General features: G+C 44.1%; 1 protein-coding gene across 1 annotated transcript; it reads left to right on the top strand.

The window, feature by feature from the left end:
* Positions 1-15055: 15055 nt before the first annotated feature.
* LOC138663027 (oocyte zinc finger protein XlCOF22-like) lies at positions 15056-45149 on the top strand. The gene is made up of 6 exons (XM_069749081.1): positions 15056-15201; positions 15331-15510; positions 15594-15717; positions 15797-15894; positions 16093-16183; positions 43745-45149. Exons 1-6 carry the CDS (start codon positions 15124-15126, stop codon positions 44848-44850), a joined length of 1677 nt encoding a protein of 558 aa, XP_069605182.1. The 5' UTR covers positions 15056-15123; the 3' UTR covers positions 44851-45149.
* Positions 45150-72089: the final 26940 nt, after the last annotated feature.

The following is a 72089-nucleotide window of genomic DNA, read 5'->3' on the forward strand; positions in this document are numbered from 1 at the left end:
TGCATGAAATATGAATAGCAAACTGGCTTTTTGAACATTAGGAAAAATATTTGTGAGACGCTTTGCACAGAATTTGGCCAAATAGTGTGAGCCCATTAACCATCGTCAAGGTGGTCTGATTAATCTGATGGGTCCCTGACCTCCCTGTCCAAAGGTGAAATGTGCCAGTCGTTTTTCTGTCATTTCTATGTTGGCTTACTGACTGAGCGCTCCTCCCGTCACCATGTGGTTTTTAATTACATCTAATCACACTTGGTTCCGGCCAACCCATATGTAGGCTTTGCTGAGAGAGGTGTCCATATTCACCCAGGCATACAGACATTAGCCTTCGGTAAGTGTTCACATTTGGACAGGGAGGTCAAGGACCCATCAGTTTAATGAGACCACCTTGACGATGGTTGATGGGCTCACACTATTTGGCCAAATTCTGTGCAAAGGGTCTCTCAAATATTTTTCCTAATGTTCAAAAAGCCATTTTGCTGTTCATATTTCATGTATTTCATATTCGACATGCTTTGGCACGATAGAGTGCAACCTTTTCTTGTATATTATATATGGAGGTAGCTGCTCCTGGTATGCACCTATTCACACTAGTTTGGATGTGCCAGTCATTTTTCTGTCATCACTCGTTAATATAGGCAGACTTCCCGGCTCCCTTAACTTGAAACAGTCACTAAACTGATAGACATTTATAATCAAGCAGAGGAAACAAAGAAGGTACATAGATCCAAAAGAATAATACCAGCACTGCCAGTAATATTGGTCAACATTACTGAAGCGCCACACAACCTGCCCTACCCTCTCCTAGTGTTTCATCACCCATCCCCTGCAGACTGTGAGCCCTCGCGGGCAGGGTCCTCCTCCCTCCTTATGTACCCGTGTGCCTTGTTATTTGCTCATGTTTGATGTATTTGTCTATATTTGCCCCGTATTCACATGGAATAAATGGCGCTATAAAAATGTATAATAATAATAATAATAACATATCCAAATTTTTACCCATTAGGAAAATCAGTGCCACTGATAATCATACAGATTATGTTAACAAAGAAAAGATCGGGGGTACATGAATAATTGGAGCAATCTCACCAAACGATGGGGATGCCTCATGGAGAATGGACCCTCCTATTACAGATCAACAGGAATCTGTAAGATTGATACAGGATTTCTCAAACCATTCCTATATAAGACCACCTCCGTACACGTTTCATCCTGGGGGGACTGGGCATGGCACCAGGAGATGGAACAGGATCCTTGATGCGAACAACTGGCTAAGACGATGGTGCAGACAACAAGGATTCGGATTCCTGGACCACGGTGTGAATTACTTGTACGATGGACTCCTCGCCAGTGACGGACTACACCTCAACAAACCTGGGAAACACATATTCGCCAGAAGACTCGCTACATTCATCAGGAGGGCGTTAAACTAGAAGAAGAGGGGACGGGAAGAAAAACATTAGACTCGAACAAAGAAGACCCAGGAAAACATACTCAGAAGGGAGGTAAGAACATTTCTAAAACAATCCACAGCGAGGAGATTGGAACAAAACAAAATCCTCTAAACTGCATGCTCGCAAACGCCAGAAGCCTGACAAACAAGATGGAAGAACTAGAAGCAGAAATATCTACAGGTAACTTTGACATAGTGGGAATAACCGAGACATGGTTAGATGAAAGCTATGACTGGGCAGTTAACTTACAGGGTTACAGTCTGTTTAGAAAGGATCGTAAAAATCGGAGAGGAGGAGGGGTTTGTCTCTATGTAAAGTCTTGTCTAAAGTCCACTTTAAGGGAGGATATTAGCGAAGGGAATGAGGATGTCGAGTCCATATGAGTCGAAATTCATGGAGGGAAAAATGGTAACAAAATTCTCATTGGGGTCTGTTACAAACCCCCAAATATAACAGAAATCATGGAAAGTCTACTTCTAAAGCAGATAGATGAAGCTACAACCCATAATGAGGTCCTGGTTATGGGGGACTTTAACTACCCGGATATTAACTGGGAAACAGAAAGCTGTGAAACCCATAAAGGCAACAGGTTTCTGCTAATAACCAAGAAAAATTATCTTTCACAATTGGTGCAGAATCCAACCAGAGGAGCAGCACTTTTAGACCTAATACTATCTAATAGACCTGACAGAATAACAAATCTGCAAGTGGTCGAGCATCTAGGAAATAGCGACCACAATATTGTACAGTTTCACCTGTCTTTCACTAGGGGGACTTGTCAGGGAGTCACAAAAACACTGAACTTTAGGAAGGCAAAGTTTGACCAGCTTAGAGATGCCCTTAATCTGGTAGACTGGGACAATATCCTCAGAAATAAGAATCCAGATAATAAATGGAAAATGTTTAAGAACATCCTAAATAGGCACTGTAAGCGGTTTATACCTTGTGGGAATAAAAGGACTAGAAATAGGAAAAACCCAATGTGGCTAAACAAAGAAGTAAGACAGGCAATTAACAGTAAAAAGAAAGCATTTGCACTACTAAAGCAGGATGGCACCATTGAAGCTCTAAAAAACTATAGGGAGAAAAATACTTTATCTAAAAAACTAATTAAAGCTGCCAAAAAGGAAACAGAGAAGCACATTGCTAAGGAGAGTAAAACTAATCCCAAACTGTTCTTCAACTATATCAATAGTAAAAGAATAAAAACTGAAAATGTAGGCCCCTTAAAAAATAGTGAGGAAAGAATGGTTGTAGATGACGAGGAAAAAGCTAACATATTAAACACCTTCTTCTCCACGGTATTCACGGTGGAAAATGAAATGCTAGGTGAAATCCCAAGAAACAATGAAAACCCTATATTAAGGGTCACCAATCTAACCCAAGAAGAGGTGCAAAACCGGCTAAATAAGATTAAAATAGATAAATCTCCGGGTCCGGATGGCATACACCCACGAGTACTAAGAGAACTAAGTAATGTAATAGATAAACCATTATTTCTTATTTTTAGGGACTCTATAGCGACAGGGTCTGTTCCGCAGGACTGGCGCATAGCAAATGTGGTGCCAATATTCAAAAAGGGCTCTAAAAGTGAACCTGGAAATTATAGGCCAGTAAGTCTAACCTCTATTGTTGGTAAAATATTTGAAGGGTTTCTGAGGTATGTTATTCTGGATTATCTCAATGAGAATAACTGTTTAACTCCATATCAGCATGGGTTTATGAGAAATCGCTCCTGTCAAACCAATCTAATCAGTTTTTATGAAGAGGTAAGCTATAGGCTGGACCACGGTGAGTCATTGGACGTGGTATATCTCGATTTTTCCAAAGCGTTTGATACCGTGCCGCACAAGAGGTTGGTACACAAAATGAGAATGCTTGGTCTGGGGGAAAATGTGTGTAAATGGGTTAGTAACTGGCTTAGTGATAGAAAGCAGAGGGTGGTTATAAATGGTATAGTCTCTAACTGGGTCGCTGTGACCAGTGGGGTACCGCAGGGGTCGGTATTGGGACCTGTTCTCTTCAACATATTCATTAATGATCTGGTAGAAGGTTTACACATTAAAATATCAATATTTGCAGATGATACAAAACTATGTAAAGCAGTTAATACAAGAGAAGATAGTATTCTGCTACAGATGGATCTGGATAAGTTGGAAACTTGGGCTGAAAGGTGGCAGATGAGGTTTAACAATGATAAATGTAAGGTTATACACATGGGAAGAAGGAATCAATATCACCATTACACACTGAACGGGAAACCACTGGGTAAATCTGACAGGGAGAAGGACTTGGGGATCCTAGTTAATGATAAACTTACCTGGAGCAGCCAGTGCCAGGCAGCAGCTGCCAAGGCAAACAGGATCATGGGGTGCATTAAAAGAGGTCTGGATACACATGATGAGAGCATTATACTGCCTCTGTACAAATCCCTAGTTAGACCGCGCATGGAGTACTGTGTCCAGTTTTGGGCACCGGTGTCCAGTTTTGGGCACCGGTGCTCAGGAAGGATATAATGGAACTAGAGAGAGTACGAAGGAGGGCAACAAAATTAATAAAGGGGATGGGAGATCTACATTACCCAGATAGATTAGCGAAATTAGGATTATTTAGTCTAGAAAAAAGACGACTGAGGGGCGATCTAATAACCATGTATAAGTATATAAGGGGACAATACAAATATCTCGCTGAGGATCTGTTTATACCAAGGAAGGTGACGGGCACAAGGGGGCATTCTTTGCGTCTGGAGGAGAGAAGGTTTTTCCACCAACATAGAAGAGGATTCTTTACTGTTAGGGCAGTGAGAATCTGGAATTGCTTGCCTGAGGAGGTGGTGATGGCGAACTCAGTCGAGGGGTTCAAGAGAGGCCTGGATGTCTTCCTGGAGCAGAACAATATTGTATCATACAATTATTAGGTTCTGTAGAAAGACGTAGATCTGGGGATTTATTATGATGGAATATAGGCTGAACTGGATGGACAAATGTCTTTTTTCGGCCTTACTAACTATGTTACTATGTATATGACTCATCAGGGGATAGGGCAGATAAGTGTTAGTGATGGGGTGCTCCGCCATCGCTGGCCTCTATATGGAGCCTCTCACAAGAAGGATTCCACATGGACAGAGATATATCGGCACAAAGAGATCAAGGACATCAAAAGGAGGTCAGGAAACCTAAATTAGAGCAAGTCGGGCACCAGCACCAACAGGAGTGAATCACACCGCCACAATGAACCGGAATGGAAAAGGAAGGGGGAGTAAAAAGCCTACGTAATACCCTAACAACCTCCCTTATACTAAATACACCCTACCTGACAGCGGAGGTGGCACCCTAGACCTGCGCAGTGGCGCCCCCACTCGGCGGCGGCTCACCCTCACTGGAGGACCTGTCCATGTGGTAATATGTGATCCCAACCCAAACTCCTTTACTATACTGACTGATTGTATTATTCAGTAATTTCTTCATTTTGTTACTCGTTTCCCTAATGTGCGGCAGAATGTGATTGTTTATGACACAATTTCTAAATGCCCCTCATTTACATCCAGTGTTATTTAATAATTATGGTAACATGCGACACCATCTAATATAATGCTTATATGTGATCCATGTGCGGGAAAACCACAGTTTACAATATCTGCCCTGTAGGTAACAGTATTTTTTTAGCAAACTGGTGTCAATAACTAGGATAACACACAGCAAAAACAGTTCAATGGAGGCGTCAAATGCCACAATTTGTAGCCCACAGATACATGAGGCGTGTCTCGGAGATACCACACTGTAAATTATGTGGCCTGTATTTCTAGTTTGTACAGCAAAACTGTGTCAAAAAGTTGCAATGGCACAACAACAAAAAATTCTATAGAGCCCTGAAATGGCACAATCATGAGCGCAATGATATGTGATCCGTGTGGCGTACAAAACTCAATTTAAAATTTCTGCCCTGTTGCTAAATATTTTTCTGGGCAGCAAAATGGTGTCAAGAAATTGGATAAGACACTCAAAAAAAAATTATACAGTACGACAAAAAATGGCAGAATTTTCTGTGCACTCAGATGTGATCGCTGGGACGGACAAACTCGTATAAAATAGCCGGATTTTTGCCCTGATTTTTGGAAAGGATCTGGCTGTAGTCTGCAGTGTCACCAAGCAAATGGGGAAAAAAGGGGCTCTGGAATAAAATAATCAGGATTAAGATGCAAAAAAAATGATTCCTGGCCACTGATACCTGGGGATATGTATATATGTAATAGGCAGCAGCAGACAGTAATGGAATGGACCCTCTTGATGTATGCAGTGATATCTATATACCCACATACAGCGCCTGCAGGCCTTGTACTGATATGTATAGAGCCACATACACTCCCCTGCCTACCTAGCACTGCAATCTATATACTCCGGAATTAGTCCTTAGGATTGTTGGTTTATCTAGATTTGTGGATTCTATGATGGTAGACCCTCACTAACTGAAACCCCCCACATCTGACCCTATCTCGGCAGCAGCTCTCCCTACACTGTCTGATTCCGGAGCTGAATGTGACGAGCAGGGCGGGGCCAGGTCTCTTATAGACCTGATGATGCTGTGCGGCCAGCCAATCACTGTAATGCCACAACCAACATGGCTACGGCATTACAGTGCGTGGCAGACAATCCCTGCATGTTTATTGGCTAACTAAAGAGCGCCAAACATGCAGGGCGGGGACCCGAACTCCCACCGAGCAAACCCGGAAATGCATTAACCATTGGGTTACAGATTTGTCTTCTGGGTCAATGGATTCTTTCCCAATAATCCTATTTTTTCAGTCCAATGCTGATCCATCAAGTTCACTAGTGGTGCACAGCTTTACACCACTATACCTGTGACTTCAGAACCTTCCAGAACACCAGGTCACATCTCAGATAGGAAACTACTGACACAACTCAATAACACCATTTATAAATGATTTATTTACTGGCAAGAACTTTCTCATTCACATCACATACATGTTTATTCATTCTTTTAGGTGACCTCACTTCATTCATAAGTACTTTTTAATATAATTAATATGTAAATGTTTTTTTTTCATAAACCATAATTTATTTTTGTTTGTCAGACTTCCTCATGAACTTAGACATATCGTACTTTGTTTGGCTTTTTTTTTTCATAGAGACTGCATATAAAACGTTCCACACTTGACATGTTCATCCTCTATCAGGTTTTGTCCTGCGTGACTTTGAAAACCTATTTGAATAAACGTGTTTAAGGAAATCTCCATATCTGATGGTCTTCATCAGCAGTGCAGGTACAGACACATTATACCCGGATCAGCTATTCTGCTCGGTCTTTGGCCCCGTGTCCGGCAGCAGCTGATTTACGCATTGAACATGTTGCTGAGGTGCCGCTCTATCAGGTGAGTGTAAGGGTACCGTCACACTAAGCGACGCTGCAGCGATACTGACAACGATGTTGATCGCTGCAGCGTCGCTGTTTGGTCACTGGAGAGCTGTCACACAGACAGCTCTCCAGCGACCAACGATCCCGAAGTCCCGGGTTACTAAGTGGAGGGCCGCGCTTAGTAACCCGATGTTTACCCTGGTTACCAGCATAAACGTAAAAAAACAAACACTACATACTTACCTTCTGTGTCTGTCCCCCGGCGCTGTGCTTTCCTCTGCACTGTCAGCGCCAGTCAGCCGGAAAGCAAAGCGGTAACGTCACCGCCGTGCTTTCCGGCCGGCCGGCGCTCACAGCCAGTGCAGAGAAGCACAGCGCCGGAGGACAGACACGGAAGGTAAGTATGTAGTGTTTGGTTTTTTTACGTTTACGCTAGTAACCAGGGTAAACATCGGGTTACTAAGCGCAGCCCTGCAGACCCTTGTTGGTCTTTAGTCCGTGTATCTCACCCTGTCACAAACCTAGTTTATATATATGATTATTCATAAATATATATATATACAATCAGCCAGTTAGTCTGCCTATCTTTTTCCTGTCTAGTGTAAGTGCTGGTCTGTTTGTGACACCTATATTAGGATCCATTCTAGGAGACATAGGGACAGCCGACGGTGAGTGGGGGCGCCAATCTCGTATCTGTGTTTAGGGTGCCAACCTCCACTGATAGGTAGGCAGTACTAAGAGGTATTGTTTGGCAGGGTTATCCCAGAGTGCACGGTTGTGTGTTTTATGTGTTTATCTGGTTGTACCCATAATGAGGTCCTGGTTATGGGGGACTTTAACTACCCGGATATTAACTGGGAAACAGAAACCTGTGAAACCCATAAAGGCAACAGGTTTCTGCTAATAACCAAGAAAAATTATCTTTCACAATTGGTGCAGAATCCAACCAGAGGAGCAGCACTTTTAGACCTAATACTATCTAATAGACCTGACAGAATAACAAATCTGCAGGTGGTTGGGCATTTAGGAAATAGCGACCACAATATTGTACAGTTTCACCTGTCTTTCACTAGGGGGACTTGTCAGGGAGTCACAAAAACACTGAACTTTAGGAAGGCAAAGTTTGACCAGCTTAGAGATGCCCTTAATCTGGTAGACTGGGACAATATCCTCAGAAATGAGAATACAGATAATAAATGGGAAATGTTTAAGAACATCCTAAATAGGCAGTGTAAGCGGTTTATACCTTGTGGGAATAAAAGGACTAGAAATAGGAAAACCCCAATGTGGCTAAACAAAGAAGTAAGACAGGCAATTAACAGTAAAAAGAAAGCATTTGCACTACTAAAGCAGGATGGCACCATTGAAGCTCTAAAAAACTATAGGGAGAAAAATACTTTATCTAAAAAACTAATTAAAGCTGCCAAAAAGGAAACAGAGAAGCACATTGCTAAGGAGAGTAAAACTAATCCCAAACTGTTCTTCAACTATATCAATAGTAAAAGAATAAAAACTGAAAATGTAGGCCCCTTAAAAAATAGTGAGGAAAGAATGGTTGTAGATGACGAGGAAAAAGCTAACATATTAAACACCTTCTTCTCCACGGTATTCACGGTGGAAAATGAAATGCTAGGTGAAATCCCAAGAAACAATGAAAACCCTATATTAAGGGTCACCAATCTAACCCAAGAAGAGGTGCGAAACCGGCTAAATAAGATTAAAATAGATAAATCTCCGGGTCCGGATGGCATACACCCACGAGTACTAAGAGAACTAAGTAATGTAATAGATAAACCACTATTTCTTATTTTTAGGGACTCTATAGCGACAGGGTCTGTTCCGCAGGACTGGCGCATAGCAAATGTGGTGCCAATATTCAAAAAGGGCTCTAAAAGTGAACCTGGAAATTATAGGCCAGTAAGTCTAACCTCTATTGTTGGTAAAATATTTGAAGGGTTTCTGAGGGATGTTATTCTGGATTATCTCAATGAGATTAACTGTTTAACTCCATATCAGCATGGGTTTATGAGAAATCGCTCCTGTCAAACCAATCTAATCAGTTTTTATGAAGAGGTAAGCTATAGGCTGGACCACGGTGAGTCATTGGACGTGGTATATCTCGATTTTTCCAAAGCGTTTGATACCGTGCCGCACAAGAGGTTGGTACACAAAATGAGAATGCTTGGTCTGGGGGAAAATGTGTGTAAATGGGTTAGTAACTGGCTTAGTGATAGAAAGCAGAGGGTGGTTATAAATGGTATAGTCTCTAACTGGGTCGCTGTGACCAGTGGGGTACCGCAGGGGTCAGTATTGGGACCTGTTCTCTTCAACATATTCATTAATGATCTGGTAGAAGGTTTACACAGTAAAATATCGATATTTGCAGATGATACAAAACTATGTAAAGCAGTTAATACAAGAGAAGATAGTATTCTGCTACAGATGGATCTGGATAAGTTGGAAACTTGGGCTGAAAGGTGGCAGATGAGGTTTAACAATGATAAATGTAAGGTTATACACATGGGAAGAGGGAATCAATATCACCATTACACACTGAACGGGAAACCACTGGGTAAATCTGACAGGGAGAAGGACTTGGGGATCCTAGTTAATGATAAACTTACCTGGAGCAGCCAGTGCCAGGCAGCAGCTGCCAAGGCAAACAGGATCATGGGGTGCATTAAAAGAGGTCTGGATACACATGATGAGAGCATAATACTGCCTCTGTACAAATCCCTAGTTAGACCGCACATGGAGTACTGTGTCCAGTTTTGGGCACCGGTGCTCAGGAAGGATATAATGGAACTAGAGAGAGTACAAAGGAGGGCAACAAAATTAATAAAGGGGATGGGAGAACTACAATACCCAGATAGATTAGCGAAATTAGGATTATTTAGTCTAGAAAAAAGACGACTGAGGGGCGATCTAATAACCATGTATAAGTATATAAGGGGACAATACAAATATCTTGCTGAGGATCTGTTTATACCAAGGAAGGTGACGGGCACAAGGGGGCATTCTTTGCGTCTGGAGGAGAGAAGGTTTTTCCACCAACTTAGAAGAGGATTCTTTACTGTTAGGGCAGTGAGAATCTGGAATTGCTTGCCTGAGGAGGTGGTGATGGCGAACTCAGTCGAGGGGTTCAAGAGAGGCCTGGATGTCTTCCTGGAGCAGAACAATATTGTATCATACAATTATTAGGTTCTGTAGAAGGACGTAGATCTGGGGATTTATTATGATGGAATATAGGCTGAACTGGATGGACAAATGTCTTTTTTCGGCCTTACTAACTATGTTACTATGTTACTATGTTACTATTTGTGGCATGGTTTTAATTGGTATATTAATTAAAAGCTATATTTTATCTGTGTTATCTTTAGTACATAAAGGGTTCCTATTGGTATAATCTACATCACAAAAAGCAACGATATCGTTAACGATATTGTTATGTGTGACGGTACCTTAATACTCCTCTATTCTCACTATATCTTGTTATCAAATGAGACCCTATTTTTCGCTTGTTTGTTCCTCAGTATCTCGACTACAAGAAATCTCTGTAACGCTTTCAGGTTACTTGGTTAGAAGCAATCAAGGACTGCTTGGACCTGAACGGGGTCCATCTGAAACCCCAATGCAGAAGCCAAATGTCCTGAGAACTGGACCTGCTGCACCACAAATTGCCATTTCTCCAGGTTAGAAAATAAATAGTTGTCAGGTAGAACCTGGAGAACCTGTCTGACATGCTCACCATGCTCCTCCAGAGTACGTGAGGAACTCAATATATCATCCAGGAAAATCACCACAAATCTACCAATCAGGGAGAAAAAATATAATTAATGATATTTTCAAAGACTGGTGAAGCATTGGTTACCCCGAATGGCAGCATCAAATGTTCAATCTGCCCCTCAGGTGTATTGTGTGCGGTCTTCCATCCGTCACCATGGCGATACATATAAGGTTATATGCTCCTCTCACGGTAAGTCTGTAAAACCATTTATCTCCAGGTAATTGGCTAAACAGGTCAGGTGTAAGGGGTAAAGGATCGGGAAGGTGAGCTGTGATTTTATTACTCTCTCTGAAGTCCAAGCATGGACGCCGCCCTCCATCCTATTAACAAAACCCCACAGCGACTGGAGAGGTGCATGACCGTATATGACCCTTAGCCGGACACTGGAAGGGGTTAAATAAGCGAGATTTCGGCATTTTAGCTCCTGGTGTGGAGGCGATAGCACAATCATATGCCGCCATATACTAGACGTCCGGTAACCGGTAATAATTCCCTCATGTGTGGGGTCTATTTGTCTCCAGAGAAATCACACGTTACATTCCACACAGAACATTGTGTAGAAAAGGCGGCGCGAGGTAATTGTGCCAGTAGTGAGGGCGAATAATGGCTGAAATGTCACTGACTGAGGAGAAGTCTCCATGTAGCGTCTTCACTGCGGATCACGTGACCCCTGACTCCTCCCCCTGTGACCTCTTCACAGGTCCTGTGCGCACAGAGCAGCCATATATGTGGAGTGCGGCTCTGCAGGTGGAGGTATGTGGAGATTCCCCATTACTGAGCGCGGGGACATTAACCCCTTCTGCACGGAGACTCTTTATAAGAATCATAACGTTGTTGTTCTGTTTCCTGTAATAGATACATACGAGCCAACTATGGAGGACAGGAAGTGAGGGAGCGGATTGTTCTCCTAGTACAGGGCCCCTTTCTTGGCCCCACACAGTGTAATGCCCCCATTATGCCCTGTAAGCAGGGTTCTGCCCCACACCCAGCTGCCTCGGGCACTTTACCATGAGCTGGTACCTCAGATTCTTCCCCGCACCCCTTTCCTTTGTTGGCGCCAAATCTGTTCTGCCTTTGGGGCTCCGGCCTTTATAATATCAGTAACTGCTGTCATCAAGGTCTCCTGACCAGGTGCACCCTCTAGACTCTTCCCTCCGGAAACCCTCCCTCTTCCCATTGATGTCACATGGTCCCGTCTGGACGGCAGATAGCAGTCTGTACAAATGCAGCACAGCCCTGAGGAGTCTTTTTTATGACTTTCCTTTTTACACCCCTTATGTAATATATATGATGGCGCTCACACAGTATAATGTTTCCACAGCACGGGCATCTCTCGTAAAAAGGGTATTTTCACACTACCGCCATACCCCCACACACAGTATAATGTTCTCATTGTACCGCCATACCCCCACACACAGCATAATGTTCCTACAGTATCGCCATACCCCCCACACAGTATAATGTTCCTACAGTACCGCCATACCCCCCCACACAGTACAATGTTCTCATAGTACCGCCATACCCCCACACACAGTATTATGTTCTCATAGTACCGCCATAACCCCACACACAGCATAATGTTCCTACAGTACCGCCATACCCCCACACACAGTATAATGTTCTCATAGTACCGCCATACCCTCCCACAGTATAATGTTCTCATAGTACCACCATACCCCCACACACAGTATAATGTTCTCATAGTACCGCCATACCCCCACACACAGTATTATGTTCCTGCAATACCGCCATACCCCCACACAGTATAATGTTCTCATAGTACCGCCATACCCCCACACAGTATAATGTTCTCATAGTACCGCCATACCCCTACACAGTATAATGTTCCTACAGTACCGCCATACCCCCACACACACAGTATAATGTTCTCATAGTACCGCCATACCCCCCCACACACACACAGTATAATGTTCTCGTAGTACCGCCATACCCCCCACACACACAGTATAATGTTCTCATACTACCGCCATACCCCACACACAGTATAATCTCATAGTACCGCCATACCCCCACACACACTATAATCTCATAGTACCGCCATACCCCCACATACAGTATAATGTTCTCTTGGTACCGCCATACCCCCACACACAGTATACATTTCTCATAGTACCACCATACCCCCACACACAGTATAATGTTCTCATAGTACCACCATACCCCCACACACTATAATGTTCTCATAGTACCTCCATCCCACCACATACAAAAAAATAATATTCTCATAGTACCGCCATACCCCCACACACAGTATGTTGTTCCCACAGTACTAGCTTCCCTCACACACAGTATAATGTCCCCACATTACTGCCATCCCCCCACTTTTTAATGTTCCCACAGTACTGCCCCCTACATGCACAATATGGTACCAGCCACCTCACTGACTACCTCCGACCACTGACAGTTAATAAATACTCATTTAGCCTCATTCTTGGTGCAGATACTAATGAACCCAGGATCTATGAGATATTTACATCCGATAGTTGGATAGGCAGGAGTGTATCATCCATAAAGGTAGCCCACTCGGTTGCTATGATGCCTATTCGTAATGAGCGAATATACTCATTACTCGAGATTTCTCGAGCACGCTCAGGGGTCCTCCGAGTATTTTTTAGTGCTCGGAGATTTAGTTTTAATCACCGCAGCTGAATTATTTACATCTGTTAGCCAGCTTGATTACTGTTATGATCTGGTGGCCTAGGAGCAGCATGAGACGGACTCTGGAGAATGTGGTCCCTGTACTGACCGCAAACCCTGAACCTAGCAGCGCAACTAAAAGTAGCCGTGGGGGGTACCTGACACTCCCTAGACCCCTCGGCACAGCCTAAGATCTAACTACCCCTAATGACAGAAACAGGAAACCTATCTTGCCTCAGAGAAAATCCCCAAAGGATAGATAGCCCCCTACAAATATTGATGGTGAGAGGAGAGGGAAATAACATACGCAGAAATGAAATCAGATTTTAGCATAGGAGGCCATACTAGCTAAAAAGAAAATAGAACAGAGTACTATGCGGTCAGTATAAGAACACTAGAAAATATCCACCACAGAAAATACGAATCACCACATCTGACTAATGACATGGGGGGTATATCTGCATCCCCAGAGACACAGCTTGGCTGCAAAAAAATCCTACACAGACAAAGCTGAACAAGACAAAAACATGAATATGCACAAAACTTTAAGGTCCACAGCAGGTGGACAGCAAAAACAAAGCCAGGACTTATCTTTGTAGAAAAACACAGCAAACTGGAGAGACCAGCAGGGAAGTGAATCCTTCAAAAACAATGGACAACTGGCAGGGACTAAAGAGTCCAGCAAGGCTATATACCCCAGTCAGTTTTGCAATTAGTAGATACACCTGTCCAATCCTGCAGTCCAGTCACAACTGCATTACCCTCTACAACCACCGGAGGGAGCCCAAAAGCTGAATTCACGACAGATTACATGTGGGGATTCCCTAGCAATCAGGCAACCCCCACATGTATTTATGATGGCTAACAGATGTAAATCATTCAGCTGCGGTGATTAAAACTAAATCTCCGAGCACTAAAAAATACTCGGAGGACCCCCGAGCGTGCTCGAGAAATCTCGAGTAATGAGTATATTCGCTCATCACTAATGCCTATGAATCGACAGGGCTCTGTGGGGTGTGGTATTGTCACCCTCTCCTTCCCATCATCACAATGTCAGCGATATCCACTAAAGTGCAAGTAGGAAGAGAGAGGCTAAGTGCCAGAATTGGTGCATCTTAGAGATGTGCCTTTTATATTTTTAGCCTGGGGGCGCAGTATCCATGGCACCTTCCTAGGCTATTAATATCAACCTGCAACTGTTTGCATCGCCTTTGCTAAGGCTAAGTATACAGTTGTGAGCTGATATTACTAGCCTGGGAAGCTCCACGGGTATTACCCCCTTCCTAGGCTATAAACAAACTTCACAGTGTGAATCAGAGCTGAGATCTAACGTGATAGAAGATTACAGTGCGGGGAAGACGGGAAACCTTCATATAGACGGCCGGTGGTGATGGAGTCAGTGACCGACTCTGGCCAAATATGTCTCTAGAGCCGTAGTAGATGAAGATGTCGTCCTCACCATGAAGTAGTTATTTCTCATGTCGCGTGTAATGAATATCTCCTGCAGTATTGTTAATGCCGATTCCAGGGTCGGTAAATAAGACGAGAATTAGCGTTATGGAAGATGAGTCTATGAGAAACGTAGTCAGCTGCCGACTCCGAGGAGGAAACTGCTTGTTGTCTGTGGCCTAAATATATAGGATTTATTAGTAGATGTAAAGAAGGAAACTAAATACTGTAAAATAATAAATCTCCTCACATGTTTCCTTTATTATATCCAGTAATTGTATTATTACACAGGATTCTTATGCTCTTACATCGGCTTATCTTCTCATTCAGGTCTCTACAATATCGGATCCTCTCAGTGAAGATCTTCTACAACAGAGAATTTTCCTGATTCACCCATCAAAGATGGATATGGACAGAGACAAGATGGCGGAGAGGATATTACACCTCACCCTAGAGATCCTCTTCCGGCTTACTGGAGAGGTGAGAGATTCGGATGACGTCACATTACATCATTCTTATCTATGGCAATAACAGATGGACAGAACTGGAGAGGTGAGGCCTCTGGAAATGTCTGTAGTGAGATTTATTATTGTGTCTCTCCATTACCAGCATTACACAGTGGTGAAGAAGACCTCTAGTGATCGCTGTCAGGACCCTGCGTCTGAGGGATGGGGAAGACCCCTGAGCCCAATCACGGGGCCTCCACCTCACCCCCTGATCCATGAGGACATCAATGACCAGAAGATCCTAGAACTCATCTACAAGATGATTGAGCTGCTGACTGGAGAGGTGACACTGCTGGGAATGCTGGGACATTATACAGTAACGCTATGAAGGGATTGGGGGGATGACGGTATCATTGTATGTGTCAGGTTCCTATAAGGTGTCAGGATGTCGCTGTCTATTTCTCCATGGAGGAGTGGGAGTATTTAGAAGGACACAGAGATCTGTACAAGAACGTCATAATGGAGGTTCCCCAGCCCCTCACATCTCCAGGTAATAGGACTAAATACACATGGCCTATAATTATCTGTATGTAAAGAATGAATTCACTCCCTGTATGTGTTTCCTCCAGATCTATCCAGTAAGAGGACAACACCAGAGAGATGTCCCCGTCCTCTTCTTCCACAAGACTGTAACCAAGAAGATCCCAATGCTCCTCAGGATCATCAGGTAGATGGAGAGAAGGTGTCAGGAGATCTCCCCTATGATGTGTAGACGCCGGTGAAGGTCTTGTGCTCAGTCTTGTTTTATCCACCAGTATTATATGTGTTATACTTGTGCAATGAGAACGGTGGAGATGTCAGGATTAGAGCTGATCATAGATGGGACTTCTCCATCTGACGGTGACTTTTATAATATTTGTTTCAGGGTGAAGATCTGACCCATATTAATACTACAGAGACATATGTGAGGGAGAATGAGCGGTGTAAAGAGGAGATTCCCACATATGGCTACCCAGGTGAGTAGTAACCAATAAATGCAGAGAAGTCACAGATTCTTCTCATCACCGGCTGTGGCTGCTTTATCGGTGGTGTAGTCCGGCCAGATTACCATGATCACCATTTTACCTCTAGACCACAACATTCTCCTTCTATACACTGACCTGAGAGACTTCCTGATCATCACTGCGCTTGAGAGGAAGCCTCTCAAGTCTGGAGACCCGGATGTCATCATGACAAAATCGGGTCTCTATGGCAGCGATCGGGACCACGCGTTATGCCACTGGGTCTAGGATCCAAAGGCAGAGAGCCTGTCGGCCCATGTAGTGAGGGATCAGTGACCTGTCATAAGCCAATACAGATGCATATGTAATCAGAGCACCACATAAAGCCCCACCCACAGCCCCGCCCCAAAGTACCACATAAAGCCCCGCCCACAGCCCCGCCCCAGAGCACCACATAAAGCCCCGCCCACAGCCCCGCCCCAGAGCACGAGAATCTCATTAACTGAAATCTACAAATACAGATTAAACAACAACCACAAGACGGATTTCATCACCAGGTATCAGTGTAATCAGTAAAACGGCACCGACCTGACACTGTCTGTAGTCACTGAGCACAATCCTGCTGACAGGATCCCTTTAAGACATCTCCGCTCTGCACTATTATACACAGTTCTCTTTAAATGTGTAATATTTCTTCTTGAAACTCATCTGACAGAAAATATTGGAGCTTCCGATAGTTTAGATTGTGAAGTCTACGAGCCCCGTGCTCTAATTACCCCAGAGAGGTTTCACCACTAGCTGCTCATTTATTACTGATGGAGACTGTTCAGTTTGAGCATTTCAGTAGATGTTATTGTCTATAGTCAGTTTTGGATTACAGTAGTGTCCAGAATACTCTGATTTAACCTCTTCCTGCAGCCAGTTTTGTGTTCTTAATCAGGCCCCATTTTTACAATCTGACGTCTGTCACTTTATGTGGTGATAACTTTGGAATTAATCACAGAGGATAATAGAAAACAAATGGATCTTACAAATTATTTTCCAGCTTCTCACAATACCCTACATACGATTGTACACTACTCTCTGGGCACACGGCAGTGTTCAGAAGGGAAGGAGCGCCATTTAGCTGTTTGAATGCAGATCTAGCTGGAATAGTTTGCAGACACAACGTATTGGGAGCAATGTTCGTGGTCAACTAGCAGCTCAAAAGATCTCCACCATGAACATGCTTGGCACTATCTTCTCTGCTTTCCATATCCCAAGGATTGCCTTGCTCATCGCCCTTTAACACCATTACATGGATCTGGACTTACACTGGGACCCCTAGGCTTGGACCATGGTGTTACCTGCTATTCTGTGGTATTAGATGGCAAGAAGAATAGTCAGGTAGCTGGGTCAGAACCAGAAGGACAGAATCAGAAGACACAAGAGTAGTCAGTAAACGGGCCACGGTCACAACAGGAAACAAATACACAAGCCACAAGCTGAGCACAGAGGACTGAACCAGAGGAGAACAACGCTGTTTCTGGAAGATTCCGGCCATGTGCTTTGAGCTTTAGTAGGGTGTGGTATTTTCCAATCGGCTGAAGTAGGGAGCAGATTTCTGCAGCTGGACAGCAGGAACAGATCCCAGATGAGATTGGACACACCATATGCTGAAGCCCTAATATGACTAAATGACAGAAAACCAGAATAGTCGAAATCCCCATAAAATGAGGGGTTATAATCTATACATATGTGGTCAAAGTTGTTGGTTCCCCTCATTTAATGACAGGAAAAACCACAATGGTCACAGAAATAACTTGAATCTGACAAAAGTAATAAGAAATAAAAGATCTATGAAAATGAACAAATGGAAGTCAGACATTGCTTTTCAACCATGCTTTCACAGAATAAAAAAAAATAAAATAAAACTCATGAAATCGGTCTGGACAGAAATGATGGTACCCCTGAAAATAATGTGACAAAGGGACATGTTAAATTGCGGTGTGTCCACTAACTAGCATCACAGGTGTCTACAATCTTGGAATCAGTGAGTGGCCTGTATATAGGGCTACAGATACTCACTGTGCTGTGTGGTGACATGGTGTGTATCACACTCAACATGGACCAGAGGAAGCGAAGGAAAGAGTTGTCTCAGGAGATTAGAAAGAAAATTGTAGACAAACATGTTAAAGGTAAAAGTTATAAGACCATCTCCAAGCTTGATGTTCCTGTGACTACAGTTGCACATATTATTCAGAAATGTAAGATCCATGGGACTGTAGCCGACCTCCCTGGACTTGGCCACAGGAGGAAAATTGATGACAAATCAAAGAGATGGATAATAGGAATGGTAACAAAAGAACACAGAAAAACTTCCAAATAGATTAAAGGTGAACTTCAAGCTCAAGGAACATCAGTGTCAGATCGCACCATCTGTCATTGCATGAGCCAAAGTGGACTTCAAAGGAGACGACCAAGGAGGACAACATTGTTGAAAAAAAAATCATAAAAAAGCCAGACTGGAATTTGCTAAACTACATGTTGACATGCCACAAAGCTTCTGGGAGAATGTCCTATGGACAGATGAGAAAAAATTGAACTTTTTGGCAAGGCACATCAGCTCTATGTTCACAGACGGAAAAATGAAGCATATAAAGAAAATTACACTGTCCCTACTGTGAAACATGGAGGAGGCTCTGTTCTGGGGCTGCTTTGCTGCATCTGGCACAGGGTGTCTAGAATCTGTGCAGGGTACAATGAAATCTCAAGACTATCAAGCGATTCTAGAGAGAAATGTGCTGCCCAGTGTCAGAAAGCTTGGTCTCAGGCGCAGATCATGGGTCTTACAAAAGGATAATGACCCAAAACACAGAGCTAAAAACACCCAAGAATGGCTAAGAGGAAAACATTGGACTATTCTGAAGTGGCCTTCTGTGAACCCTCACATAAATCCTATTGAGCATATTTGGAAAGAGCTGAAAAATGCCGTCTAGAAAAGGCAACCTTCATACACGAAACACCTGGAGCAGTTTGCTCTTGAGGAATGGGACAAAATACCTGTCGAGAGGTGCAGAAGTCTCATTGACAGTTACAGGAATCGTTTGATTCAAGTGATTGCCTCAAAAGGTTGTGCAGCAAAATATTAACTCTTTCGCACCAGAGCCTGTTTTCAAATTTTAAAAATTTAAATTTTTATGCCCTTAAATCAGTCATATCACACAAAATAGTTAATAGATAACATTTCCCACATGTCTACTTTACATCAGCATAATTTTGGAAGCATTTTTTTTTTATTATTATTATTTATTTATATAGCACCATTAATTCCATGGTGCTGTACATGAGAAACGGGTTACGTAAGAGTTATAGATATCGTTTATAGTGAACAAATTTACAATGACAGACTGGTACAGAGGGGAGAGAGGACCCTGTCCTTGCGGACTTACATTCTACGTGATACTGGGCAAGAGACAGAAGGTCGGGGGTGCTGCGGCTCTGGTGGCAGTGAGGCGACAGCTAGGGTGGCTCGTGAGACGGTAGCTTGGGTGGCTGGTGTGGCGGCAGCTCGGGTGGCTGGTGAGGCGGCAGCTCGGGTGGTTATTTCAGGCTGTAGGCTTTCCTGAAGAGATGGGTTTTCAGGTTCCGTCTGAAGGATCCTAGGGTGGTGGATAATCGAATGTGTTGAGGCGTGGAATTCCAGAGGATAGGGGATATTCGGGAGAAATCTTGGAGGCGATTGTGTGAGGAACGAATAAGTGTGGAGGAGAGTAGGAGGTCTTGGGAGGATCGAAGATTACATGAGGGGAGATATTGGGAGATTACTTCAGAGATATAGGGAGGGGAGAGGTTGTGGATGGCTTTGTAGATCAGTGTTAGTAGTTTGAACTGGATTCGTTGGGGAACTGGGAGCCAGTGGAGGGATTTGCAGAGGGGGGAAGCAGGGGAGTACTGAGGAGAGAGGTGGATTAGCCGGGCAGCAGAGTTGAGGACAGACTGGAGTGATGCAAGGGAGTTAGCGGGAAGGCCACAGAGGAGGGTGTTGCAGTAATCGAGGCGGGAGATGATGAGGTCATGCACAAGAGTTTTAGTAGATTGAGGGGTGAAGAAGGGACAGATTCTCTCAATGTTTTTGAGTTGGAGGCGGCAAGAGTTTGGACGTGCGGTTTGAAGGACAGGGCAAAGTCGATAGTTACCCCAAGGCAGCGGATTTCAGGTGCGGGGGAGAGCGTGATGCCGTTTACCATTATAGATAGATCAGGTAGGGGGGATATGTGAGATGGGGGTTAGATGATGAGTTCGGTTTTGTCTACATTGAGTTTTAGGAAGCGAGAGTTGAAGGAGGATATGGCTGACAGACACTCCGGGATTCTGGACAGAAGAGAGGCGACATCTGGGCCAGAGAGGTAGATCTGAGTGTCGTCTGCATACAGGTGGTATTGGAAGCCGTGGGACTTTGAGTTGTCCTAGGCCAAATGTACGGTCAGAATGGTATAAGGTAATCAAGGACAGGGCAAGGCCTTTGATGCCAAGGGAAGAAAGAATCTGTAGCAGTAGGCAGTGTTCGACTGTGTCGAAAGCAGTGGACAGGTCGAGCAGGAGGATAATGGAGAACTGTCTGTTAGCTTTGGCTGTGAGGAAGTCATTAGTAATTTTGGTCAGAGCAGTTTCGGTGGAGTGGTGGGGGCGGAAGCCAGATCGCAGGTTGTCAAGGAGAAAGTTAGATGAGTGGTGGGAGGAAAGTTGAGCATGGCCATGCTGCTCAAGGAGTTTGGAAGCAAACGGGAGCAGTGATATGGGGCGATAGCTGGGCATAGCAGTTGGGTCAAGGTTAGCTTTTTTGAGGATAAGTGTGATGGTGGTGTGTTTGATGGCAGAGGGGAAGGAACCAGAAGATAACGATTGGTTGAAGAGATGAGAGAGGGCTGGAATGAGCATGTTAGTGAGGTTGGGGAGCAGGTGGGAAGGGATGGGGTCAAGCGCACAGGTGGTGAAGTGTGATTTGGAAAGGAGGCGAGTAAGTTCTTCAGTGATGTTGGAGAGGGAAGGTATTAGGGAAGGGAAGAAGTCTGGTATATGGAGTGGCTGGGGTGGTGGAACAGTAAAGGTTTGCCTTGTTTGGTCGATCTTGTTTTTGAAGTAGGTGGCAAAGTCGTCGGAAGAGATGAGGGGAGATGGAGGTGGCAGTGGTGGGCATAGGAGAGAGTTAAATGTGCTGAACAGTTGTTTTGGCTTGTAGGATAGTGAGGATACAAGGTTAGTGAAATAGGTCTGTTTAGCAGAAGTGAGGGCTAGTTTGAAGGCAAGTGTAGCTTGTTTGAAAGCAGTGAAGTCGTCTGGCAGGTGTTTTCTTCCAACGCCGCTCCGTGACCCTGGATGTTTGTCGGACTTTTTTGGTGAGGTTGTTATGCCAGGGTTGCCTATTGATTTGCCATGCATGAGAGGTGCGATTTAGTCTATGGCTGATGTGAGGGTGGAGTTATAGAAAGCGGTGGAGCTGTCCGTGTCCTGGAGTGAGGATATGGACGAAAGGGGTAGAAGAGAGTCTGTGAATGTCTAGGTGTGCAAAGTTTCTGCAAGGATGTGGTAGGGGCTGGGCATGGGGGGCGGGTGAGGAGGACAAGGATGAGAATGTGAGTAGATGGTGGTCAGATAAAGGGAAGGGAGAGGTTGTGAGATTAGATAAGGAACAGAGGTGGGTGAAGATGAGGTCTAGTGTATGTCCGTCTGTGTGGGTAGCTGTGGAGGACCACTGAATGAGTCCAAAGGATGAACTAAGGGCCAGGAGCTTGGAGGCTGCTGGCTGGCAGGTGTCAGTAGGGATATTAGGAAGTTATAAGGGTTAAAAGTTCACCAGCAATTTTTTTCATTTTTACAATAAAATTTACAAAACCATTTTTTTAGGGACCACACCATATTTGAAGTGAATTTGGGGGGTCAATATCACAGAAAATACCCAGAAGAGACACCATTCTAAAAACTGCACCCCTCAAGGTGCTCAAAACCACATTCAAGAAGTTTATTAACCCTTCAGGTGCTTCACAGCAATGAATGGAATGTGTAAGGAAAATATAAACATTTACTTTTCTTTCACAAAAATTTTCCTTTAGACGTATTTTTTTTAACTTTTGCATGGGGACTAGGAGAAAGTGGACTATACATTTTGTTCTGCAATTTCTCCTGAACATGCCGATACCCCATATGTGGTGGAAATCTACTGTTTGAAGGAACAGCAGGGCTCAGAAGGGAAGGCGCACCATTTGAGTTTTTGAATGTAAAATATGTTGGAATAATTAGCGGTTGACATGTCGCATCTTGAGAGCCCCTGATGTGCCTAAACAGTGGAAACGCCCCATAAGTGACACCATTTTCGAAACTAGACCCCTTAGGGACCTTATCCAGATTTGTATTGAGCACCTTGAACCCAAACTCACAGGTGCTTCCCAGAAGTTTATAACGTAAAGTTGTGGAAATAAAAAAAATAACATTTTTCACAAATCTTTTAGCTCCATATTTTGCATTTTCATAAGGGTAACAAGAGAAATTGTTCCATACAATTTGTTGTGAAATTTCTTCTGAGTACACCAATACCCCATATGTGGGGGAATACTACTGTTTGGGCACATGGCAGAGCTTGGAAGGAAAGGAGTGCCATATTGGAGAGCAGTTTTCTGGAATTGTTTGTGGGTGACATGTCACATTGTCAGAGCCCCTGATGTGTCTAAATAGTGGAAATCCCCCACAATTGACAGCATTTTGGAAACTAGACCCCCCAAGGAACTTACCTAGATGTGTGTTGGGCACTTTGAACCTCCAAGTGCTTCACAGAAGTAAATTACGTAGAGCCGTGAAAATAAAATATTTTTTTCCACAAAAAATTTCTTTTTGCCCTCATTTTTTTCCAAAGGGTAACAGGAGAACGTTGTTGAGCAATTTGTCCTGAGTATGCTGACACCCCATATGTGGGGGTAAACCACTGTTTAGGCACACGGCAGAGCTCGGAAGGGAAGGAGCCCTCTATTGGAGAGCAGATTCTGCTGGAATTTTGTGGGTGACATGTCACATTGTCAGAGCTCCTGAGGTGCCAGAACAACATAAGCCCCCAAAAGTGACTGCATTTTACAAAAGACTTCCCTGAATGAATTCTTCTAGTGGTGTAGTGAGCAAACTGACACCACAGCTGTTCCATAGAAAATTATACCATTGGGCAGTGAAGAAAAAATAATAAAATTTTTACCACTAAAATATCTTAATCCCAGATTTTATATGGGAAAATAGGTAGATAGGTAAATGGTCACTGCACCCATAGGTGAATTCACAGAGGGGTGTCATTTCCAATTCCCAGAGGGGTGTCATTTCCAAAATGGGGTCACTTCAGGGGGGATTCTGCTGTTAAGGCATTTTGGAGAGCCGTGACGTGCCAGAACACAACAGAATCTCCCTGAAGTGACCCCATTTTGGAAATGATACCCCTCTGGGAATTCATGTATGGATATAGTGACCCTTTTCACTACATGGATGATTTCCAGAAACACATAGTGGAAGTTTTAGAGCAAAAATTGCAAAAATGTCATTGTAGTGCCCAATATATTGTGCCCAGCTTCCCCCCACCTACCCCCGGAAAATGTTAATTCTGCTCTACTGAGATGTGTCTGTCACTAAATAAACCAAATGCTTGAATGTCAAAACAGTTTAAAAACGTGGTTCTGTGTGGAAGATTGTAAATCAGTCATGGAGGCATAAGGCCGGCAATGATGGGCATTGTGGGCAATAATAGCGGGTATCATGCCTCATTCCTCTCTTGGAACATACACGACATCTTCTCTGGGGATCTTTCTTGTTTCAGTTGCTGGAATGAGCACAATAAAATGTCGCTCAGTGAGTCTTCTGACATCCTCACATTCTAAAGGATTGGCGGGGACAACATTTTCAAAAACAAGATTTTCAATGACCTTTTCCTGATAATCAAGGAAAGTATCTGCATTTCCCGCTTTTTTGTATAACACAAAAGAATATGTGGCCACCTGAAACAAATAAATGACTAACTTTTTATACCAGGTATATGATTTTCTTGATACCTGGTATGGCTGTAGAAGGTGATCTGCACGGTCCAGACCCCCATATATTTGTTATAATTAGTGATGAGCGAGTATACTCGTTGCTCGGGTTTTCCTGAGCATGCTCTGGTGATCTCCGAGTATTTGTTATTGTTCAAAGATTTAGTTTTCATTGGAGCAGCTGATTAATTTACAGCTAGTAGCCAGCCTGAGTACATGTGGGGGTTGACTGGTTGCTAGGGAATCCCCACATGTAATCAAGCTGTCTAGTAACTGTAAATCATTCAGCTGCAGCAATGAAAACTAAATCTCCAAACACTAACAAATTCTCGGAGACCACCCGAGTGTGCTCTGGAAAACCCGAGCAACGAGTATATTCGCTCATCATTAGTTGTAATAAATGACAGACACAGGTTTTGGAGTAGTGGATCCCTGTTGCTCTGCAGTGGCCCTTGTGGCATCTGTGTGGATCAAGCTCAGGATAAAAATATCTTTTTTATCCTTAAACTTAAGGGCAAGCAGCTCTCCATTATGTAAAGCCCCTGACTGCCCCTTTCACACCATTTCATTGACCAATGATTGTGGAAACCCCTGACCGTTTTTGTGAATAGTCCCACAAGCCCCCATGTTACGTTCAACCAAACTTATAAATAGGGGTATGCTGGTTTAGAAGTTGTCAACATACAGATTGTAGCCTTTTTTTCATAAAAAATGGAGTTTAAAATGTTTTTTTCCAGATGTCCCCAGATAAGTAGGGCATCCTGGTGGGTTTAGTTGTCTATCTTTCCCCTCATAAATGCGAAAAGCTGATGTGTATCCGGTTGAACTCTCACACATTTTATAGAACTTTATTCTGAACCTTCCGCTCTTAGAAGGAATAAATTGCTTGAGGTGCAGTCTTCCTTTGAATTTTACAAGGGACTCGTCAATGAAAATGTCTTCTGTTGAGGTGTAGAGCTTTAAGAACTTTTCTGTCAAGTCTTCGATAATGGGTGATTTTGAATATTCTGTCATGTTCTGGGGCATTTCTGGGCAGGTATTGACTGTTGTCGTTAAAATGCCAAAATCACATAAGCATTTCATAACGGGTCCTAGGAAGAACGGCAGAAAACATTGGGGTGGCTTGGACAGGGCAGTTGGAACAATAGGACAGAATGCTCGTTTTTTTAACAAGCCCCATAGCGATTGTAAGTCCTAAAAAAGTTTTCATTTCTAGGACATTATTTGGTGTCCATAAATTTGACCTAGCATGATAGGATCGCGGATTCTGGCTGATGAATTGGGATGCATATAAATTTGTTTGTAGGACAATATGCTCTAGCAAGCTAATAGAAAACTCTGACGTGATGTGACTGACATGACCATATTATTGTCGAGTCAACTGAGAAAAGCCTTATTTTATTAGCCTAACCCTATCAATAACCCTAACTTTAGCCCCAAAGCTAACCCTTACTATAGCACTAACCCTAACCTGCCTTATCTTTTTTTTTTTACTTTATAATAAGATTTCTGAATGACACAGCTGTTGCCAGCAGCACTTGTAACACTGTTTCTCCTCTAATCTCTCACTGACTGGAGATCTGAGGAGAAACAGCGTTTTTATGAGGCAGATCACCCGGGAAAGTTCGTTGCTACAACATTTCAGGTGCGGGGGAGAGCGTGATGCCGTTTACCATTATAGATAGATCAGGTAGGGGGGATATGTGAGATGGGGGATAGATGATGAGTTCGGTTTTGTCTACATTGAGTTTTAGGAAGCGAGAGTTGAAGGAGGATATGGCTGACAGACACTCCGGGATTCTGGACAGAAGAGAGGCGACATCTGGGCCAGAGAGGTAGATCTGAGTGTCGTCTGCATACAGGTGGTATTGGAAGCCGTGGGACTTTGAGTTGTCCTAGGCCAAATGTACGGTCAGAATGGTATAAGGTAATCAAGGACAGGGCAAGGCCTTTGATGCCAAGGGAAGAAAGAATCTGTAGCAGTAGGCAGTGTTCGACTGTGTCGAAAGCAGTGGACAGGTCGAGCAGGAGGATAATGGAGAACTGTCTGTTAGCTTTGGCTGTGAGGAAGTCATTAGTAATTTTGGTCAGAGCAGTTTCGGTGGAGTGGTGGGGGCGGAAGCCAGATCGCAGGTTGTCAAGGAGAAAGTTAGATGAGTGGTGGGAGGAAAGTTGAGCATGGCCATGCTGCTCAAGGAGTTTGGAAGCAAACGGGAGCAGTGATATGGGGCGATAGCTGGGCATAGCAGTTGGGTCAAGGTTAGCTTTTTTGAGGATAAGTGTGATGGTGGTGTGTTTGATGGCAGAGGGGAAGGAACCAGAAGATAACGATTGGTTGAAGAGATGAGAGAGGGCTGGAATGAGCATGTTAGTGAGGTTGGGGAGCAGGTGGGAAGGGATGGGGTCAAGCGCACAGGTGGTGAAGTGTGATTTGGAAAGGAGGCGAGTAAGTTCTTCAGTGATGTTGGAGAGGGAAGGTATTAGGGAAGGGAAGAAGTCTGGTATATGGAGTGGCTGGGGTGGTGGAACAGTAAAGGTTTGCCTTGTTTGGTCGATCTTGTTTTTGAAGTAGGTGGCAAAGTCGTCGGAAGAGATGAGGGGAGATGGAGGTGGCAGTGGTGGGCATAGGAGAGAGTTAAATGTGCTGAACAGTTGTTTTGGCTTGTAGGATAGTGAGGATACAAGGTTAGTGAAATAGGTCTGTTTAGCAGAAGTGAGGGCTAGTTTGAAGGCAAGTGTAGCTTGTTTGAAAGCAGTGAAGTCGTCTGGCAGGTGTTTTCTTCCAACGCCGCTCCGTGACCCTGGATGTTTGTCGGACTTTTTTGGTGAGGTTGTTATGCCAGGGTTGCCTATTGATTTGCCATGCATGAGAGGTGCGATTTAGTCTATGGCTGATGTGAGGGTGGAGTTATAGAAAGCGGTGGAGCTGTCCGTGTCCTGGAGTGAGGATATGGAGGAAAGGGGTAGAAGAGAGTCTGTGAATGTCTAGGTGTGCAAAGTTTCTGCAAGGATGTGGTAGGGGCTGGGCATGGGGGGCGGGTGAGGAGGACAAGGATGAGAATGTGAGTAGATGGTGGTCAGATAAAGGGAAGGGAGAGGTTGTGAGATTAGATAAGGAACAGAGGTGGGTGAAGATGAGGTCTAGTGTATGTCCGTCTGTGTGGGTAGCTGTGGAGGACCACTGAATGAGTCCAAAGGATGAACTAAGGGCCAGGAGCTTGGAGGCTGCTGGCTGGCAGGTGTCAGTAGGGATATTAGGAAGTTATAAGGGTTAAAAGTTCACCAGCAATTTTTTTCATTTTTACAATAAAATTTACAAAACCATTTTTTTAGGGACCACACCATATTTGAAGTGAATTTGGGGGGTCAATATCACAGAAAATACCCAGAAGAGACACCATTCTAAAAACTGCACCCCTCAAGGTGCTCAAAACCACATTCAAGAAGTTTATTAACCCTTCAGGTGCTTCACAGCAATGAATGGAATGTGTAAGGAAAATATAAACATTTACTTTTCTTTCACAAAAATTTTCCTTTAGACGTATTTTTTTTAACTTTTGCATGGGGACTAGGAGAAAGTGGACTATACATTTTGTTCTGCAATTTCTCCTGAACATGCCGATACCCCATATGTGGTGGAAATCTACTGTTTGAAGGAACAGCAGGGCTCAGAAGGGAAGGCGCACCATTTGAGTTTTTGAATGTAAAATATGTTGGAATAATTAGCGGTTGACATGTCGCATCTTGAGAGCCCCTGATGTGCCTAAACAGTGGAAACGCCCCATAAGTGACACCATTTTCGAAACTAGACCCCTTAGGGACCTTATCCAGATTTGTATTGAGCACCTTGAACCCAAACTCACAGGTGCTTCCCAGAAGTTTATAACGTAAAGTCGTGGAAATAAAAAAAATAACATTTTTCACAAATCTTTTAGCTCCATATTTTGCATTTTCATAAGGGTAACAAGAGAAATTGTTCCATACAATTTGTTGTGAAATTTCTTCTGAGTACACCAATACCCCATATGTGGGGGAATACTACTGTTTGGGCACATGGCAGAGCTTGGAAGGAAAGGAGTGCCATATTGGAGAGCAGTTTTCTGGAATTGTTTGTGGGTGACATGTCACATTGTCAGAGCCCCTGATGTGTCTAAATAGTGGAAATCCCCCACAATTGACAGCATTTTGGAAACTAGACCCCCCCAAGGAACTTACCTAGATGTGTGTTGGGCACTTTGAACCTCCAAGTGCTTCACAGAAGTAAATTACGTAGAGCCGTGAAAATAAAATATTTTTTTCCACAAAAAATTTCTTTTTGCCCTCATTTTTTTCCAAAGGGTAACAGGAGAACGTTGTTGAGCAATTTGTCCTGAGTATGCTGACACCCCATATGTGGGGGTAAACCACTGTTTAGGCACACGGCAGAGCTCGGAAGGGAAGGAGCCCTCTATTGGAGAGCAGATTCTGCTGGAATTTTGTGGGTGACATGTCACATTGTCAGAGCTCCTGAGGTGCCAGAACAACATAAGCCCCCAAAAGTGACTGCATTTTACAAAAGACTTCCCTGAATGAATTCTTCTAGTGGTGTAGTGAGCAAACTGACACCACAGCTGTTCCATAGAAAATTATACCATTGGGCAGTGAAGAAAAAATAATAAAATTTTTACCACTAAAATATCTTAATCCCAGATTTTATATGGGAAAATAGGTATATAGGTAAATGGTCACTGCACCCATAGGTGAATTCACAGAGGGGTGTCATTTCCAATTCCCAGAGGGGTGTCATTTCCAAAATGGGGTCACTTCAGGGGGGATTCTGCTGTTAAGGCATTTTGGAGAGCCGTGACGTGCCAGAACACAACAGAATCTCCCTGAAGTGACCCCATTTTGGAAATGATACCCCTCTGGGAATTCATGTATGGATATAGTGACCCTTTTCACTACATGGATGATTTCCAGAAACACATAGTGGAAGTTTTAGAGCAAAAATTGCAAAAATGTCATTGTAGTGCCCAATATATTGTGCCCAGCTTCCCCCCACCTACCCCCGGAAAATGTTAATTCTGCTCTACTGAGATGTGTCTGTCACTAAATAAACCAAATGCTTGAATGTCAAAACAGTTTAAAAACGTGGTTCTGTGTGGAAGATTGTAAATCAGTCATGGAGGCATAAGGCCGGCAATGATGGGCATTGTGGGCAATAATAGCGGGTATCATGCCTCATTCCTCTCTTGGAACATACACGACATCTTCTCTGGGGATCTTTCTTGTTTCAGTTGCTGGAATGAGCACAATAAAATGTCGCTCAGTGAGTCTTCTGACATCCTCACATTCTAAAGGATTGGCGGGGACAACATTTTCAAAAACAAGATTTTCAATGACCTTTTCCTGATAATCAAGGAAAGTATCTGCATTTCCCGCTTTTTTGTATAACACAAAAGAATATGTGGCCACCTGAAACAAATAAATGACTAACTTTTTATACCAGGTATATGATTTTCTTGATACCTGGTATGGCTGTAGAAGGTGATCTGCACGGTCCAGACCCCCATATATTTGTTATAATTAGTGATGAGCGAGTATACTCGTTGCTCGGGTTTTCCTGAGCATGCTCTGGTGATCTCCGAGTATTTGTTATTGTTCAAAGATTTAGTTTTCATTGGAGCAGCTGATTAATTTACAGCTAGTAGCCAGCCTGAGTACATGTGGGGGTTGACTGGTTGCTAGGGAATCCCCACATGTAATCAAGCTGTCTAGTAGCTGTAAATCATTCAGCTGCAGCAATGAAAACTAAATCTCCAAACACTAACAAATTCTCGGAGACCACCCGAGTGTGCTCTGGAAAACCCGAGCAACGAGTATATTCGCTCATCATTAGTTGTAATAAATGACAGACACAGGTTTTGGAGTAGTGGATCCCTGTTGCTCTGCAGTGGCCCTTGTGGCATCTGTGTGGATCAAGCTCAGGATAAAAATATCTTTTTTATCCTTAAACTTAAGGGCAAGCAGCTCTCCATTATGTAAAGCCCCTGACTGCCCCTTTCACACCATTTCATTGACCAATGATTGTGGAAACCCCTGACCGTTTTTGTGAATAGTCCCACAAGCCCCCATGTTACGTTCAACCAAACTTATAAATAGGGGTATGCTGGTTTAGAAGTTGTCAACATACAGATTGTAGCCTTTTTTTCATAAAAAATGGAGTTTAAAATGTTTTTTTCCAGATGTCCCCAGATAAGTAGGGCATCCTGGTGGGTTTAGTTGTCTATCTTTCCCCTCATAAATGCGAAAAGCTGATGTGTATCCGGTTGAACTCTCACACATTTTATAGAACTTTATTCTGAACCTTCCGCTCTTAGAAGGAATAAATTGCTTGAGGTGCAGTCTTCCTTTGAATTTTACAAGGGACTCGTCAATGAAAATGTCTTCTGTTGAGGTGTAGAGCTTTAAGAACTTTTCTGTCAAGTCTTCGATAATGGGTGATTTTGAATATTCTGTCATGTTCTGGGGCATTTCTGGGCAGGTATTGACTGTTGTCGTTAAAATGCCAAAATCACATAAGCATTTCATAACGGGTCCTAGGAAGAACGGCAGAAAACATTGGGGTGGCTTGGACAGGGCAGTTGGAACAATAGGACAGAATGCTCGTTTTTTTAACAAGCCCCATAGCGATTGTAAGTCCTAAAAAAGTTTTCATTTCTAGGACATTATTTGGTGTCCATAAATTTGACCTAGCATGATAGGATCGCGGATTCTGGCTGATGAATTGGGATGCATATAAATTTGTTTGTAGGACAATATGCTCTAGCAAGCTAATAGAAAACTCTGACGTGATGTGACTGACATGACCATATTATTGTCGAGTCAACTGAGAAAAGCCTTATTTTATTAGCCTAACCCTATCAATAACCCTAACTTTAGCCCCAAAGCTAACCCTTACTATAGCACTAACCCTAACCTGCCTTATCTTTTTTTTTTTACTTTATAATAAGATTTCTGAATGACACAGCTGTTGCCAGCAGCACTTGTAACACTGTTTCTCCTCTAATCTCTCACTGACTGGAGATCTGAGGAGAAACAGCGTTTTTATGAGGCAGATCGCCCGGGAAAGTTCGTTGCTACAACAAACTGTCCAAGTGATTTGTCTCATTGGCTGGTGTGACGCTGATGTCATCAGGACCTGAACCACTCAGATCTCGATGAGGTCGGGGGTCACAGTAAGCTTTGTGCTTTGTCGTTATAAGGTACGTGGGGATCCCAATGAGCACAAAACCGCCGACCGTAGACAAACGGTAGATAAACATCGGCGCTAGCAGGGCTTTGTGCAGCGCTGATGTTTACTGTTGACGGTCACAAACCGGTTAAGTTAAGGGTACATTCATTTCTGTCCAGGCCATTTTCATGAGTTTTATTTGTTTTTTAAATTCTGTAAGCATGGTTGAAAAGCAATGTCTGACTTAAATTTGGTCATTTTCATAGATTTTTAATTTATTATTACTAATAAAAGTAGTAAAAATAATCCCAAAATATTCTTTAACTACGTAAATAGTAAGAAACTAAAAAATGATAGTGTTGCCCCCTTAAAAATAGTCTGGGTGAAATGATGGAGGAGGATGAGGAAAAAGCCAATCTGCTAAATGACTTTTTTTCATCAGTATTTACACAAGAAAATCCCATGGCAGGCAAAATGACTAGTAATAAAAATTCCCCATTAAATGTCACCTGCTTAACCCAGCAGGAAGTACGGCGGCATCTAAAAATCACTAAAATTGACAAATCTCCGGGCCCGGATGGGATCCACCCCCGAGTACTGCAGGAATTAAGTACAGTCATTGATAGACCATTATTATTCATTTTTAAAGAGTCCATAATAAAAGGGTATGTACCACAGGACTGGCTGTGACGGGGTGTACGGCAGAGCAAGAAGGGGCAACAGGCCAAGGGATGATTCCACAGATTTATTATCAAGAACGCTGGAACAACACATGCAGGTAGATCTACAGAGTCCACAATTAGTCCAACGGAACAGATTCGGGGGCACCTCCCGATAATCCTTGTGCCAGCTAACAAAGCAATAGTCCACACGAGTCCAAGGGATCCCAAAACAATCCCACGAATGACGAGATATGTCCTCAGCTCAAGTCTCGCCCCCTTCGCTTCCGCAGTCACAGATGGACATGGGGTCTTGCCTCAGCTAAGAATCCCCACTCCTTCTCCTTTAAGGATCAACTCACATCTGATCTCAAAATAAGAATGGATTGTCTGAGCTCCTGGGATCCGCCCATGAAGGGGGGTAGGGGTCACACCTTCTATTTAATGGTTGGGTCCACCAGAAGATTCTAGGCTGATGGGCTCCACGTAGTCTATGTAGTATGTACATTTGACTAGCCACCTGCTGTGAGGAAGAATGGCTATTCTTTCACTAGTGGTGTTGACAAAGCTTAATTACATTATAGCTTAGGGCTGCAAGTATTGGGGAAAGGAGACATATTGTTACAGGTGAACTCCCAGCACAAGAAAATACATAAATTACAGCTAATAGAAACCAGAGAACAGTTACATACATCAAATGGCATATTATTCAAATACAGGACAGGGCAAAAGTACATATCATGACAATCCCTTCCCCTCCCAATTTGTGTACGTACCAGGGACCTCTACAGGTCGCTGGTTAAGTACACACAAGCAGAGCGTCACTTACATGTGGCTTCATGCAGCCACGAATTGGCATTGTAGCTCTCCCACATCAGTGCCCAGGAGAACATCTGCAGGCAGACCACCCATCACCCATCATTCCAACTGGATAAGTTGGAAACTTGGGCTGAAAGGTGGCAGATGAGGTTTAACAATGATAAATGTAAGGTTATACACATGGGAAGAAGGAATCAATATCACCATTACACACTGAATGGGAAACCACTGGGTAAATCTGACAGGGAGAAGGACTTGGGGATCCTAGTTAATGATAAACTTACCTGGAGCAGCCAGTGCCAGGCAGCAGCTGCCAAGGCAAACAGGATCATGGGGTGCATTAAAAGAGGTCTGGATACACATGATGAGAGCATTATACTGCCTCTGTACAAATCCCTAGTTAGACCGCACATGGAGTACTGTGTCCAGTTTTGGGCACCGGTGCTCAGGAAGGATATAATGGAACTAGAGAGAGTACAAAGGAGGGCAACAAAATTAATAAAGGGGATGGGAGAACTACAATACCCAGATAGATTAGCGAAATTAGGATTATTTAGTCTAGAAAAAAGACGACTGAGGGGCGATCTAATAACCATGTATAAGTATATAAGGGGACAATACAAATATCTCGCTGAGGATCTGTTTATACCAAGGAAGGTGACGGGCACAAGGGGGCATTCTTTGCGTCTGGAGGAGAGAAGGTTTTTCCACCAACATAGAAGAGGATTCTTTACTGTTAGGGCAGTGAGAATCTGGAATTGCTTGCCTGAGGAGGTGGTGATGGCGAACTCAGTCGAGGGGTTCAAGAGAGGCCTGGATGTCTTCCTGGAGCAGAACAATATTGTATCATACAATTATTAGGTTCTGTAAAAGGACGTAGATCTGGGGATTTATTATGACGGAATATAGGCTGAACTGGATGGACAAATGTCTTTTTTCGGCCTTACTAACTATGTTACTATGTTATGTATGTTACCCCAACCACACATCGCCTGACCCCAAAACCAAAGTTCAGATCCACAGTGGCTGTGGGAATAGTCCTCCATTGTCCACCAGCCAGTTCAATGACATTCCCAGGTCCTCGATGGATTGCCTCAGGCCGAACCACTCGGGGATCAGCCAGTGTGAGGAAAGCCCCTGAGTCACAAAATCCAATAAGTCTCTGTCCATCCAGCACCACCTCCTGCAAGTGCTTACCTTGATGAGCAGAAGTCGTCATAGCTGCAGGTCGCACACCATAAACTCCTAGTGTGCAACATGGGTGGGTGAGGCACAAGGCCAGTCCTCACGTAGTGGTGACACGTCGTCCTCCATGGCACTTGGCTGTACATAATTAATAATACAACTGGGTACAGGATTAATCCTCATTTGAACAGCCGGGCAGGAGGCTTGCAGATGCCCCGGCTGTCCACATCGATAGCATCTGTGCTGGGTCTCACTCCATCCAAGGCGTCCTCTTGGGCGAGGGGTAAGGGAACCTGGAGGCCGGCCCCCACCTGAAGGTGCTGTAGGGTTTTGAGGACGACTCCTCCATGGGCTGGCTGGGCATGAGGCCTGCAGGTGCCCCGGATGCCCACAACCATAACACCTGCGCTCGGCTACTTCCTCTCCTCGTCGTATTCCAGAAAACGCAGTAGAAGCAACTGGAGGCACATTTACACGGGTATCAGCATGAGTGTTGTGAATTCTGTGGCTGAATTCACTCCTGTGGTCACAAGTGGTACTGCAGCCTCTGAGCTTCCTCCCTCAGGTGTTCTGGTGAGCTCGTTAACTGCTTCATTACTTAACTCCGCCTGATGCTGCTATCCTTGCTCCTTGTCAATGTTTCAGTGTTGGATCTGAGCTTCTCCTGATTGTTCCTGTGACCTGCTGCTCTGTATAGCTAAGTGCTTTTTGCATTTTTGTTTCTTTTTTTCTGTCCAGCTTGTCTTTTGTTTTGCTGGAAGCTCTGAGACGCAAAGGGTGTACCGCCGTGCCGTTAGTTCGGCACGGTGGGTTTTTTTTGCCCCCTTTGCGTGGTTTTGCTTTAGGGTTTTTTGTAGACTGCAAAGTTCGCTTTACTGTCCTCGCTCTGTCCTAGAATATCGGGCCCCACTTTGCTGAATCTATTTCATCCCTACGTTTTGTCTTTTCATCTTACTCACAGTCATTATATGTGGGGGGCTGCCTTTTCCTTTGGGGAATTTCTCTGGGGCAAGTCAGGCCTATTTTTCTATCTTCAGGCTAGCTAGTTTCTTAGGCTGTGCCGAGTTGCCTAGGTAGTTGTTAGGCGCAATCCACAGCCGCTTTTAGTTGTGTTTAGGATAGGATCAGGTGTGCAGTCTACAGAGTTTCCACGTCTCAGAGCTCGTTCTTGTATTTTTGGGTATTTGTCAGATCACTGTGTGCGCTCTGATCGCTAAGCACACTGTGTTTCTGGATTGCCTTCATAACACCTGTTATTAGCAAACATAACAGTACAAGGAGCCCTCTAATGATTCTCAATAGAGGGAAAGAAAAAGTTCTGACATCATTTTTTTTTTCTGCTCTGTGTTCATTTTTTTTTTTTTTTCCCCTAGACATTTGGGTGATTCTGGACACAGGTGTGGACATGGATATTCAGGGTCTGTGCTCTTCAATGGATAATCTCGTTATAAATGTACAAAAAATTCAAGATACTATTGATCAGAAATCTATGTTAGAACCAAGAATTCCTATTCCTGATTTGTTTTTTGGAGATAGAACTAAGTTTCTAAGTTTCAAAAATAATTGTAAGCTATTTCTGGCCTTGAAACCTCATTCTTCTGGTAATCCTATTCAACAGGTTTTGATTATTATTTCTTTTTTGCGCGGCGACCCTCAAGACTGGGCATTTTCTCTTGCGCCAGGAGACCCTGCATTGAGTAGTGTCGATGCGTTTTTCCTGGCGCTCGGATTGCTGTACGATGAGCCTAATTCAGTGGATCAGGCTGAGAAAAATTTGCTGGCTTTGTGCCAGGGTCAGGATGATATAGAAGTATATTGTCAGAAATTTAGGAAATGGTCAGTACTCACTCAGTGGAATGAATCTGCGCTGGCAGCTTTGTTCAGAAAGGGTCTCTCTGAGGCTCTTAAGGATGTCATGGTGGGATTTCCTATGCCTGCTGGTTTGAATGAGTCTTTGTCTTTGGCCATTCAGATCGGTTGACGCTTGCGCGAGCGTAAATCTGTGCACCATTTGGCGGTACTGCCTGAGGTTAAACCTGAGCCTATGCAGTGCGATAGGACTATGACTAGAGTTGAACGGCAGGAATACAGACGTCTGAATGGTCTGTGTTTCTACTGTGGTGATTCCACTCATGCTATTTCTGATTGTCCTAAGCGCACTAAGCGGTCCGCTAGGTCTGCCGTCATTGGTACTGTACAGTCCAAATTCCTTCTGTCCATTACCTTGATATGCTCTTTGTCGTCGTTTTCTGTCATGGCGTTTGTGGATTCAGGCGCTGCCCTGAATCTGATGGATTTGGATTATGCTAAACGTTGTGGGTTTTTCTTGGAGCCTTTGCGGTGTCCTATTCCATTGAGAGGAATTAATGCTACACCTTTGGCCAAGAATAAACCTCAATACTGGGCCCAGCTGACCATGTGCATGGCTCCTGCACATCAGGAAGTTATTCGCTTTCTGGTGTTGCATAATCTGCATGATGTGGTCGTGTTGGGGTTGCCATGGCTACAAACCCATAATCCAGTATTGGATTGGAATTACATGTCGGTATCCAGCTGGGGTTGTCAGGGGGTACATGGTGATGTTCCATTTTTGTCAATTTCGTCATCCACCCCTTCTGAGGTCCCAGAGTTCTTGTCTGATTATCAGGATGTATTTGAAGAGCCCAAGTCCGATGCTCTACCTCCGCATAGGGATTGTGATTGTGCTATCAATTTGATTCCTGGTAGTAAATTCCCTAAAGGTCGATTATTTAATTTATCCGTGCCCGAACACACCGCTATGCGCAGTTATGTGAGGGAATCCCTGGAGAAGGGACATATTCGCCCATCGTCATCACCACTGGGAGCAGGGTTCTTCTTTGTAGCCAAGAAGGATGGTTCGCTGAGACCGTGTATTGATTACCGCCTTCTTAATAAGATCACTGTTAAATTTCAGTATCCCTTGCCATTGTTATCTGACTTGTTTGCTCGGATTAAGGGGGCTAGTTGGTTCACTAAGATAGATCTTCGTGGTGCGTATAATCTGGTGAGAATCAGGCAAGGAGATGAATGGAAAGCTGCATTCAATACACCCGAGGGTCATTTTGAGTATCTAGTGATGCCGTTCGGACTTGCCAATGCTCCATCTGTGTTTCAGTCTTTTATGCATGACATCTTCCGTGAGTATCTGGATAAATTCCTGATTGTTTACTTGGATGACATTTTGATCTTCTCAGATGATTGGGAGTCTCATGTGAAGCAGGTCAGAATGGTTTTTCAGGTCCTGCGTGATAACTCTTTGTTTGTGAAGGGATCAAAGTGTCTCTTCGGTGTGCAGAAAGTTTCATTTTTGGGGTTCATCTTTACCCCTTCTACTATCGAGATGGATCCAGTTAAGGTCCAAGCCATCCAGGATTGGATTCAGCCGACATCTCTGAAAAGTCTGCAAAAGTTCCTGGGCTTTGCTAATTTTTATCGTCGCTTCATCTGTAATTTTTCTAGCATTGCCAAACCATTGACTGATTTGACCAAGAAGGGTGCTGATTTGGTTAATTGGTCTTCTGCTGCTGTGGAAGCTTTTCAGGAGTTGAAGCGTCGTTTTTGTTCTGCCCCTGTGTTGTGTCAGCCAGATGTTTCTCTTCCTTTCCAGGTCGAGGTTGATGCTTCTGAGATTGGAGCAGGGGCGGTTTTGTCACAGAGAGGTTCTGATTGCTCAGTGATGAAACCATGTGCTTTCTTTTCCAGGAAGTTTTCGCCCGCAGAGCGTAATTATGATGTGGGCAATCGAGAGTTGCTGGCCATGAAGTGGGCATTCGAGGAGTGGCGTCATTGGCTTGAAGGAGCTAAGCATCGCGTGGTGGTATTGACTGATCATAAGAACTTGACTTATCTCGAGTCTGCCAAGCGCTTGAATCCTAGACAGGCCCGTTGGTCGTTATTTTTTGCCCGCTTCGACTTTGTGATTTCGTACCTTCCGGGCTCTAAAAATGTGAAGGCGGATGCTCTGTCTAGGAGTTTTGTGCCCGACTCTCCGGGTTTATCTGAGCCAGCGAGTATCCTCAAGGAAGGAGTCATTGTGTCTGCCATCTCCCCTGATTTGCGGCGGGTGCTGCAAAAATTTCAGGCGAATAAACCTGATCGTTGTCCAGCAGAGAAACTGTTCGTCCCTGATAGGTGGACTAATAAACTTATCTCTGAACTTCATTGTTCGGTGTTGGCTGGTCATCCTGGAATCTTTGGTACCAGAGAGTTAGTGGCTAGATCCTTCTGGTGGCCATCTCTGTCACGGGATGTACGTACTTTTGTGCAGTCCTGTGGGATTTGTGCTAGGGCTAAGCCCTGCTGTTCTCGTGCCAGTGGGTTGCTTTTGCCCTTGCCGGTCCCAAAGAGGCCTTGGACACATATTTCGATGGATTTCATTTCTGACCTTCCCGTTTCTCAAAAGATGTCAGTCATTTGGGTGGTCTGTGATCGCTTTTCTAAAATGGTCCATCTGGTGCCCTTGGCTAAATTGCCTTCCTCCTCTGATTTGGTACCTTTGTTCTTTCAGCATGTGGTTCGGTTGCATGGCATTCCTGAGAATATTGTTTCTGACAGAGGTTCCCAGTTTGTTTCAAGGTTTTGGCGAGCCTTTTGTGGTAGGATGGGCATTGACCTATCCTTTTCCTCGGCTTTCCATCCTCAGACTAATGGCCAGACCGAACGAACCAATCAGACCTTGGAAACATATCTGAGATGTTTTGTTTCTGCAGACCAGGATGATTGGGTGTCCTTTTTGCCGTTGGCTGAGTTCGCCCTTAATAATCGGGCCAGCTCGGCTACCTTGGTTTCTCCATTTTTTTGCAATTCTGGGTTCCATCCTCGTTTCTCTTCAGGACAGGTTGACTCTTCGGACTGTCCTGGTGTGGATTCTGTGGTGGATAGGTTGCAGCAGATCTGGACTCAGGTAGTGGACAATTTGATCTTGTCCCAGGAGAAAGCTCAACTTTTCGCTAATCGCAGACGCCGTGTGGGTCCCCAACTTCGTGTTGGGGATCTGGTTTGGTTATCTTCTCGTCATATTCCTATGAAGGTTTCCTCTCCTAAATTTAAACCTCGTTTTATTGGTCCGTATAGGATTTCTGAGGTTCTCAATCCTGTGTCTTTTCGTTTGACCCTCCCAGACTCCTTTTCCATACATAATGTATTCCATAGGTCGTTGTTGCGGAGATACGTGGCACCTATGGTTCCATCTGTTGAGCCTCCTGCCCCGGTTTTGGTGGAGGGGGAATTGGAGTATATTGTGGAGAAGATTTTGGATTCTCGTGTTTCTAGACGGAAACTCCAGTATCTGGTTAAATGGAAGGGTTATGCTCAGGAAGATAATTCCTGGGTTTTTGCCTCTGATGTTCATGCTTCCGATCTTGTTCGTGCCTTTCATGCGGCTCATCCTGGTCGGCCTGGGGGCTCTGGTGAGGGTTCGGTGACCCCTCCTCAAGGGGGGGGTACTGTTGTGAATTCTGTGGCTGAATTCACTCCTGTGGTCACAAGTGGTACTGCAGCCTCTGAGCTTCCTCCCTCAGGTGTTCTGGTGAGCTCGTTAACTGCTTCATTACTTAACTCCGCCTGATGCTGCTATCCTTGCTCCTTGTCAATGTTTCAGTGTTGGATCTGAGCTTCTCCTGATTGTTCCTGTGACCTGCTGCTCTGTATAGCTAAGTGCTTTTTGCTTTTTTGTTTCTTTTTTTCTGTCCAGCTTGTCTTTTGTTTTGCTGGAAGCTCTGAGACGCAAAGGGTGTACCGCCGTGCCGTTAGTTCGGCACGGTGGGTTTTTTTTGCCCCCTTTGCGTGGTTTTGCTTTAGGGTTTTTTGTAGACTGCAAAGTTCGCTTTACTGTCCTCGCTCTGTCCTAGAATGTCGGGCCCCACTTTGCTGAATCTATTTCATCCCTACGTTTTGTCTTTTCATCTTACTCACAGTCATTATATGTGGGGGGCTGCCTTTTCCTTTGGGGAATTTCTCTGGGGCAAGTCAGGCCTATTTTTCTATCTTCAGGCTAGCTAGTTTCTTAGGCTGTGCCGAGTTGCCTAGGTAGTTGTTAGGTGCAATCCACAGCCGCTTTTAGTTGTGTTTAGGATAGGATCAGGTGTGCAGTCTACAGAGTTTCCACGTCTCAGAGCTCGTTCTTGTATTTTTGGGTATTTGTCAGATCACTGTGTGCGCTCTGATCGCTAAGCACACTGTGTTTCTGGATTGCCTTCATAACACCTGTCATTAGCAAACATAACAATGAGGTGGTGGCTTAGGGGAACGGGGAACAATGGGGACAGAAGAACAGGGGGCCACCGGTGTTGTGGAGCTGGTAGGCCTCTCTCCATCCTCCAACAGAACCCTCCACTGAGGCTTGATGGTGAGAGCCTCATCAGCTAGAGCTGCAGCTTCCTCCACAGTGGCTGGTCTCCTCTCACGCACCCATTCCCGGATCTCAGCAGGGCACTTGAAGTAAAACTACTCTTTTAGGATAACCTGGAGGAAGGTCTCCCAGGTTAAGGCCTCCTCTGCATCCAGCCAGCGATGACATATTTGTTTGAGTCTGTGGGCATACATCTTGAAAGACACTTCCTCATCACAGGCTAAAGTACGGAACGGAGTCCTGTAAGTGTCTGGGGTAACAGCATAATGTTCTAGAATAGTCCGTTTAATCTCCGCATACTCACAGTTCCCCTGAGGGTCCATAGCTCTATAGGCTGCGGCAGCTCCACCCTCTAAGAGCCCCACCAGATGTCGGACTCGGTCCCTTTCTGGGACTTCCATTAATCGACACTGATGCTCAAAGTCCTGGAAGAAGCCCTCAATGTCGCCTGCAGCCTCATTAAAGGGCTTGAAGTCTTTGTGGGACACTCTGGGGAGTTCCCTCATGGTGGGTGCTGGGGTTAGAGTCTGTCTGGAGCTTCTAGCTGCTTCCAAAGCGATCTGCCTCTCCAGCAATGCCATCTCCTGAGCTCTGTGATTGGCCTCCCTCTCCCCGGCTCTGTGAATGGCCTCCCTCTCCTCGGCTCTGTGAAGGGCCTCCCTCTCCTGAGCTCGTGAATGGCCTCCCTCTTATCGTCTATGGTGGCCTCTTCTCCCAGCAATGCCAACTCCTCCTCGTACCACACAACCCACTGACTTTTTTGGGTATTTACCTCCGGCTGCAGTCTTTCCTCCATTTGCTGTGAGCATCCTTCCTCAGCGTCATCTTGCAGGCGAACTCCTTCCAAAGCCTCAATAAGCTGCTCCTTGGAGAGTCCCTTAAAACGGACTCCTACTTCACGGGCCTTTGATTGTAGGCTCCCCAAAGTCCAGTTCTTGTACTCTGCAGTGTTGGTTCCCGATGTTGGGCCATTGTCCTCCATTCCTTCTGCTCTGATCCCACCGCTGACACCAGTTTGTGACGGGGTGTACGGCAGAGCAAGAAGGGGCAACAGGCCAAGGGATGATTCCACAGATTTATTATCAAGAACGCTGGAACAGCACATGCAGGTAGATCTACAGAGTCCACAATTAGTCCAACGGAACAGATTCGGGGGCACCTCCCGATAATCCTTGTGCCAGCTAACAAAGCAATAGTCCACACGAGTCCAAGGGATCCCAAAACAATCCCAAGAATGACGAGATATGTCCTCAGCTCAAGTCTCGCCCCCTTCGCTTCGGCAGTCACAGATGGACATAGGGTCTTGCCTCAGCTAAGAATCCCCACTCCTTCTCCTTTAAGGATCAACTCACATCTGATCTCAAAATAAGAATGGATTGTCTGAGCTCCTGGGATCCGCCCATGAAGGGGGGTAGGTGTCACACCTTCTATTTAATGGTTGGGTCCACCAGAAGATTCTAGACTGGTGGGCTCCACGTAGTCTATGTAGTATGTACATTTGACTAGCCACCTGCTGTGAGGAAGAATGGCTATTATTTCACTAGTGGTGTTGACAAGCTTAATTACATTATAGCTTAGGGCTGCAAGTATTGGGGAAAGGAGACATATTGTTACAGGTGAACTCCTAGCACAAGAAAATACATAAATTACAGCTAATAGAAACCAGAGAACAGTTACATACATCAAATGGCATATTATTCAAATACAGGACAGGGCAAAAGTACATATCATGACACTGGCGTATAGCAAATGTGGTGCCAATATTCAAAAAGGGGACAAAATCTGAACTCGGTAATTATAGGCCAGTAAGCTTAACCTCTACTGTGGATAAAATCCTGGAGGGAATTCTAAGGGATGCTATACTGGAGTATCTGAAGAGGAATAACCTCAAGACCCAGTATCAGCACGGGTTTACTAGGGACCGTTCATGTCAGACTAATTTGATCAGTTTCTATGAAGAGGTAAGTTCCGGATATGGACTTCTCAAAAGCTTTTGATACGGTGCCACACAAAAGGTTGATACATAAAATGAGAATAATGGGGATAGTGGAAAATATGTGCAAGTGGGTTGAGAGCTGGCTCAGGGATAGTAAACAAAGACGGGGACAAGGGGGCATCCTCTGCGTCTGAAGGAAAGCAGGATTAAGCATAATAACAGACGCGGATTCTTTACTGTAAGAGCAGTGAGACTATGGAACTCTCTGCCGTATGAGTTTGTAATGAGTGATTCATTACGTAGGTTTAAGAGGGGACTGGATACCTTTCTGGAAAAGTATAATGTTACAGGGTATATATACTAGATTCCTTGATAGGGAGTTGATCCAGGTAATTGGTCTGATTACCGTATGTGGAGTCGGGAAGGAATTTTTTTCCCCAATGTGGAGCTTACTCTTTGCCACATGGTTTTTTTTTGCCTTCCTTTGGATCAACATGTTAGGGCATGTTAGGTTAGGCTATGGGTTGAACTAGATGGACTTAAAGTCTTCCTTCAACCTTAATAACTATGTTACTATGTTAATATATTTTGTCAGATTTTGCTCCAGGAGACATACACCGCAAATTAAGTGGATTCTTCTCACTATAATATTGCTAAATACAGGGATCCTAAATGTTGTTTGAGCTCACTGCAAAACTCAGAAGTGAGAGCAGATTTTGCTGGATTGGTTTATAGAAACTCTGTTAGGCCATTTGCACACGTGCAGTATTTTTCGCGTTTTTTTCTATGTTTGACAAGTGTGACCAACCTGTCAGTCAGTTTTCCAAGCGATGCTACAGATCGTTTGGAAAACTTTAACATTCTACAAGCTAATTTCGCTTGCAAAATGCTAAAAAAAAACGGGGAAAAAACGCAAAAAAAAAATGCGGATTTCTTGCAGACAATTTCCGGTTTTCAGGAAATTTCTGCAAGAAATCCGGACGTGTGCACATACCCTTACTGTTCATCAGCCTTTGAGCAACTAATAGTGTGGGAACCTCTGTTTTTCCATTGACAGATGATGGACCTGAGTGGGGACTTGTTTTTTGTGAGATGAGAATTGGTATTATTTCTGCCTACATAACATTGATTGGTTTCTTTTTATTCGATGTTTGGGAGGTAGAATGAACAAACAGTTGAACACCACAGACTACTGGTTCATCCAACAAGGTTTTCTATTAGACTGTGAACTGTCATTTTCTTGGTAAATAATTTTTTTTGCATAGCTTGCCATTTTTAATTTTACAGTTTAAGTAGAAATGTTCAATAATATAAAACTCAAGAATATTTTATTAAAAAAATGTTTTGTATCTTAGCAGATGACTGTACCAGGAGATCAGAGGGACAGCTGACATCTTCAGTTTTTAAATCTGATGATCTTGAGATCCTACAACATGCAACTGAGGGGATTGCTGTTACTTCAGATCTATCATCATCCATTCACAGAAATTATCTGTCATCTGATCCTATGAAACAGGTCCCATCTTCTGATTCATTATTGGCTACTAAGGATAATCAAAGTCACAAAAGAGGTATTGAAAAACAAACTGCTCCTAAAGCAAAGAAGTCATTTTCATGTTCAGAATGTGGGAAATGTTTTAACAAGAAATCCAATTTGGTTAATCACCATATAACTCACACAGGGGAGAAGCCTTTTTCCTGTTCAGAATGTGGGAAATGTTTTAACCATAAATGGCATCTTGTTAGTCACCAGAGAACTCACACAGGGGAGAAGCCTTTTTCATGTTCAGAGTGTGGGAAATGTTTTGCACGTAAGTCACATTCTGTTAACCACCAGAGAGATCACATAGGGGAGAAGCCTTTTTCCTGTTCAGAATGTGGGAAATGTTTTACCCAAAAATCAGATTTGGTTAATCACCAGAGAACTCACACAGGGGAGAAGCCTTTTTCATGTTCAGAATGTGGGAAATGTTTTGCACGTAAGTCACATTTTGTTAACCACCAGAGAGCTCACATAGGGGACAAGCCTTTTTCCTGTTCAGAATGTGGGAAATGTTTTATCCAGAAATGGCATCTTGTTAGTCACCAGAGAACTCACACAGGGGAGAAGCCGTTTTCCTGTTCAGAATGTGGGAAATGTTTTAACCACAAATGGCATCTTGTTAGTCACCAGAGAACTCACACAGGGGAGAAGCCTTTTTTTTGTTCAGATTGTGGGAAAAGTTTTAACCAGAAAGTAAATCTTGTTAGTCATCAGAGAACTCACACAGAGGAGAAACCTTTTTCCTGTTCAGCATGTGGGAAATGTTTTATCCAGAAATGGCATCTTGTTAGTCACCAGAGAACTCACACAGGGGAGAAGCCTTTTTCCTGTTCAGAATGTGGGAAATGTTTTAACCAGAAATGGCATCTTGTGAGTCACCAGAGAACTCACACAAGGGAGAAACCTTTTTCCTGTTGAGATTGTGGGAAATATTTTAAGCAGAAAGCTCTTTTTGTTAGACATCAGAGCAATCACACAGAGGAGAAGCCTTCTTCATTTTCTTAATGTGTGAAATATTTTATTTGGAAATCAGCTGTTAATAAACATCAGAGAGGTCACATAGGGTAGAAGCCTTTTTATATTCATAATGTTGGAATAGTTTTAACCAAAATTGAATCTTCTTAAATGAATTGTCTCTTGTCATTCCTCATGTTTGCTGACAAAAGGATAAAACTAAACTTTATTAATTCCAAATGTAAAACTATACCCATAATTCACCCCCTGAAGTTTAGTCAGTAGGTGACTAATAGAAAAAACATGTACCCCACCCACAGTTCAGTATATAGGGTGAGGTGACGTATACACACTCACTCTCCAAGCCTCTAATTTCTACGGGTTTCATCGTCCTCACCAAAGGCGACTCATCAGGAGACTATTTAATATTGACCTACATTCAAGCGAGACTAGACAAAAAAAACCTAAAATCATGTATCATGTTATCCGAAACAGTCAGAAAACCAGCCACATATTGGCAGATCCCAGACCTCAAACTATATACTTCGTAAGTTTATAAGCCACTCCAGTGTCAGGAATAGATACAGTATAATTCTTGTTTTTCTCCTATAGGGACTGCCCTAGTTTGGTGTTGTAACAGCTGTTAATTAGTAGTGCAGACAAATTGTCCTAGACTAAACTCCGTTTTCAGATGGCCCAATATGTACCACTCAGGGAAAACTTAACTGCTCCAAAGATCAATATCAGCTTCTAACTAATGGCCATGCTGCGGTCTGTCAAGGAATGAGTGCAGTATCGTTATAAAGACTAGGGATGTTTGCAATCTGAATGTCTGGAAGATCTGTGCCATTATTTAGTATGAATATGGAGATTATCTCTGAAAGTTAAGTGTTCCCTGAGCGGTATATACTGTATTGTCACATACTATGTATTCCTGACACTGGAGTGGCTTATAAACTTACAAAGTATATAGTTTGTGGTCTGGGATCTGCCAATATGTGGCTGGTTTTCTGACTGTTTCGGTTAACATGATACATGATTTTATCGTTTTCTTCATCTAGTCCCGCTTGAATATAGTTCAATATTAAATAGTCTCCTGATGAATGAATCCAATGAATATTCATTTCTCTTAAGTAGCTGCACACGTAACCTCTGGCAGCTCTCTGCACACAGTCCCGGCAAGTACTCCGGCAGCTGTTCTCTGCTTGTGACGTCCCTGCCATGTGCTGCTTATAAGCATAAACCGGTTGCTGGCATTGGAGCAGGAAGCTGCGAGGGAGTGCCGAGTAGGTAAGTGTAATGTTTTTTTTTTTTTAATGGTTTCTGAAGGGGCCATGCATACCAGAATGGGAGTGGGGGCCAATTATAAGGATTGGGCCATGCATACCAGGACCGAGATGGGGGACAATCATACCTGACTAGGGATGGGGCCCTACATACTAGGACGAGATGGGGCCCTGAATACAAGGACGAGATGGGGGCCCTGCATACCAGGATAAGGATGGGGGCCATGCATACTACAACACGATGGGGTTACTGCATCCCGGGATGGGGGCAATCATACCAGAATACGGATGGTGCCCTGCATACTAGGACGTAATGGGGTCCCTGTATACCAGGAGAAGATGGGGGGCCCTGCATACCAGGATTAGGATGGGGCCATGCATACTAGTATAGGGATGAGGGCGATCATTCCTGCCAGGATAGGGATGAGGGAGCCATGCATACCAAGGTAGGTATAAGGGGGACTTGTGTATCAGGATGGGGGTGAGGGAGCCATGCATACCAGGTTAGGGATAAGGGGGCCATGTGTATCAGAATGGGGGTGACGGGACCATATATACCAGGATGGGGGTGAGGGGACCATATATACCAGGATAGGGTGAGGGGACCATATATACCAGGATAGGGTGAGGGGACCCTATATACTCGGATAGGAGATGTTAAGTATTGAATTTACTATGCATTTTTTTGCTTCAATTTTTTTTCCTAATTTCCTCCTTTAAAACCTAGGTGTGTCTTATACTCCAAAAAATGCTTTATACAGTACAGACCAAAAGTTTGGACACACCTCATTTAAAGATTTTCTGTATTTTCATGACTATGAAAATTGTACATTCACACTGAAGACATCAAAACTATGAATTAACACATGTGCAATTATATACTTAACAAAAAAGTGTGAAACAACTGAAAATATGTCTTGTATTCTAGGTTCTTCAAAGTAGCCACCTTTTCCTTTGATTACTGCTTTGCACACTCTTGGCATTCTCTTGATGAGGTTCAAGAGGTAGTCACCGGGGATGGTCTTCCAACAAACTTGAAGGAGTTCCCACAGATGCTTAGCACTTGATGGCCCTTTTGCCTTCACTCTGTGGTCCAGCTCACCCCAAACCATCTCGATTGGGTTCAGGTCTGGTGACTGTGGAGGCCAGGTTATCTGGCGCAGCACCCCATCACTCTCCTTCTTGGTTAAATAGCCCTTACACAGCCTAGAGGTGTGTGCCTTCAGTGTGAATGTACAATTTTCATAGTCATGAAAATACAGAAAAATCTTTGAATGAGAAGATGTGTTCAAACTTTTGGTTTGTACTGTATATCTTTTTTTTTCTCAGTGTACTCATTCCTCATGTTTGACCTCATTAAAATAAAAACACTCATACTTCTCTAGCGTGCTGCCTCCACTTCAGTGGTGTCGAGGGTCACTGTCCCAGGGCTTATCTGAGGTTGTTACATCACACAAGCCCTGCACCCGATCAGTGGCAGCTTCACTGTTCCTTCCTTCGGACGTATTGAACATTAACAGTGTCATGATCCAGTCCTGAGTTTGCTTTCAGCTGTTTTGTCTCTGGACTGGTCATGCGGGAGTTAATCCCCTCTGCCTCATTTTCAAGCTGGCTGGGCTATTTCAGTTCTCTGCAGCCTGCAGGCCAGTGTCAGCTATAGTTCATGCTAACTGGCTTGGGCCCCTGACCTGTATTAGTGATCCTTGTGCCTCTGACTGCTTGTACTCGTGTATGACTCGACCTGATCTATGGACTTCGGGCCTCGTTTTCCGTCTCTGATACCATGCTTCCTGACTGGCTTCAACTCTGGCTTGTACCCCGACTTCGTCTTACGTCTCATGTTTTGGGTACCACGTTCCCGGTAGGCTCTGACTTCTTGCTTGTCCCTGACTACGTGTTTGCTGTTATCTTTGGTACTTCGGCTCCTGACAGTTTTGGATTTGGCTTGTCTGACTACACTTTTGTTACCTGTGGCACCTGTGCTGCTGCTCAATGTTGCTATGCTGTGTGTGCAACCTCTCTTCCCTCATCAGTACCCCCTGGTGGAGGTTGCACTATACTGCACTGCAGCAGCACATTACAAACAGGAAGCCAGGGCCGCTGCTGCTCTCTGCCTCATGATGCTTGATTTGTCCGAAGGTGGGGACAGTGATGTCAGCGCTGAATGGGCACAGGGCTCACATGATGTAAAAACCTCAAAAGAGCCCCAAGAACGCAAGTGCCAACACCACTGAAATGGTGCCACCATGGGAGGTTTGTATAAGTGTTTTTATTTTAGCAGGAATGGGAAGGGCTTGTCCAACTAGTAGTCAACCTTTATAAACATCAAAAATCCCACACAGGAAAAAGCCATTATTATACCTAGAGTGTGAGAAATGAATTACAGGAAAATCGTATTTTGTTGACCTTCAAAAATAACTCAGACGAGGAGAACTTATATATATTATTGACAAATTGTACAAAAATATGATGCGTGTTCAAGGATGGAATATTATATGGGAGTTTTATAGGACAAACCAAATACCAACAGAAAATAAATGACCTAAAACAAACATTTATCAGTAAAAATAACTCCTCTTTATTAGGTAAAGTATAAAAGAATTGCGCCATTTTCCGATACCCATCGCATCTCCATTTTTCATGATCTTGGGTTGGGAGAAGGCTTATTTTTGCGTGCCAAGCTGAAGTTTTTAATGAATACCATTTTGGTGCAGATACGATCTTTTCATCCCGTTTGTCATGATAATGTAAAATGCCACGTTCTGAGTATTTTTTAGAGGTGAGCCCTCTGACCCACCCTCTTCACATTCTTCTCTCCTTGCATGCAGGCAACTCCCTCCCCCCTGCATGCAGCTGTAATGTGAAACCAATGTGCTGTGAGCAGCCCTACTCAGCTGCCTGCAAAAAACACATGGCCAAAGAAGGCCTCCTGTTATGATCCGGTGACCCCGGAGCTGCATGAGAACATTCACTGGAGAAAGTGGCCACTGTACTGACCGCAATCCTGAACTTAACATCGCTACTAGAAGTAGCCGTGGAGTGTACCTAACACACCTAGACACCTCATTACAGCCGGAGGACTAAATACCCCTAAAGATGGAAATAGGAATACTATCTTGCCTCAGACAAAATCCCCAAAGGATAGACAGCCCCCCACAAATATTGGCGGTGAGTCGGAGAGGAAAAAACATACACAGGCAGAAAACAGAATTTAGCACAGGAGGCCACACTAGCTAGATAGGACAGAATAGGACAGAGTTCTGTGCGGTCAGTAAAAAACCCTTCAAAAACATCCACAGCAGAAATTACAAAAACTTCCTACATCTAACTAATAGATGTAGGAGCGTAAATCTGCAACTCCAGTGACTCCTACAATCAGAGCAGGAATAAAACTGAAACAAGCACACAGCAGTGCCACAGATACAAAAAACAAACAAACACTTATCTTTGCTGAAATTGGCAACAAGCAGAAGCCAGAAAGTGATCCAACACTTCACAAGGAACACTGACAACTGGCAAGGGCTAAAGGATCTTGCACACCTAAATCTCCCAGTCCGAATTGTAATCATCAGATACACCTGGCCAGGACTGTGACTCAGAGACAACTGCATTCCCACCTACAACCACCGGAGGGAACCCAAGAGCAGAATTCACAACAGCCTCCCCTTTGTTCTCTTAAACGAATATAATCACGCAGCTTAGGTCTGGAAGCAGGACAAATATATTTTTGGTCTCCGCATCGGCCGGGCCATCACACAGTGCGTTTTCTAGGCGCAGCGCCTAGCAGAAACGGATTGTTGCTTTACAGGGGCTCGTAACCATGTTGTTTTGGGGCTCAAATTAAAACGCCCATCTGATGCCCGGAAGAATGGTAGTTCCGTGATCTCTATACGGGGTGGCATCCCTGAGCTAGGATGGCTAGAAGCTTTCAGTACGCTTCAGTCCCTCTGAGAAAAAAGGGAGCGCCAGAGAGCTGCAAGTTCCAAACCGAAACTGGGAAGTGGGATATAGATGAATCCCCTTCATAAAAGAACTGGGCAACCAAACAACCCCGGTTCATGACATATTAGTGAGAGCGGTGGGGATGATAAAGATATCCTCCCTGTGATTCGTGACACCGTTATTGCATTTTACTTTCAGTAAGTTTTATTTAGAAAGTATACAGCAGTTTGGGTAGGTTCTCCCACGCAGGAGAGGTGTAAATTTCAGTAATAATGAACAAATACAAACTTTTACATAGGGGAGACAAGACACAGATAAAGGGGCAACAGTGGAAAAGGAAGACAAACAGGTAATCCCCAGTGTGTTTTACACCAGCTTATTGTCAACTATCGCACACAATGGCAAAAACATAAAATAGTCAGAATTTCAGATTAAGATTAAGTCATACAGGGGGTGTTAATTTAAGGTAGAGAAAGAAAGAATATAATTTATAATAAGATCTGCTTAAGCGTAGACATGTGATTAAACCCCTAATACTATGTTTGGACATCTTTCCCAAGTCCTTCAGGCCCCGTCTCATCAGGGTGACAAACGCAAGGTTTGATTTAGTTGCATGTTCGAATGTAGATCAATCCACAGGTTCCATATCTTAAAGGAGTCCTACATGTCAGCTCTGGTGGCTTCAATACGCTCATATAGCATAATAGCATTCATCCTCTTACCAGAGATATAGAGAGTGAAGAGGACTTCCACTTCGCCGCTATCTGGATTTTGGTGGCCATAAATAGAAAATTTACCAATCTGTGTAAGTTATTAGTGAATCCCGAAGCTTTTGCCCCCAGGAGAAAGATAGAGGGTGTTACGGAACCACTCAGCACCCAGAATATGTTGTGCAGTTATATGTATGTATAATAGGTTCCATGTGAGATGCATGTCCCTAATGCATCAGCACACAGGCTGCGCCCCTGGGCAGAGGGAACACGATATTCCCCTTTTGTCCGCCCCCCCATCTTTGTCATTCCCACAGTAAATATCGGCAGGCTCCGGCCCCCTGCGGTGATTATAATGTATGTCTGGCCTGCCGCTTTTCTATTGGCCTGCCCTCTGTATCTGTGTGATATATTCTGTGTCCTGTGAGTAAAGTGTTGTCAGACTGGAAATACGTGGAGAAGCAGTGATCTTTTATATGCGCCCATGTAACCAAGCAATTCCAGCCAGCGCCCTTCATTCAGACTCCAGCCAAAGCAGAGTGGACCTCTGGAAACACGGGGTGGTACTGAAAAAGGTACCCCAGATTGGTAGACCCCGTTACAGAGGGGTCTATTAGGGGTCGAGTTCCCGCCTCTGCACAGGGGGAATCTCGGGCCATCTTCGCTGCGGTCTCCCATTCTTCTCCTGCCGCAGTGGAGCCTGCTCAGCGGAGACATCAGTCCCAGCGTCTGACTCTGTACAAAGTGTTACTGCTGCTTTTCCTGCTTCTGCCATTGAAGTCAGTGCTGGGCAGCTGTGAGCAGACGCTTCTGGGACTAAGTCCTGCTTTTCTCGTTCTGAGCATACCCAGAGTAAGATCTCTCAGTGGAGATCAAGGGTCACATGTTCAGGTACTGTAGCTAAAGCCATTGGTCCTTCAGGAAGGTCCTGTAGGTGCTCAGGCTCTGTGGCAGCCTCTAATTGGTCCTTCTAGGAAGGTCCTGTACGTGCTGCAACTATTTAAGGCTCTAGTGCCTAGTATCTTTCTATGTTATGTGCTTTGCGCCAGTGTGGTCATGTAAGTTTGTGTTCAGGGACCCGGCTGAAATAAGCCCCTAGAATGCTGACACCTCAAGCGAGGAGATTGTGTGTGTGTATGTATTCAGGGACCTGGCTGAAATAAGCCCCTAGAATGCTGGCACCTCCGGCGAGGAGTTTGCATGACCACTGACTGCTCTCAGTAGCAGTAGGGTAGTTAGCCTGTGCCTCTGTGAAGTCTAACAGGGCGCAGTGCTTTGATTTCACGGCTACTCTGTGAATTAACAGAGATGGCTAATACCGCCATATAGTTCCGCCGTTTGCTAGCAGCAGGTTCTCCTGCACGGTGGACCCCGGGCTGCGAACGCATCTATTACAATAAAACATCTATATTTACTCGGTGCGTTCCGCTAGCCCTAACAGGGTCTAATTGGACTGTCCCACCAAACATTTGTTCAACATGCAGTTTCACTTCATGCCACAGGTCTGATACCACTGGGCAAGTCCACCAAATATGTTTCATATCTCCTAGTAAATTGCATCCTCTGAAACATTTAATAACATCAATCAATGATCCATCAAAGAAACTTGTGCCAAACGCATATATCACAAGTCAGTCTGTCTCACTAAATTTCCATGGCTAAGGCTGGTTTCACATTTGCATTTTTTTGTGTGTTTTTGCGCAAAAAAAAGCATGCGTTTTTTCCCTATACTTAACATTAAAAACGCATGCTTTTTTGCATGCTTTTTTGCATGCGTTTTGACGCGTTTTTGCAACGCATGCGTTTTCTCTGCATTTTGGGTTAGAGTTTGTGTTAGGGTTAGAGTTTGTGTTTTAGGGTTAGGGTTTGTGTTTTAGGGTTAGAGTTTGTGTTAGGGTTAGGGTTAGAGTTTGGGTTAGGGTTAGAGTTTGGGTTAGGGTTAGAGTTTGTGTTAGAGTTTGTGTTAGAGTTTGTGTTAGAGTTTGTGTTAGAGTTTGTGTTTTAGGGTTAGGGTTAGGATCCCTAGGATTACTAGGGATCCTAACCCTAACCCTAGGTATTTCTGTTTATAGTGGGTTTTCTAGTTGATTTTGATGATTGGCAGCTGTCACACACTTCTCATCATGCGTTTAAAATACGCCTGTAAACGCGTCAAAATGCCGTGTTTGCGTTAAAACATGCAAAAACGCATGCGCCTAAAAAACGCAGCGTTTAAACGCGTTTAAATGCGTTTTTGCACCAAATGCGTTTGCGTTTAAAACGCTGCAGATCAAAACGCAAGTGTGAAACCAGCCTTAGGGAAAGTGAACAGAAAAAGCACATTTCTCACAAATAAATTAAAATTGTTTTTATTACAAATTTCTAAAATACATACAACATTGAATACAAATCAAGACCTCAGATGTAAGAGACTCCTGGCTAATGAATCCTTTAACCACATATGAAAATCTCCTATTCCAATCTAATGATCAACACATGATTCTATTAGAGGAGACTACCACATAATCCCAATCTCTATGTAATAAGACTGGCACATAAATTGCCTTAGCTTGAATGGCTGACATCGGAGCTACATATGAATGCACTGGAGCTAAATAGCCATCCTAGCCTACTAAAGTGCACCGTCTGTCACTGCCATAAATCACTAAAGTTGACTGCGTGATAAGCAAACAGTGTCTGTAAAGGTACCTTCACACATAACGATATCGTTAACGATATCGTTGCAACGTCACACTTTTTGTGACGTAGCAACGATCCAGCTAACGATCTCGTTATGTGTGACAGCGACCAACGATTAGGCCCCTGCTGGGAGATCGTTGGTCGCTGGGGAATGATCAGGACCTTTTTTTGGTCGCTGATCACCTGCTGTCATCGCTGAATCGGCGTGTGTGACGCTGATCCAGCGATGTGTTCACTTGTAACCAGGGTAAATATCGGGTTACTAAGTGCAGGGCCGCGCTTAGTAACCAGATATTTACCCTGGTTACCATTGTAAAAGTAAAAAAAAAAACACTACATACTCACATTCTGATGTCTGTCACGTCCCCCGCCGTCAGCTTCCCTGCACTGACTGTGTCAGCGCCGGCTGTAAAGCAGAGCACAGCGGTGACGTCGCCGCTGTTACTGCCGGCGCTAACACAGAAAGTGCAGGGAAGCTGACGCCGGGGGACGTGACAGACATCAGAATGTGAGTATGTAGTGTTTTTTTTTTTACTTTTACAATGGTAACCAGGGTAAATATCGGGTTACTAAGCGCGGCCCTGCACTTAGTAACCCGATGTTTACCCTGGTTACCCGGGTGCTGCAGGGGGACTTCAGCATAGTTGAAGACAGTTTCAACGATGCCGAAGTCGTTCCCCTGATCGTTGGTCGCTGGAGAGAGCTAACTGTGTGACCGCTCCCTAGCGACCACACAACGACTTACCAACGATCACGGCCAGGTCGTATCGTTGGTCGTGATCGTTGGTAAGTCGCTTAGTGTAACGGTACCTTTAGGCTAAATCAAACTCTGTCTAAATACTTACTAATGTGTGGATTCAATGCTGTGTCCCTCCACCACGACCGCGTTTTGTCAACACTTCTTCAGGGGGTGTGTCAATTGCATCCTCTGAAACATTTGTCTGAAACATTTAGGTAAATGCTATGAAGTTTTGCTGGGACACGATACGTTCTGTGGAGAATTTTTAGAGAAGTTTCCACAAGAGACGTCTGGTGGCTACCTCTTGATAGTGTATCGCAGCATCGCTGCCAACTCTCCACAGACATAGCAAAGCCCAAATCCTCCTCCCATTGTACCATTTATTTTAGTTTTTTCTTGTAATATGGAGGTTGATTGTTGAATAGACTAATGATATTGTTCCCCTTCCCAGAGGGTCATTTAGACATTTTTGTTCAAAGCTTGAAGCATTGAGAGAAGACCCATTTGGAAAAATTTGTGGGACAAAGTGAAGAATCTGGTTTACACACATGGCTTCTCTGGTTGGGGGGTAAGGTGTTAAATGGAGAGCAAAGGTGTTTAAATATGAAGATCCCTTTTAGCTTCCATCATGATGTACGAGCTTCCATCATGAAAAGAGATGAGGTTCAAGGCCAAGCAGAAACCTTGGGTTGTTAAATAATGAGATTAGTGGGGAAGAGTTGAACTGGAGTTTAAATTTGAATCTTAAGGTACCTTCACACATAACGATATTGTTAACGATATCGTTGCTATTTGTGACGTAGCAACGATATCGTTAATGAAATCGTTATGTGTGACAGCGACCAACGATCAGGCCCCTGCTGGGAGATCGTTGGTCGCTGAAGAAAGTCCAGAACTTTATTTCGTCGCTGGATCTCCCGTGGACATCGCTGGATCGGCGTGTGTGACACCGATCCAGCGATGTCTTCACTGGTAACCAGGGTAAACATCGGGTAACTAAGCGCAGGGCCGTGCTTAGTAACCCGATGTTTACCCTGGTTACCATGCTAAAAGTAAAAAAAAACAAACACTACATACTTACCTACAGCCGTCTGTCCTCCAGCGCTGCGCTCTGCACTCCTCCTGTACTGGCTGTGAGCCGGAAAGCAGAGCGGTGACGTCACCGCTCTGCTTTCCGGCTCCCAGCCAGTACAGGAGGAGAGCAGAGAAGCAGAGCGCAGCGCTGGAGGACAGACAGCGGTAGGTAAGTATCTAGTGTTTGTTTTTTTTTTTTACTTTTAGCATGGTAACCAGGGTAAACATCGGGTTACTAAGCGCGGCCCTGCGCTTAGTTACCCGATGTTTACCCTGGTTACCGGCATCCTTGGTCGCTGGAGAGCGGTCTGTGTGACAGCTCTCCAGCGACCAAACAGCGACGCTGCAGCGATCCGGATCGTTGTCGGTATCGCTGCAGTGTCGCTTAATGTGAAGGGGCCTTAACTTTCATCCAGAGTATTAGGGAGTGGGCTGTGAAAGGAGCTGTGATGGTCAAACCCTGTGGAAGCTTTTCTGTAGTCCATATGAGATCTGGTAATGAGACTGACTTTGTAATGATCTCCTAAGCTGTCAGGGCCCGTTATGCTGGGGTTTCTCATTATGGCCTCCGCCAGGGGCTCCATGGCTAGGACAAAAAGGGCAGTGATAAAGGACATCCCTGTCTAGTGCCTCATTGTATATTGATGGGGGTTGGATGTGTCGACGGATGCTTTAGATAAGCTGCAGGACTGTCATATAATAGCTGAAGACAAGAGATGAGTTTGGGAGAGATGCCGAATTTGGACAGGACCTGTTATGTTTGCTAATGACAGGTGTTATGAAGGCAATCCAGAAACACAGTGTGCTTAGCGATCAGAGCGCACACAGTGATCTGACAAATACCCAAAAATACAAGAACGAGCTCTGAGACGTGGAAACTCTGTAGACTGCACACCTGATCCTATCCTAAACACAACTAAAAGCGGATGTGGATTGCGCCTAACAACTACCTAGGCAACTCGGCACAGCCTAAGAAACTAGCTAGCCTGAAGATAGAAAAATAGGCCTGACTTGCCCCAGAGAAATTCCCCAAAGGAAAAGGCAGCCCCCCACATATAATGACTGTGAGTAAGATGAAAAGACAAAACGTAGGGATGAAATAGATTCAGCAAAGTGGGGCACGATATTCTAGGACAGAGCGAGGACAGTAAAGCGAACTTTGCAGTCTACAAAAAACCCTAAAGCAAAACCACGCAAAGGGGGCAAAAAAAACCCCACCGTGCCGAACTAACGGCACGGCGGTACACCCTTTGCGTCTCAGAGCTTCCAGCAAAACAAAAGACAAGCTGGACAGAAAAAAAGAAACAAAAATGCAAAAAGCACTTAGCTATACAGAGCAGCAGGTCACAGGAACAATCAGGAGAAGCTCAGATCCAACACTGAAACATTGACAAGGAGCAAGGATAGCAGCATCAGGCGGAGTTAAGTAATGAAGCAGTTAACGAGCTCACCAGAACACCTGAGGGAGGAAGCTCAGAAGCTGCAGTACCACTTGTGACCACAGGAGTGAATTCAGCCACAGAATTCACAACAGTACCCCCCCCTTGAGGAGGGGTCACCGAACCCTCACCAGAGCCCCCAGGCCGACCAGGATGAGCCGCATGAAAGGCACGAACAAGATCGGAAGCATGAACATCAGAGGCAAAAACCCAGGAATTATCTTCCTGAGCATAACCCTTCCATTTAACCAGATACTGGAGTTTCCGTCTAGAAACACGAGAATCCAAAATCTTCTCCACAATATACTCCAATTCCCCCTCCACCAAAACCGGGGCAGGAGGCTCAACAGATGGAACCATAGGTGCCACGTATCTCCGCAACAACGACCTATGGAATACATTATGTATGGAAAAGGAGTCTGGGAGGGTCAAACGAAAAGACACAGGATTGAGAACCTCAGAAATCCTATACGGACCAATAAAACGAGGTTTAAATTTAGGAGAGGAAACCTTCATAGGAATATGACGAGAAGATAACCAAACCAGATCCCCAACACGAAGTCGGGGACCCACACGGCGTCTGCGATTAGCGAAAAGTTGAGCTTTCTCCTGGGACAAGATCAAATTGTCCACTACCTGAGTCCAGATCTGCTGCAACCTATCCACCACAGAATCCACACCAGGACAGTCCGAAGACTCAACCTGTCCTGAAGAGAAACGAGGATGGAACCCAGAATTGCAAAAAAATGGAGAAACCAAGGTAGCCGAGCTGGCCCGATTATTAAGGGCGAACTCAGCCAACGGCAAAAAGGACACCCAATCATCCTGGTCTGCAGAAACAAAACATCTCAGATATGTTTCCAAGGTCTGATTGGTTCGTTCGGTCTGGCCATTAGTCTGAGGATGGAAAGCCGAGGAAAAGGATAGGTCAATGCCCATCCTACCACAAAAGGCTCGCCAAAACCTTGAAACAAACTGGGAACCTCTGTCAGAAACAATATTCTCAGGAATGCCATGCAACCGAACCACATGCTGAAAGAACAAAGGTACCAAATCAGAGGAGGAAGGCAATTTAGCCAAGGGCACCAGATGGACCATTTTAGAAAAGCGATCACAGACCACCCAAATGACTGACATCTTTTGAGAAACGGGAAGGTCAGAAATGAAATCCATCGAAATATGTGTCCAAGGCCTCTTTGGGACCGGCAAGGGCAAAAGCAACCCACTGGCACGAGAACAGCAGGGCTTAGCCCTAGCACAAATCCCACAGGACTGCACAAAAGTACGTACATCCCGTGACAGAGATGGCCACCAGAAGGATCTAGCCACTAACTCTCTGGTACCAAAGATTCCAGGATGACCAGCCAACACCGAACAATGAAGTTCAGAGATAAGTTTATTAGTCCACCTATCAGGGACGAACAGTTTCTCTGCTGGACAACGATCAGGTTTATTCGCCTGAAATTTTTGCAGCACCCGCCGCAAATCAGGGGAGATGGCAGACACAATGACTCCTTCCTTGAGGATACCCGCTGGCTCAGATAAACCCGGAGAGTCGGGCACAAAACTCCTAGACAGAGCATCCGCCTTCACATTTTTAGAGCCCGGAAGGTACGAAATCACAAAGTCGAAGCGGGCAAAAAATAACGACCAACGGGCCTGTCTAGGATTCAAGCGCTTGGCAGACTCGAGATAAGTCAAGTTCTTATGATCAGTCAATACCACCACGCGATGCTTAGCTCCTTCAAGCCAATGACGCCACTCCTCGAATGCCCACTTCATGGCCAGCAACTCTCGATTGCCCACATCATAATTACGCTCAGCGGGCGAAAACTTCCTGGAAAAGAAAGCACATGGTTTCATCACTGAGCAATCAGAACCTCTCTGTGACAAAACCGCCCCTGCTCCAATCTCAGAAGCATCAACCTCGACCTGGAACGGAAGAGAAACATCTGGCTGACACAACACAGGGGCAGAACAAAAACGACGCTTCAACTCCTGAAAAGCTTCCACAGCAGCAGAAGACCAATTAACCAAATCAGCACCCTTCTTGGTCAAATCGGTCAATGGTTTGGCAATGCTAGAAAAATTACAGATGAAGCGACGATAAAAATTAGCAAAGCCCAGGAACTTTTGCAGACTTTTCAGAGATGTCGGCTGAATCCAATCCTGGATGGCTTGGACCTTATCTGGATCCATCTCGATAGTAGAAGGGGTAAAGATGAACCCCAAAAATGAAACTTTCTGCACACCGAAGAGACACTTTGATCCCTTCACAAACAAAGAGTTATCACGCAGGACCTGAAAAACCATTCTGACCTGCTTCACATGAGACTCCCAATCATCTGAGAAGATCAAAATGTCATCCAAGTAAACAATCAGGAATTTATCCAGATACTCACGGAAGATGTCATGCATAAAAGACTGAAACACAGATGGAGCATTGGCAAGTCCGAACGGCATCACTAGATACTCAAAATGACCCTCGGGCGTATTGAATGCAGTTTTCCATTCATCTCCTTGCCTGATTCTCACCAGATTATACGCACCACGAAGATCTATCTTAGTGAACCAACTAGCCCCCTTAATCCGAGCAAACAAGTCAGATAACAATGGCAAGGGATACTGAAATTTAACAGTGATCTTATTAAGAAGGCGGTAATCAATACACGGTCTCAGCGAACCATCCTTCTTGGCTACAAAGAAGAACCCTGCTCCCAGTGGTGATGACGATGGGCGAATATGTCCCTTCTCCAGGGATTCCTTCACATAACTGCGCATAGCGGCGTGTTCGGGCACGGATAAATTAAATAATCGACCTTTAGGGAATTTACTACCAGGAATCAAATTGATAGCACAATCACAATCCCTATGCGGAGGTAGAGCATCGGACTTGGGCTCTTCAAATACATCCTGATAATCAGACAAGAACTCTGGGACCTCAGAAGGGGTGGATGACGAAATCGACAAAAATGGAACATCACCATGTACCCCCTGACAACCCCAGCTGGATACCGACATGGAATTCCAATCCAATACTGGATTATGGGTTTGTAGCCATGGCAACCCCAACACGACCACATCATGCAGATTATGCAACACCAGAAAGCGAATAACTTCCTGATGTGCAGGAGCCATGCACATGGTCAGCTGGGCCCAGTATTGAGGTTTATTCTTGGCCAAAGGTGTAGCATCAATTCCTCTCAATGGAATAGGACACCGCAAAGGCTCCAAGAAAAACCCACAACGTTTAGCATAATCCAAATCCATCAGATTCAGGGCAGCGCCAGAATCCACAAACGCCATGACAGAAAACGACGACAAAGAGCATATCAAGGTAATGGACAGAAGGAATTTGGACTGTACAGTACCAATGACGGCAGACCTAGCGGACCGCTTAGTGCGCTTAGGACAATCAGAAATAGCATGAGTGGAATCACCACAGTAGAAACACAGACCATTCAGACGTCTGTATTCCTGCCGTTCAACTCTAGTCATAGTCCTATCGCACTGCATAGGCTCAGGTTTAACCTCAGGCAGTACCGCCAAATGGTGCACAGATTTACGCTCGCGCAAGCGTCGACCGATCTGAATGGCCAAAGACAAAGACTCATTCAAACCAGCAGGCATAGGAAATCCCACCATGACATCCTTAAGAGCCTCAGAGAGACCCTTTCTGAACAAAGCTGCCAGCGCAGATTCATTCCACTGAGTGAGTACTGACCATTTCCTAAATTTCTGACAATATACTTCTATATCATCCTGACCCTGGCACAAAGCCAGCAAATTTTTCTCAGCCTGATCCACTGAATTAGGCTCATCGTACAGCAATCCGAGCGCCAGGAAAAACGCATCGACACTACTCAATGCAGGGTCTCCTGGCGCAAGAGAAAATGCCCAGTCTTGAGGGTCGCCGCGCAAAAAAGAAATAATAATCAAAACCTGTTGAATAGGATTACCAGAAGAATGAGGTTTCAAGGCCAGAAATAGCTTACAATTATTTTTGAAACTTAGAAACTTAGTTCTATCTCCAAAAAACAAATCAGGAATAGGAATTCTTGGTTCTAACATAGATTTCTGATCAATAGTATCTTGAATTTTTTGTACATTTATAACGAGATTATCCATTGAAGAGCACAGACCCTGAATATCCATGTCCACACCTGTGTCCAGAATCACCCAAATGTCCAGGGGAAAAAAAAAAGTGAACACAGAGCAGAAAAAAAAAAAATGATGTCAGAACTTTTTCTTTCCCTCTATTGAGAATCATTAGTTTGGCTCCTTGTACTGTTATGTTTGCTAATGACAGGTGTTATGAAGGCAATCCAGAAACACAGTGTGCTTAGCGATCAGAGCGCACACAGTGATCTGACAAATACCCAAAAATACAAGAACGAGCTCTGAGACGTGGAAACTCTGTAGACTGCACACCTGATCCTATCCTAAACACAACTAAAAGCGGCTGTGGATTGCGCCTAACAACTACCTAGGCAACTCGGCACAGCCTAAGAAACTAGCTAGCCTGAAGATAGAAAAATAGGCCTGACTTGCCATAGAGAAATTCCCCAAAGGAAAAGGCAGCCCCCCACATATAATGACTGTGAGTAAGATGAAAAGACAAAACGTAGGGATGAAATAGATTCAGCAAAGTGGGGCCCGATATTCTAGGACAGAGCGAGGACAGTAAAGCGAACTTTGCAGTCTACAAAAAACCCTAAAGCAAAACCACGCAAAGGGGGCAAAAAAAACCCACCGTGCCGAACTAACGGCACGGCGGTACACCCTTTGCGTCTCAGAGCTTCCAGCAAAACCAAAGACAAGCTGGACAGAAAAAAAGCAACAAAAAAGCAAAAAGCACTTAGCTATACAGAGCAGCAGGTCACAGGAACAATCAGGAGAAGCTCAGATCCAACACTGAAACATTGACAAGGAGCAAGGATAGCAGCATCAGGCGGAGTTAAGTAATGAAGCAGTTAACGAGCTCACCAGAACACCTGAGGGAGGAAGCTCAGAAGCTGCAGTACCACTTGTGACCACAGGAGTGAATTCAGCCACAGAATTCACAACAAGGACCATAAAGACGTATGGCCAGGAAAATGTATCATAAGCTTTTTCGATGTCCATGGACAACAACAAGAGAGGCTTTTTGTGGTTGTTTGCTGAGTGAATGATATTTAGATTCCTTCCTGATATTATCTGGCGCTTGTCTCGAGGGTATGACGCCATCCTGATGGTGGATTAGAGAGGGGAGTAATTTATTAAGACTATCAGTAATGATTGATGTGAAAATTTTTAGGTCTGTGTTTAATAGTGAAATAAGTCTGTCATTTTTTAGATAGTAGATGTTTTCTTTTAGGTTTGGGGATCACAGTCACGTGGGCCACGTAGAATTCAGGGGGCATCTGGGATCCATTTAAGAGTGGATTACAAAACACTTAATGTGGGGCGTAAGTATCTCACTGAACTTTTTATCGCAGATTGCCGTAAGGCCATCGGGTCCAGGGTCCTTTCCTTGTTTTAGGTTTTTAATTCCTGAGATTATTTCTTCTTCAGAGATATCAAGATGAAGTTGTCGGGCTGTGGGTTCTGTAATTTGGGGGAGAGGCAGGTTTTGTAAGAAGGATTGTAGGAGTTGTGGTGGGGGTGGCTGTGGAGTTGAGTATAGTTTCTGATAATAGGCATGAAATGTGCTGTATATAGTATCCGGGTGTGCTGATATCTGTCCTGTAGTGTCTTTTATGGAGGTTATGGTGGTAAGTGATTCTCTCATTCTAAGTTCACGTGCTAACATTCTATTGGGTTTGTCAGCCTGTCTATAAAATGTAGCTTTGGTCCAAGTCGGGGCTCTCTCTGTCCAATGGTGAGAGTGGCTTCTAATTGAAGCTTAGTGTCCAGTATTTGCTTGGTTAGCTACAAAGATGTGGAAAGTTGGTTGGATAGTTTGAGTTTTAGAAGTTTGTTTTCCAAATTTGTTTTCAAGTCTGTTCTCTTCCTTTTCTTGTTAGCCGCTAGCTTTATTAGGGAACCAGTCATATATTTCTTGTGTGCTAGCCAAGCTGTTCCTGGGGAGGATTCTCCCGTAGTATTGTTGTCAAAAAATCTACTTGTATCCTCTTTAATTAGGGTATTAACAATTGGATCTGTCAGTAAGGATTCATTTAGCCTCCATCTATACAACCTGGATGTGGTTATATTGAATTTAAAGCAAATAGAAGAGTCAGCTCACCTGCATCTAGACTCCTCCACATCTACTCCCGCAAGGAAAGGGCAGAGCAACCAGATCAAGAAGAAAAAAAGTGAGTGATCCAGCAGGAAATAATTATCTTCAATAAAATGTCACATGTTTATTTATCCAAAAATATAAAAGAAGGATAATAAGGTAAACCATTACAGCACTTTCCAGCATCATGCACATAGAATAGCGTTTAGCCTACGCGTTTCGACATCCGTCTTAATCGTGGCATGCTTCACTGAAGACTGGATAAGTTCTTAGAGCTTCTCTTATTCCATTGCATAGCTGGTTTGAGTAATTGCAATTGTTTCAAGACACCAATGAGTTGGATATGGAGATATATGAGAAAACAAATCATGAAAATACAAATGCAAAATAATATAAAAGACATTGTGAAGGGACAACACACAATAGTAAAAAAAAATGTGAAGGAAAATCAAGCCAGAAGGAGCAAGTTAGATATTTTAGTAATATAAAATAAGATCCTGTCTGTGATTTAGACCAAGAGGTACTCTCGTTTCCAGCGTGAAAATCTAAAAGGATTCCCTATTCAGGAGTTTCCTTCTATGATCCCCACCTCTATAAAGTCTATAAACCTTTTCAGTACCACAGAAGGCAAAGCCAGAAGTATCACCTTTATGGACATTCCAAAAGTGTTTGGAGACAGCAGACGAAGAAAAAGCCGCAGGGTTAATTAACGTCATCAGATAAGTGACGTCTGATTGTAGTTTGTAACGAGCATGTTGTACAACCCACATATTGGAGTTTACAGAGGGTGCACTCAATGAGAGAGACTACAGAATTATCATTGCCGTTAATAAAATCATTCATCTGAAATTCCCTAAGATTACTGCGTGATTGGTAAATGTTTGTTTTCCATCCATACTGACATACTAAGCAGCGCTGAGCCCCACATTTGAAGAAACCTTTGAGGTCCGGCTATGTTTTCTGATCTTTTCTCTTTGATTGGTTGCTATTCAATAATCTTGCGGGAGCAGATGTGGAGGGGTCTAGATGCAGGTGAGCGGACATTTCTATTTGCTTTATACGGAGATGTTTTTTGTCTTGCTCACTGAGACTCTTTATTCCCATCTATATTGGATCGGTTACCATTACAATAACTCACAGCTTGCTATTAAAAAATAATTCTTTTTTTTCCCAGCGATAAACATTGAATCCTTCATATACCAATTTTTATGATATTAATGACTGTACTGATAGATTAAACAAATTGGCGGCAATATTTGGCCGTCATCCACATCCAGATATGAATAAATCTGATGAATTGGAAAAACTTATGCTAGCATTGGAAAAGAAAATGTTTAAAGAAATAAATATCTGGTGGGATCATAAAATGCTGAAAACTTGCCTGGAAAAGGAGATGATACCTAGAGGATTGCGTATTAAAGAGATTGCCGCAACAATTTATAATGATCAATTTCACATTGAATGGAATCCTATATTGAGCCAATGTTCTCTCAAGTTGATACGGATCATTGTAAAACATGAAAAAATGGAGCTGAGTAAAGTTAAGGATGAAATTTTTGATCTTCAGAAATCGTTGGAATCATATGCACATGTGAAGGATTTCAAATGCTTGAATGAAGAACTAACGAATAATCTTGTCAAGCTGGAGAAAAATATTATGGACATCAAAAAGAAGAAGTGTTCAAGAGACTCGGAGGACTATACCAGTAACCAGGTGTCAGGAACATGAGGTATTTGATTGTAATTATAATAGCAGTGCCCTATATACTGAACCCATAAGTGTTATGGGATACGTGTGCCATTGGATAAACAATAAATCACTGCATTGGTAACCATTAGTGTTGAGCATTCCGATACCACAAGTATCGGGTATCGGACGAAATATGCGCGGTATCAGAATTCCGATACCGATTTCCGATATTTACCGCATATCGGATACCGGAATCGGACGTTCCCAGAATTCAAACTGCACACCGCAGCCAATAAGGAATGAATGGAAGTGTGGGCACATCCTGTTTAGCATGGTGGGCATGTAACTACTGGCAAGGCTGTGATTGGCTGCTGAATGATGTCATGATGCACTATAAAAAACGCTTGCCGCCATTTTGCGCTCACTCTGCTGTGATTTCAGTTAGGGACAGGACGCTGTGTTCTAACTGAGGGCCAGTTGAGATAGCGAATTGCTTAATTGCGCTTTTCCCAGGCTAATTATTATTATTATTTATTGTTATAGCGCCATTTATTCCATGGAGCTTTACATGTGAGGAGGGGTATACATAATAAAAACAAGTACAATAATCTTAAACAATACAAGTCATAACTGGTACAGGAGGAGTGAGGACCCTGCCCGCGAAGGCTCACAATCTACATTTAGCAACCGCTGTGTGTTCACCTTGCTCTTGCCTTGCAGCGCTTTTTTAACAGCGTTCTGCAAGGTCTCTGTGTGTGTGTGTGTGTGTGTGTGTGTGTGCAGCTCACTCTGTAGTCTGTGTGCAGCCATAGCCGGTTGCATTCAGCTCAGGGGGGGATCACACTGCCTCATACTGTTCTATCCATTGTCCTTTTTTGCTCATAGTGCAGCCTGCTGCACATTTTTTCTGAAATTTCCTATTAGTGGCTTTCCACCCGTCTCCAGCTAAATTGTGGAAAAACTCTACATAGGATAACCTAGAGGAGTGTGTTTGGGCCTTGCAGCGCTGTTCAAAGCATATCTGGCTCCATCCCTAGGATTGACAAAGAAATCTCTGTTAACATGCATGTAGGGGCAAACATTGCAACAACCACATGCAAAGGAACCCTTTAAGACCACGCCCCGCTGTAATTTCTTAGTCTGTCTGGTGTAATGGCTCCTGGTGAGAAGGTCCCTGAAATTTGGAGCCCTTCTTGCTGTGAGCAATGGCGTTTCGCTGACAATTTTAGATGTCTGGAGATCCGTCGTCAAAATATCCCAGTGGCTACAAAGGATACCCCTTATATGTGACCACTGGGAATTGAAGGTGGTAATAAAGCGAGGTCTATAGTTGGTAGTTTTCGTCCTAGCAGTAAGTAAAGATGCCTGGGTATGGGACCTAGCACGCTCATAGGCCGCCGTGGATAGTTCCTGTCCTTCAGCCGTGATGTAAGTTCCCGTGCCTCCGTGTGGAAATCATTGTCTTCGGTGCAGTTCCGTCTCACACGTAAGAACTGCCCGGTAGGCACCCCCCTCTTGGTGTGTGCTGGATGGAAACTTCGATATTCTAAGAGGGAATTCGTGGCTGTAGGCTTACGAAACAAGCTGGTAACAAGCGATCCATTCTCCATGGTAATCCGAAGGTCCAAAAACGTCACTGATGAAGGGGACATAGTATACGTCAGAATGATATTGTGTGTATTCCGATTCAATGTCTCAACAAAATCCCGGCATTCTGACGCTGTACCTGTCCAAACAAAAAATAGATCATCAATGTAGCGCCGCCAATAGCGTACGTGGGTGTTAAAGGCTGCCATAGGGTAAACCATAGTGGCCTCCCACCATCCCAAAAACAGATTCGCGAGGGCCGGGGCACAGCGCGCCCCCATGGCCACCCCTGATATCTGCAAAAAGAACGTCCTATCAAACACAAAGTAAATGTGATTTAGGACAAAACCCATCACTCCAGTAAAACTTACAATACACGGGTGGTTGGGTTGGAGAAAACTGTCCAACAGGGGGGGTTGCCCAAGGAAATTGCTTTTACGGTCAGAGTCCTGCTGGATCTTCAACCTCAACTCTACTGCTCCCGCGGGTCTCAATGAGGAGCTTTTGTTTACCGTTTTTTGGGGGGATTAGCTCCCTATTCCTCTGTGGATCTGGTCTTTAGGCTTTTTGCCCTCCTCCCTAGGTGCCGCATGTCCCTCTCCTATTCTTTGGCGTATATTGTCCATATGGCTACCAAATCCTTACACCATTGGTTGGATATTGGATGTACTTCGGGCATCCTTTGGACATATTTTGGAATTGATTAAGAATATTATGGATGTGTTATGTACTACTGCCTATTGGGATCTTCCAACCTGTGATCTCTGGACCCTTATTCATGCCTGTACCTATCTATGTGGACTATTGTCGTATTCTCATATGGACTATATGTGGGGCGGTTCTTTTGACAACATACCAATTCTTCTGCCTTGAGCATATTTCCAACCCTATCTCTTGTCCCTTTTGGGTTTTTCCTTCGGGGATTTTTATCTCCATGCCTCCTTTGGATATTTAGGATTATGGATTTTCCATAGTTTTAGGGGGTTTTTGCCAAGACTTTTGGACCCTTTTGGCCTTGCTGCTATATATATATACACACACACTTGTGTCAGTCCCTCCTTCTTCTTTATCTCAGCCGGATTGTGTGATCCTTATGTACATCTAACCTGGTATATATATATAAATATATATATACCTCTTGCTATATATCATATGTTATACAGTTTATTAACGCGTTTATCTTACAGATTCTGGTGTCAGTGTCTCTTGTAGTACGTGTCTATATGTTTTATGTGGGTCACATTGTTTTGTTCATTGTCTTGGTATTTATATGTGTCTATTTATGTACATATTTTTATATATTTTTTGTTGTTTATTGTGGCGCCTTGTCTTGTCTATATGTCTATTGTTTATTTGTTAGTATTTTGTTTGGTCACTAAGCTGATTATCACATTATGTGTGGTCTTGCCACCACAATTCACTTTTTCATTCATAGGAGGCGATTATACATACTTTTTATTCCGGGCTCTAATATTCATTGTTGCACCTTGACTCTATTTTAGTTTAGCTAGATAGGTTTGTTCTATGGGCCTTTATTATATTCATTGCTGTTTCCATCTGGCCCGCTATATACATCCCCGTATATTCATGCAAGCGCTTGGGATCCCTTTACTTAGCCTGCATTGATGGGCTCAGGGTTACTTTGTACACTCACTGCCCTTTAGCTATATGGGTTATGTGCGGTTTGCTGTTGGGCGCTCCGGTCATCTATGCCTCTATTCCCCATATAGGCGCTGTTGCGCTCTGTATCTGTGCTCATGCGCAGTTCGGCGCGGTTGCTATCAGCCTACTTCCGGCCCGCACCAGTCCGGTCCTGCATCACTAGGTACTCGGGACATGCATGTCTCTGTTTTTCACGCAGGCGCTGTTGTTCTTTGGATCTGTGCCCATGCACAGTTCGGCGCTGCTTCACTCAGTTCATTTCCGGTCCTGTATTAACGTCCCACTCTGAAACCTGTGTTCCACATTGGTGCTCGTTGTGCTTATCAGCCGGCAGGTATTTATCGGCCCTGTGTCTATCTGCACATACCTTCCCCTGACAAAGCCGTACGGGTTACGGCGACACGCGTTGGGTCGCACCCCGCTCCTATCTCTATTTGGGGCCCCCTTTGGTGGGTATCCTCCTTTTCATCCTGGTCGAGTCTTGGTCTCTATTATGGCTCGGACATCAGGCTTTGGGCTGTTTTCTCTGCACATATGATGGGGTCGTGATTCACACCCGTTCATCTGTGCCAGCCTTGCTATTTGCTCTTATAGGGACTATGGCGCTATATGTATCTACTATTTAGCCTGGGTTACTCTAGATGTGGGATGGTCTTCTATTCTTTTCTGTCCCATCTGGATTTATACTGGCCATTTGACCGACCGTATATTTTATGATTGCTGTAGGGGATCCTTCCTATTTGTTATTATAGGTGTACTTGCATCTTCTGATATATGCATAGTGGGATATATTACTATTATTGTCTATTTATGCTTGTACCATTATATTATATATTGACTGTGATTTTCCCACTTGTTATGCACTATATGGATGTATTATCTGAAGGGGGTCCATGAGTTGGGTGCTGTCTTGTTTTTACTTATGTTTTATGTTTTTTTGCTGTGTTGATGTACCCAATAAAGTTTGATATATTGCTATTTTTGGCGTAGTGTGCGGGCTTTACGTTAGTGCTTTGTTTCTCTCTTTGTTCGTGGTACAGACACATTAACATAACAGAAGCAACAAAAATTGAAAAAGTAACATACTTTATTTACATATAATATTGAACAACAATGTCATATTTCCAATAAATAGGTGAGATTCACAGAGGGTAGCCAGAGACAAAAAACCAAAGCAGCAAAGCTGCACAGCGATAACCAAACCACATTAGGTCCTATGAAATAACATGTCTAGGGGCCTCAATATGAGGGTCCATGAGTATGACCAGACACAGCCGTGGCTATAAGTCCTTTAAGACTTGGTGAATAGACCAGGAATGTAAAACATATATTAGTCTATAAAAGGAATAAGTGTCCTAGCTCTGTCACTAGCTCAAAAAGGATAACATTTTAAATTTCATACATAGTCACACTATACCTGTAGCCATGGTTGATCTATGGAGGGTGGCTATCTCCTGCTGCCTTGCTGCTTGGCACCTCGACGTGCGTTTCGCCCGATGGGCTTTGTCAGGAGACAAATAAATAGTTGTCACGTAGAACCTGGAGAACCTGTCTGACTTGCTCACCATGCTCCTCCAGAGTACGTGAGGAACTCAATATATCATCCAGGAAAATTACCACAAATCTACCCATCAGGGAGAAAAATATAATTAAAGGGAACCTGTCACCCCCGTTTTTTGAGATTGAGATATAAATACTGTTAAATAGGGCCTGTGCTGTGCGTTACTATAGTGTATGTAGTGTACCCTGATTCCCCATGTATGCCGAGAAATACATTACCAAAGTCGGCGTTTTCGCCTGTCAATCAGGCTGGTCTGGTCAGGTGGGCGTGTTCACAGCGTTCTTTTCTTCCCCAGGTTTCCGTTGGTGGCGTAGTGGTGTGCGCATGTCCAAGGTCCGGATTCCCTGTGCCCACGTGAAGACACAGCGCGCGATCTGCGCTGTCATTCCTTTCATCGGTGTGGGCGGCCATCTTCCTGGGGCCGCGCGTGCGCAGATGTAGTGCTCTGCTGCACGGGGCTTCAGGAAAATGGCCGCGGGATGCCGTGCGTGCGCAGAAGAGATCGCGGCGGCCATTTTCCCAAAGCTGAGTTTGCTCGGCTTTGGGAAAATGGCCGCCGCGATCTCTTCTGCGCACGCGCGGCATCCCGCACCCATTTTCCTGAAGCCCCGTGCAGCAGAGCACTACATCTGCGCACGCGCGGCCCCAGGAAGATGGCCGCCCGCACCGATGAAAGGAATGACAGCGCAGATCGCGCGCTGTGTCTTCACGTGGGCACAGGGAATCCGGACCTTGGACATGCGCACACCACTACGCCACCAACGGAAACCTGGGGAAGAAAAGAACGCTGTGAACACGCCCACCTGACCAGACCAGCCTGATTGACAGGTGAAAACGCCGACTTTGGTAATGTATTTCTCGGCATACATGGGGAATCAGGGTACACTACATACACTATAGTAACGCACAGCACAGGCCCTATTTAACAGTATTTATATCTCAATCTCAAAAAACGGGGTGACAGGTTCCCTTTAATGACATTTTCAAAGACTGCCGGAGCGTTGGTTACCCCGAATGGCAGCATCAAATGTTCAATCTGCCCCTCAGGTGTATTGTGTGCGGTCTTCCATCCGTCACCATGGCGATACGTATAAGGTTATATGCCCCTCTCATGTTAAGGCTGGCGTCACACTACCGTGTTTTACGGACGTAAGAGAGGTGCAGAAAATACGGATTGCACACGGTACAATGATTCTCTATGCCCCATCTCCTATCAGCCGTATTTTACTGATCCGTATTATACGGTCTTCTACGGCCGTAGAAAATCGCAGCATGCTGCGTTTGTCACCGTATTGCGCAAAAAATACGCCAATGAAAGTCTATAGGGGCTAGAAAAATACGGAATACACACGGACCAGCAGTGTGACTTGCGAGAAATACGCAGCGGTGTTCTAGAGAAAAGCCGGTAATTCAGTGCGGTGTACTGTAAAATTACACTGACAGGTTAGAATAGAATAGGTAGAATAAATGTCTACACATAGAATAGGGGTATATATATTTATATATATATATATATATATATATATGTAATTGATTGAGACACATACAGTTAGGTCCATATATATTTGGACAGAGACAACATTTTTCTAATTTTGGTTATAGACATTACCACAATTAATTTTAAACAAAACAATTCAGATGCAGTTGAAGTTCAGACTTTCAGCTTTCATTTGAGGATATCCACATTAAAATTGGATGAAGGGTTTAGGAGTTTCAGCTCCTTAACATGTGCCACCCTGTTTTTAAAGGGGCCAAAAGTGATTGGACAAATTAAATAATTTTAAATAAAATGTTCATTTCTAGTACTTGGTTGAAAACCCTTTGTTGGCAATGACTGCCTGAAGTCTTGAACTCATGGACATCGCCAGATGCTGTGTTTCCTCCTTTTTGATACTCTGCCAGGCCTTCACTGCGGTGGTTTTCAGTTGCTGTTTGTTTGTGGGCCTTTCTGTCTGAAGTTTAGTCTTTACCAAGTGAAATGCATGCTCAATTGGGTTGAGATCAGGTGACTGACTTGGCCATTCAAGAATATTCCACTTCTTTGCTTTAATAAACTCATGGGTTGCTTTGGCTTTATGTTTTGGGTCATTATCCTCCTGTAGTATGAAACGACGACTAATCAGTTTGGCTGCATTTGGCTGGATCTGAGCACACAGTATGTCTCTGAATACCTCAGAATTCATTCGGCTGCTTCTGTCCTGTGTCACATCATCAATAAACACTAGTGACCCAGTGCCACGGGCAGCCATGCATGCCCAAGCCATCACACTGCCTCTTCCGTGTTTTACAGATGATGTGGTATGCTTTGGATCATGAGCTGTACCACGCCTTCGCCATACTTTTCTCTTTCCATCATTCTGGTAGAGGTTGATCTTGGTTTCATCTGTCCAAAGAATGTTCTTCCAGAACTGTGCTGGCTTTTTTAGATGTTTTTTAGCAAAGTCCAGTCTAGCCTTTTTCTTCTTGATGCTTATGAGTGGCTTGCACCGTGCAGTAAACCCTCTGTATTTCCTTTCATGCAGTCTTCTCTTTATGGTAGATTTGGATATTGATACGCCAACCTCCTGGAGAGTGTTGTTCACTTGGTTGGCTGTTGTGAAGGGGTTTCTCTTCA

The sequence above is a fragment of the Ranitomeya imitator genome, chromosome 2 (assembly GCF_032444005.1).
Source record: "Ranitomeya imitator isolate aRanImi1 chromosome 2, aRanImi1.pri, whole genome shotgun sequence".
In the NCBI taxonomy this organism is placed as follows: Eukaryota; Metazoa; Chordata; class Amphibia; order Anura; family Dendrobatidae; genus Ranitomeya; species Ranitomeya imitator.

Excerpts from the sequence above, each read along its gene's own strand:
- LOC138663027 (XM_069749081.1), top strand. The coding sequence starts at position 15,124 with ATGGATATGGACAGAGACAAGATGGCGGAGAGGATATTACACCTCACC. Across the intron at positions 15,718-15,796 it reads CCAGCCCCTCACATCTCCAG|ATCTATCCAGTAAGAGGACA; the intron begins GTAATAGGACTA and ends TGTTTCCTCCAG. Across the intron at positions 15,895-16,092 it reads ATGCTCCTCAGGATCATCAG|GGTGAAGATCTGACCCATAT; the intron begins GTAGATGGAGAG and ends TATTTGTTTCAG.